Source organism: Nannobrachium achirus (assembly GCF_963921795.1).
Source record: "Nannobrachium achirus genome assembly, chromosome: 13".
Taxonomy (NCBI): Eukaryota; Metazoa; Chordata; class Actinopteri; order Myctophiformes; family Myctophidae; genus Nannobrachium; species Nannobrachium achirus.
The window spans coordinates 25,155,274-25,216,221 of record NC_137833.1 but is presented as its reverse complement, the minus strand read 5'-3'; the positions used below and the strand labels follow the sequence as shown (position 1 = coordinate 25,216,221).

Genomic DNA, 60,948 nt, shown 5'->3' with positions numbered 1-60,948 from the left:
CTGTAAAAAATCTTTTCTTATGGGGTCCCTGGCATATCTTTTCAAATGGGGGGTCCGCAGAATAATAAGTGTCAATTTGGGGGTCCTTGACATGAATACGTTTGAGAACCACTGGCCTAGCTTACATTTCTGTCCTACCAGGAAGTTAATTGCATTCACCCAGTGTCCTTGCTAGGCCCGAGATGTCCATTGTTAAAAACAAGAATCAGAGTTGGGAAACATAACTACAAGCTACACACTACTGTATATTGTGGAAATGTCCCTTTAAAAAAGGACATTAATGAAAATGTCCAGCAGACGTGTGTATGATTTCACTGTTTTCGCTCATTTTATTGGAGGCGGAAGGTAAGACACACACCATTTAGTTTTCTCACAGACCTGGCCACCGTTCAGTATCTACAAAGTACTTCCTGTTCTTCTCGAAAGCCAAGAGCTACATCCATTGTACATGGTAGAAACAAGTTATTAAAAAAAAAGAACAAAACAAAAAAAACAAAACAAAAACAAATAAAAATGTACAACATACACTTGATATATATAATATAATTTTTGCTCTTTTTTACAGAGGTAAAAATACTTAGCGTAAAAAAAGAGAGTCTAATTCAATATAGGGAGTCATTTCTTAATTTCAATTTAAATACACGAGGAGAGAAGATAGAGAGAAAGGATCCATTTAGGCACTTGTAAATGGCTCTGACGAGTGGAGAAAACGGACAAGACATACACTGGGCAGGACGGAGATAGAACATAGATTGAAAGCGCTCTCACTCACTCACTCTCTCTCTCACACACACACACACACACACTTCCTAAAACCCTATTGATTGGGGTCCCTCCTAGAAAGGTCCCATTTTCCCATGATGCATCATATCTTCAACACAGAACTGATTGGCTCGGTGTTGGCGATGGCCCATATATTCCATGCCGAGCCATTTCCTTTTGTTTTGAATTTATGCCACCGATACATTACAGTAGAAAATATACAGGGCACACACGCACACACACACACACACACACACGCACACACACACACAGACGCAGAGCAACCTGCAAACTGATACATGGAACAGAACACAATCGGGACAAACAAACCAGAGAGAGGAAAAGGGCATCCTCAAGCACACTAATTTCCACTACAGACAAGTTACATTTCCTTAGAACAAAATTCTGGGTTTTATTTCTTTTAGGGCAGTCTTTCCCCCTGCTTTTCAGGTGGTCTCACGAACAGGAGGAGAATACAAATTCCCTGATTTTTTTTTCTTTCCCCCCAAAATTTGTTTGCCCTCCCGATTCCATCCCAGAACATTTAAACCAACCTTGCAAAAAGAGAAAGCACCTAAGTGGACCTTTGTGTAGTGTTGTGCTTTCAATGTTGAGAAGATGCATTTGGGTAGCTGTGGTGTCCCTCAGAGAGAAGGTGACACAGGACTGTATGGAGGAGCATGAATGGTGCGTATTAAGAACGATTGTATAACGCTATACACTCAGTAGAACCGGCCGAGTTCCTTTTTTTTCATATAAAAATAAGTTTATTTCTTTTTTTTTTTAAACCAAGCTTAATGAATACATGTTGGATTGGGCCGATTCCTTGTATCTGTAACGTGTACCCTCAATTTATGACAGCAAACAGAACTGCAGAGACTGGGGGAAAAAGGTTCTACATTTATCCATTCCTACCGAAGGTACACCGTTTTAAGGCATTGCGGGATCATTTCAGCAGTACGTTTTTGTTTGATTCCCGTCCATGCTCAGCCCTTGCAGGACATAATACACACGACGAGGTCCTACCAGCCAAGGTTTTTGTGAAGGATTGTAAAAAATCAGAGCTTAAAATCGCCAACGGTTCAAGTACAGACTCGAACGTTGAGCGGGCGGTGCTATTGGGGGGGGCATTCGCAAAACTTGTACGGGGTTCCTGACTTACGTTTAGGCACCGTTTGAAATAACAAAACGAGGGGGAGGAGTTGAGGGCGGGGCAATGGGAGGAACGGATGCTTCACTTGGGGTATTGTAGTGTTTTACCCAGAGGCAAGGGTTTTCGTCTGCTGAGCAGTCAATCAATCACTGGCAACGGCTGGTGAGCACCCTTTGGCTGGTGGATGATTCAGTGAAAAAATAAATAGCAACAAAAAACATAGATTATCTTTGGGATATTGAGCGGAATAAGAGGAGTAATACGCTGCCTTCGGTGACATAATCTAGATGGTGTTCTTAATGGTGAAGGGGCCATGTAGGCTCTGTACACTAGCTTCAGCATTAAGCGGTGGCATTTTACGCAGAAGGCCACAATGTGGACATGCACAGACATTATGTAGGAAGGAACACGCGCGCACACGTAAATATACACACGTAGATGCGCGCACACGTGCGCACGTACATACACACACACGGCGGTGTAGTGTCTTGACTCCTCTTCGTGGTGGAGTTGAGCTGAGCCGGCCCTGGTTATTGGAACAGAACATAGAAAATATATATATAACGGCCACACATACACCAAAGGGGAGGGTGGGAGTACAACAGAAATTAAATTCAAGTTCTTCGACGTCGAGTCAGTGTAAAAAGTATAAAGTACCTGCATATGTGATACATTAGTCAGCTATAAAAAACAAAAAACAAAACAAAGGCCCCCTGAAAAAAAGAGACTTCTCTCACTGGGAACAGAGTGAGGAAACAGCCATGTAGAGAGGTGAGAGAACTATCTGCCATAGGGGGGGAGCTTATCTTCTTTTCGGGCTGTTTAACAGAAGAAGAAAAATTTAAAAAAAAAAAGAATTAAAATATGCACCAATGTTTTTTTTTTGGCTTATTTTCATTGTCTGTCTGGAAATCTGCGGAGAAAAAACACATCTCTAAAAACCAAGGGAATAGAGCTAGAGCTCGTCTCTCTCCGGTTGTAGTCCCTTCCCTTTCCTCCTCCGTGCTTGTGTTGGGTTTCTTTTCTTTTTTTTTTACTTTTAAACACATTCTCCACAAGGTCCCCTGCACCCCAGAAGTGTGTCTGTGTGGAGGCAGGCTGAATATCTCAGGTTTCCTCAGCTCACAGCCTTGTGCCGGCCTCCGCAGCAGCCGCACGCTAGCCCGGCCCGGTGGCACGTGTGGAGCGGAGGGTACAGACAGAGGCAGGGCGCTACCACGGACAACCCCAGCAGAGCCAGCCAGCGCGTGCCCAGCCGCCCCCCACCAGTCCCCTCGCCACCTCCATCGCAAGAGCAGGGGTCCGAGTAGTCCCCCTCAGGGTCGGACATGCAGTGGTACAGCATGGTGTCCGCCAGCCACATGCAGCTGACCCGTCGGACGCACGCCCTCACAGGGTCCGGGGCGTCCTGACACTGGCCTCGCCGGTTGTCGGCCAGGTAGAAGGCCTCGCCGCAGTGTTCGCACTGGGCACGCTCCGTGCCCTCCAGCCGCGCCTTCCGGCCCTTGCCCCCGTTGCCAGAGGAGGGAGAGGAGCCTGGGAGGAAGGGGCGCGGCTGGGTGAAGACCGCCTCAGAGGAGGAAGAGGTGAAGCCGCCGTGGCGGTACGAGCCGCCGTGGCCCTTATTGGCCAAGGGTCCCAGGGCGGGGTCGGAGCCGGAGGGTGACAGGGAGACGGGCGCCAGAGGGTAGGTGTAGTCGTGCTTCTGGGCCTCCGTCTTGGCGAAGTGGACGTAGGACTCATAGGAGTCGTCAGCATGGATGAACTTGTCGCGTACGGTGGCATGTCGGTAGTCCTCGTAGCCTGTGAGCCACGAGCGCTCCGACTGCCGGCCCATGCGGCGCTCGGGGCCGCGCTCCCAGCTCCGCTCACGAGGGTTGATGCGAACGATCTCCTCATCCTCTTGGAAAGTGACGTGGCGAGGCAGCCGGGATAGGGACTGCAGGTGAGAAGGAGGAGATCGTTTTTTTAACTCTCAACTATATCACTGCTATTACATCACTGACATTGTTTTGCATTACTCAACCAAACTGCATGCTTCACTTTTGGCTACAGCTAGAGACATCCTCTACGCTATTTTGGCAACTTTGTAAATGTCAGCTGTTGCTAGATGACACTTTGTTTTGTTCTCCAGTATGATGAAAACAACAGAAAAAGAAAATCTATTGCATTACACAATATAAACAAGACAGGGTCTAATAACGGAGTGACTCCCTATGTGCATGTGGCCAGTCTATGATGTCATGGTACTGATGTCATAGATCATGACTGAAGTTTCAGCCTGATCCAAATACATTTGTGAAATGAAAATTGTAAAATGTTAAGTACTTAAAGCTATACTATGTAACTTTTTTGATAAAACAAATCTTAAAATTGTCCTAACTATTAAATCTCTAGTTGCCAGACCCATGAAATGGGTAGGCCTACATAAGCAAATGTCGGTCTGTCTGTCCGGGTTTTCTATATAAAGGGTATATATGATGATGACATGATGATGACATGCCTACAAAAGGCATGATGTCATAAATGATGATGACAGACAGGGGGTCTGGCACAACCAGGTTGACCTGGTCTAGTTTAAGAACACCCACTCTGTTAATTTCAGCCCCAAAAGCCTTTTCTTATTATGTTTTCTACTGAGCCGTGTAGCCTGAGGGGGGTTGCATTTCCCGGCAAAATTACGTCATCTGCATCATTCCGTATACGTGTCTCCCAGATCATACACTACCGGCCAATCACAGCGCGGAGCATACACTGCCGGCCAATCACAGCGCGTCTTGCTGTCTTCTCAGGAAGTAGCTTGCCTCAACATAAAAACAGCATTTACTCTGGTGAAGGAGTCCCGAACGCCTGATCGGAGAGGGATGCGGGACGCCTCTACAGATGCAGTGGGCTCTACGGACGCAGTGGGCTGAAGGCCCGGTGGGCTGAAGGCCCGGTCCGCGGCGAAAAACAGACGGAAAAAGCAGACGCAACGCGGTTTGTTATACCGCTACTGACCACTAGTTGAGCAACTTACACAGTATAGCTTTAAAGAAGATGCACAAGAAATGTGGTCGCATATCGGTCTAGCGGTTTGTGAAATGAGTCCCGTACACCTTCTACACCAGTGATTCTCAAAGTGGATTCCAGCAACTCTGTGGGTTCCTTTAGGGGCTTCTAAATTGACCCATACAAGTCTGTAACTCTGACAGTGTACAAATGGAACCAAATGAACCTGTTGAGATTTTGAGAAACACTGTTCTACAAGTTTCTCTGGTGTGTGATGTACTGTAGGCTGTCCATAATAACGAGTTGTGAAAGTAACACTCTTGTATATTGATATTTGTGTATCATAAGTGTTTTATGCTTTTTTTCCCTTTTTTTTGCTGTAGGTTGTTGTTTTTACCCATGTTCTGTGAAGCACTTTAGCCCCCTTTCCACTAGCCCAACACCACACCACTCCACACCACACCGCCCACTTGTGCCAGGTTTTCCACTACAAGGACCTGGGTAGAGTGGTGTGAAAGTGGTACTAAACGTGGTACTTAAAAGTTTCCAATCTAGAGTAGGTCTGAGCTAGGCCAAACAGGGCCAAACACTTCATAATGACTGATCTGTCACTGACTTTTCATTTAGACCACCTGGATATAGTTGTAATACATGATAATAGATAATATTGTGTTATAACCACAGTTATAATCTATTATAGTGTATTATAATTATCATAGTAATACATTAATAATTTATAGTGTATTATAATCACAGTTATAATCCATTATAGTGTATTATAATTTAGGATAGTTGTAATGCAAATTTATATTGTATTATAATCACAGTTATAAGGGTCAATTTGTTTCTTACCGATAGGGGTACTTTTGTGTAATGGAAAATGTAGATATTTTTATGTGGTGCGGTGCGGTGTGGTGCTAAAGCTGCAGTCAAAAAGGGGCTTTTGTAACCTTGTTTGGGAAAAGTGCTATACAAATAAAATTCATTATCATCATTATCATTATCATAATGACTCATATTTTGCCTCACCTGGTCCAGGAAATAGTGGTCTGATAGGCGGTAGGGGTCGTGGAGGTCATGACAATGTCCCAGCAAACAGTTGTGTCTCTGGGGGAGGGGGGAGGATTCCAGCGGCAGCTGCAGAGAGCTCTCCAGCTTCTGGGAGGAATTGGATGAGCTGTCTGTGGCGTTCTGCAGGGGGAACAAACAAACACAGGAAGACGGGCTGAAAAACGGCCTTCTGATTGGAAAGATACAAAAACAAATAGTTTGTGTCAAGTCATAGCCCACGGTCGAGCGAAAAGGGACTAAAAAACAGGAAGTCTCTGGGGCGGCAGCTCTGATTGGGGAAAAACAGGAAGCGTGAGCTTTGGTTGGCGAGATGTCTTATCCATGGGCTCCTGGCCTCACGCACAGGTCAATAGGACAGTGCTTCTCAAACCTTTTCATGTCAAGGTCCCCCAAATTAACGTGCATTTGGCCGTGGACCCTCATCTGAAAGTATTTTGTGCCAGAGACCGCAATAACAGACTTGTATTAAAATGTAAAAATATGTATATATATATTTTTAAAGGCATCACATCGTGATGAGTTGTGAGCTTGTGGATCGATGTATATATATATATATGTAGGGTTAAAGTGGTTTATCTAATTTTGCTGAGGACGCTGTGAAACCCATGGTAGTCCCTGGACCCCACAATGAGATCCAGTGGATTTGCCTTATACCAAGGGTTAAGTTGTCTCTTGTCTGTTCAACCACAAACCCAATCCCTACAAGTATGGATCCCCGGGGGCCTATACTTGGTCCCCTCCCTTTTTCCCTACACCAGAAAATAGCCAATTTACAAGCCCACAGCAGGTCAAAATGCATTGTGAACTTGTAGACCTGCCATTTTCGGTTCAGAATCCGAGTTTAAAGTGGTTCTTTACAGTTCACTTCCATATAGAGAAAAGTGAAGCAGCTCATTTCCATGATATACTGTACACAGACTAGGTGAATCCAGGTGAAAGCTACCGAAGTTGGGTTCACAGGTGCAGGTGGTATCAATAAGGGTTCATTGATCTCATCTGTGATATCTACTTCAGGGATGAAGGACAGATGCAGACGGAGGGAGAAGATACAAAGATACATTTTCAGCATGGAGACAGACATACGTTTTACAGGAGGGGGTCCTTGGTGCAACTGTAGCGTTTTTTATTTTTTACTCTTGTCAACTGGACTGTTGATCTTAATTTATGCTCTGAAAATAGCAGACCTACAAGCTCACAACGCGTGGCGGCGACCAAGTATGAATCAGGCTTTATTCAACATACTCATGTTCTCCCTGCAATGTTTCACCCACCGTCTTCCTCTGTTTAAGCTATATACCATTCAGCTTCCCTCCCTCTTTCCATCAGCTGCCCCCTTCCCTGCTCCCTCTCTCCACATTCCACCTCTCCTCAGTTTTCCATCGGCTTCTTTCACTTCTTTCGCTCCAGGTCTTCTGTCTCTCTCTCTCTGTGTGTGTGTGTGTGTGTGTGTGTGTGTGTGTGTGTGTGTCCGGCTGAGTGTGTGTGTGTGTGTGTGTGTGTGTGTGTGTGTGTGTCCGGCTGAGTGTATGTGTGTGTGTGCAGACTGTGCACAGTATCCTGTCCCTTTTCCGCTGAGGGCCGTCAGGGCCTGGGTCCAAGGCAAACCTTGGCCAGACACTAAACACATGGGCCGCTGCCGTGTAGCACTTAGACAGACGGATGGACGGACAGACAGAACGATTTTAGACACACGGATATTTCAGACAGGCTTTGGAGGGGAGGGGGCTCGCAGAGTACCAGTTGACAGGCTGGAAGTGACTCTTCCTGTCTTGTCACTCCACACTACCCTTGGAACATGTTTGTGTGGGTTTGTGTGTGTGCAATTGTCGTATATGAGATATGCATAGGGATTATACTGTGCATACAAGTCCCCCTTAAAGGGGAAACTCCACATTTTCCCAACCTTGTCTGCCTTGCCTTTCATGGATAGAAGTAATGATCAACACATAGTGCTAAGGCGCTTGTATCGCAGAGACAGCATAAAAACCACCACAGATAGTCAGCGTAGTAACATAGATTGCCCACTTCAGCCATTCCCCTCTCTGCCACAAGGGGCAATGGGCTTCAGAACTGCTCTAGAACCAAGCCTTTGCAATGAATTCTGGGTATTGTAGGATCAGAAAGCAAAGTGGCATGTTCGGGGGAGAGAATAATTGTGGTTTTCGCAGCCGGTATTGCATATAATTAAAATGTCTTCACATGAATTCATCCACACACCAGACAGACAGGGGGTTGTATTCCTTGTATTCACAGGTCTTCCAGGAATGGCACACATACATTAACACTCATTCATGTGGGAGTTTAGAGAAAGATTCACAAATGTCTGGCCCATGTTATTCAGCTTTTCTTTATTTTACTTTTTTTTCTGCCAGGGAGCCAGGTGGGAAGCACCGACCACACCAATACGGTTCAGTACTGTAGGGTGAGATGTCTAGTATAGTATCCTTAGAACAGGGACGCCAGCACTCACTTTAGAAAGAATTCTTCTTGTTTATTCAAATGTTTTCCCCCCAGCAGCCGCCAATACGTGTAGACGTTTCGGCCCGACAGGCCTTCCTCAGCGTGTAACCCTCCTACAGTAGATAACTCTCATGATTGTGCTAACCTTCTAGCGACCACACTGTCTTATTGGGGACTCAAAAGAAACAATAACGAAAGTGTGTGTGTGTGTGTGTGTGTGTGTGTGTGTGTGTGTGTGTGTGTGTGTGTGTGTGTGTGTGTGTGTACAAGCATCATATCTTCTCTGTCGGGTCGAAAAACTCATTATGTCCAAAAATCAAACCCATTACTTTTCGGGATTCAAAAATAGCAAAAGTAGCAGATCTACAAGCACAGAGCGCGTCGGTCCGCGCAGCATTTCAAGCTCGTAGATCTGCTACTTTTGATGCTTTCGTGTGACGCTGTAGTACGATCAAGTAGGGTGTTTTTCTTCCCGACAGCAATGATACGAGTACACACACACACACACACACACACACACACACACACACACACACACACACACACACACACACACACACACACACACACACACACACACACACACACACACACACACACACACACACACACACACACACACACACACACACACACACACAAACACACACACACACACACACACACACACACACACACACACACACACACACACACTAGGGCATTCACCAAATATTCAGATATTCGGATATTCGAATATCAAAGTCACTATTCGACGTTGTTCACCGAAGTCGAATATTCGCTTATTTTTATTTCTGTATTGTTTTCTCCTTAAAAAATATATAGTTTATAAAGCTTGGCTAGGTAGGAAGTCATAAGAAAGAGTTGTTAATGCCTTTTTAGGCAGTGACCCCCAAAATAAACATATTTGAACTGGGGTCCCCCACTCTGACAAGCACTTGGAATTGTAGGTATTACATTTAATGTGACTCGGTTCCGCAGATAAACCTTGTGAAAATAGCAGATCTACATGCTCACAACGCCTTGCGTTGATCGGCTATTTTCACAATGTTCGCCTCTTGTACTTAATATTTGACAGTTTGGCCAGTCCTGTCGAATATTCGACTATTCGAATACTTTGAGGTCGAATAATTCGAATACTAAAAATCACTATTCGTGAATGCCCTAACACACACACAGTATAATTTCTCAAATAGGACTTCAACCCAGGTCTGGCATACATACAGCATGTGTGTGTGTGTGTGTGTGTGTGTGTGTGTGTGTGTGTGTGTGTGTGTGTGTGTGTGTGTGTGTGTGTGTGTGTGTGTGTGTGTGTGTGTGTGTGTGTGTCTGTTGAAGCTATCCCCATTATATCCCTGCTCTGTGTCCGGGGCTGTGCTCTGCTCCCCACATGGATACTGCCATGTGGAGAATTTCCACCAGCTTTCTTACAAAGCCCTCAGAGCGGCCATCCAAAAATAACATAACATGCTACCTCCACTCCACGCCCCGCCCCTCTGGGGAGGATGTTACCAGAGAGAGAGAGGGGGGTGGAGTCAGTTTAGGCCAGCCCACTTTTCTTCTCTGGCATCCACCACTGACTGCAGCTAATTCAAAACACAGACGGGACCCCTTTTTGTTTTACTGCAAGCTGCTAAATTCACCAGTGACAGAGAGGAGAGAGAGACAGCCGAGAGGAGGAGGGGGGGGGGGGACAGGGAGAGGACAGAGAAGACGGGAAGTTAGAAAGAGACAGGACATTTAGTGACATTTACATTGTTGGACATCTTCCCTTTATATTGGGTGATAAGCACAACTATAAATACTCATAACTTTACAGACTCCAGTTAATATGTCCCAGTCAATACTTAGAAGTCATCTTTCAGCACCCCCCCCCCCCTTCTCGCTCTCTCATTGAGGGATGGACAGACAAGAGGAATGGCTGGGTTAAGTTTAGTTCTAGCCAACGAGGAATAATTTGGGAACTATGTCCATCCCAGCTCCGCTAACCCCCAGCCCCAGGGGTCGTAAATCTACTGCAGCATTTCCCCTGTCCACAATGACCCCCCCCCCCACCCCCCCTCATTCACATACACACCGCCGCCGCCACTGCTAACTTTAGGAAAGGTCACCAACATATACAGAGATGGCAGTGGGGGTTGGGGTGCTACAATGCCCCCCCCCCCCCCCGTCCATCCACCCCCACTCCCTTGGACGCTGGTGGTATCCACAGTCCAAAACACTTAACTACTAAATATTCCAGCACACTGACTGCACCCATAGCTTTGGGAAACAATTTACATAGCTGTAGATGAGTTGTTGGTCACAGAGAAGTATGCAAAAGTGTTGTATCACTTTTGTCAACCATGTGAAAAAATGTTGGAACACTTTAGTCCTAAATCATCTTGTCATCTGGTCTTGCACTAAATGAAACAGATCCATTATCGAATTGTGCAGACACAGACAGAGCTGCTCTTAACCACTTAAGCCTTATATACTTCCTTTGTACGTCAAATAGCGAAAATAGCCAATCTACGAGCCCACAGTGCATCATGAGGCCCTTGAGACCTTGTAGATTAGCTATTTTAAGTATTTTTGGAAAAGGGAAAAGAAAAAGAATAGAACCCACAATGTATTCATGTATTTCATTCGTTTTTGTAAGCTTAAAGAAATGAAAAAATATATTTAAAAAAATGTGCCCAAAATAGGGACGCCAGGGTTACTGCTCAGCATTTCAACTTCTTGGGCAAAGCTGATGGACAGCATAAAGCCTAGTTTATACCTTGTCGTACAGCAGTGTTGCGGCGTGTTTTTTGTTTGTTTATTCAGCTGAAAAGCGGATGTTTTCGACGAGTGAGGCGGTCATACAACAAAGCATGAATCAAGCTTCAGCCGCCACCACTGCCCTCAGCACCGCTGTATTAATCAAAGAGCAGCTCCCCTTGTCAGGAAACATTCAAATACATTATTGACCCTGTAGCTCACATTGCTTCCTGTTACTGGGAACGCTGCCAGGAACAAAAAAAAAACAACAAGTCATATTACTGAAAACATCGCCCCGTCTAAACTCCTGGAATAAAAGAATGCCATGGTGGGTACTAGGGCATTCACCAATAGTGATTTTTAGTATTCGAATTATTCAACCTCAAAGTATTCGAATAGTCGAATATTCGACAGGAGGACTGGCCAAACTGTCAAATATAAAGTAAGCAAGAGGCGGAAAATAGCCGATCTACATGCTCACAACGCCTCGCAACGCGAGGCGTTGTGAGCATGTAGATCTGCTATTTTCACAATATTTATCTGCGGAACCGAGTCACATTAAATGTAATACCTACAATTCCAAGTGCTTGTCAGGGTGGGGGTCCCCAGTTCAAATATGTTTATTTTGGGGGTCACGGCCTAAAAAGGTTTGAGAACCCCGGGTATAGAGCATTAACAAATTCATCCACCAGGGGCATTGACAACTCATTCTTATGACTTCCTATCTAGCTAAGCTTTATAAACTATATATTTTTTAAAGAGAAAACATTTTAAAAAATTAAATAAGCGAATATTCGACTTCGGTGAACAACGTTGAATAGTGACTCTGATATTCAAATATTTGGTGAATGCCCTAGTGGGTACACAGCAAAATCCTCAATGTTATTTAACTCTGTGTGTGTGTGTGTGTGTGTACAAATATAACCAAATGGACCCGTACCATAAAGGTCCATTTGATAATTGATAATTTGATAACAATTGTGTAGTGCAGCTTTTCACACGACAAACAATCTGAAAAAACCTGTCCCTTTCGAGGAGATTCCCATCACACTTTTATAGTACAGTATGAGCTACATCTACAACTCCAAGTCTCACTCCTTCGCTTGTCCTTGTTGGTGTGTTGCGTGTGTGCGTGTGTGCACGTGCTTCTCCACACTGGAGACTGTAATCTCTGAGCAGCTATTAGCTGGGACCCTCACAGACGGTCTGAGGCAAAAAGATGAGCCACGAGGCACTTCCTCTCGTAAATCAAGCACTGAGCTGGGAAACAGCTGCCAGACCTTAGCTCGGGCTCCCGCTCACTCCACTGGGGGAGATTGGGGAGGAAGGGGGAGGCTGCTGGTCAGGGGTGTCGCACCAAATTCTGGGCCCTGGGTACAAGGATCCACTCACATTTTGTGCTTTAACTATTGAAAAATAGCAGATATAGTAGATCTGCCATTTTAGAAAAATCGTGATTTTTTTTTTTTGAAAACCCTATGTTTCTATGTCAGTGTGTCATGTGAAGGACCCCCAAAATGATATGTATTTGGCAACGGACCCCCATCTCAAAATATTTAGTTCCAGGGACCACCCAGAAGCAAAATTTGAGTTACAAATGTTCGTTTACACATGCACAGTATTCAAAGATTTGCACACATTTTCAAGACTTTTCAAAAATAGCAGATCTACAAATAGCTAAAGTATAAAATAATGAAGGCCCCTAGACCTTGGGCCCTAGTAACTCAGTCCCACTCCCCCCCCCCCCCCCCTTTGTGACGCCCCTGCTGCTGGTGATGGGAGTGGGAGAGAGATAGAGAGAGAAGAGAAGAGAGAGCAATAGTGGAGCAGGGCTAGTTGCTGAGGGAAGGGGGGGTGGGGGGAGGAGTGGGGGTATACAGGAAGTGACCCTGTGACCCTGCCTGCTGCCCCTGGTGTCAGGTTACACAGTGGAGGGGAGGGGGGGGGGCTTGACATCAACTAAAAAGGAGCGAGGCCTTGACGGACTCGCATGAATGTCTACACTCATAGAATGTGCGCACACAAACACGTTACGCAAAGCAAATTATCTGCGCCACGCAGTGGAGCCTCTGTGCTGGACTCAACTTCGAGATGAATGACATGCGTTTTCACCTCAACGCAATGCGTTTTATTTCGTTTTTTTTATGCTTGTGTTTTCATGTAGTCTAGCCATTCTGGTAGCAGTGGGAAGCCATGAGTAAAATAAGGCAGCTTGGGACAGGGTTTTCCCCCCAATCCCAAGCCTCTACCCCTGGGACGCAGGACCTTGAGAAGTTTCCCATGAGGGGAGATGGGAGTTCCGTAGTGGACCAATGAGTTGATATGGCGGTCCAATGGAAGCTCACACACAGTAAAGACCTAAAGTGTGCATTTATTCTTTTTAACTCCAAGGGAACAAAAACAATTGGCCTGGAATGGTCCATTTGCTTATATTTGTACACTCTCTAGTTAAATTAACACCTTTACCGTGCAGGAATCACATTTTAACTCACAAGTGTACAAATATAACCAAATGGACCCATAACTCTTATATTTCTATATACATGCATAGTGCACTGACTGACTGGGCTAGCCTGACACTCAGGGGTGTGGCTAGCGATACAGGGTCTGTAACCAGGCAATGACTGGGCTCCTCTTCATCTAACTATTAATTTACCGAATGTCTGTCTGCCTGCCGTCTGACCATCTGTCTGCAAGCTGACTTCACTGATACTAAACAGTGTCGCCACCATGGTAACAATGCCCAACTGACATCAACAAAGCCCAACTGACATCACTGACTGACATCACTACAGTGCCCAAATTTGGAGATGACATCACAGACTGGCCTGGACATGGAACACCATATATGGGCATAAAAGAGTGCCAGCCAGAAAGACGGATACAACGGGTATTGCACAACTGGACATGGATGGTGACTATTCTGCCCAACGGGCACCGGTCTGGGTTCTCCAACATTACTTCTGAGACTCCCACATTCAATCCCTCATCGCACACCCCCGGGCACAGGACTAGTTTACATAATTGTACGCACGTTCACTCTGAGCACTGTCCAGAATAGCCAGCAGTTCTATACTGGTGCCTGTTTAGCCGGTACGTGTCATTGTAGACATAGCACACTTTGGCATATAGCATACTTTTGCCATTCAAAAATAGCAGATGTACAAGCTTGTAGATCTGCCATTTTCACACCGATATAGAAACATACAATTTTCAGAAAACTGTTTTGATTTCTGTAAGACAATTGTAGAAACAGCCTCATGCAGGTCTTAATGGGTTAACTAGTGCCTGGCTCAGCATTCTTACCGTGAACACATCATCGTCGCCCAGCTCCGCTTCATTGTGGAGTGTTGTGGAGGAAGTTGTTGAACCTACGGCGAGAAGAGTTTAACATGAACATACAGTGCAAAGTGATGCTTTGTTTAACCTCTTAAACCCTACACTTGGTTGACCAGAGTCCCTCAGGGCTCTAGTCTATACCTTAAAGTGATAGTTCACCTATTTTTGACATGAAGCTGTGTGAAATACTTGCCATTAAAATAGTGGTTACAAATGTATTAATCCATTACCAGAGTCCCGTGGTCAGAGTTCTGGTCAGTTTTAGATGAATATAAAGTAGTTCCGGTGATTTGGCAGGGGCTCATGGCCCAATCATTAAAAATAGATGAATCCACAAAACTAGCGTCATTTGTATTGTTGACCTATTTCTACCAAATAGACCAACTTTCGTTCAACTTTGACCCCTCTGTCACATGGTACAATTTTTTGTGTCCAGTATCACTACGCCGCTGCAACGTATTTCCCCAAAACAAGGTGCTTTGTAGTCAGCTGATCAGAACGAAACCTCGCTCTATATGGTAGAAATAGGCCAACAATACAAATGACGCTAGTTTTCTGGATTAATCTATTTTCAATGATTGGGCCACGCCAAATGGCCCCCACCCCATTGGAACTACTTAATATTCATCTAAAACTGACCAGAACTCTGACCACGGGTCTCTGGTAATCAATTAATACATTTTTAACCACTGTTTTAATGGCAAGTATTTCACACAGCTTTATGTCAAAAATAGGTGAACTATCACTCTAAGTGACTTTTCCATTTTCAATCTGCATTAATTTCTCTGCTGACAATAGCTGATCGCAAGCGAGCCGTGTTGTGAGCTTGTAGATCTGCCATTTTCACCTTAGGTTTTCCCAGAGATTACAGATACTGGTGTTTAAGTGGTTAAGCTAACCTTTTTGCTCGTGTACACATAGTATAATCCTCAGTGTATTGACACTACTAAATGGATTCTAATAATTCCAAAGACGTTTTAAAGTATTCCAGGAAACACTACTTATTCTGGGATGATGTGTTATCTGTAATTTATTCAAAAAAAAAAGAAGGAAAAAAAAAGAAAAGAAAAGAAAAAAAGACACCAATTTCGACCAATCAGGAGAGAGAACTCAGGCAGGATATCGGATAAACAAGTGAAATTGAAAGGAAAAATAGATTAAAGTGGATTGCTCCTTTTAAAAATCTTTTTTTTTCAAAGTCCACATATCTACATTAACGTGCAGATCAGTGGTTCCCAAACCTTTTAGCTCAAGACCTGAAGAGAAATTAGACATTTGCCCAGGACCCAAACTAGTGAAAATAGCAGATCTACAAGCTCACAGCGCAACGCTTTGTGAGCTTGTAGAGCACCTATTTGCACAATTTCTTAATTATTAATATTATTTATTCATTTCTTTTGGGGAGGGAGGGGAAAATCTTTTGCAATACCTGGGATTTTTACTCTAGTCGTCACCCATAAAAATTGGTCCGTGACCCACAAATGGGTCCTGACCCACTGTTTGGGAACCAGTGGTGTTCAGATAACTGTAAGCCAGGGGTCTTCAACAGGGGGTCCGGGACCCCTAGGGGGTCCTCAGAGTTACTACAGGGGGTCCTCCAAATCTTTGAGTGATAGAAACTTGTTTCTTCTTTTTTATATTAACCACTTGAACCCTAGCGTTCATATTCTGAGAACTTTAGCCAAAAATAGCAGATCTACAAGCTCACAACGCCTCGAGGCGTTGTGAGCTTGTAGATCGGCTATTTTCGGCAAAGAGGTTTGGGTAGAATGAGCAGACTAAGTACAGAGTGATAGGTCAAGTTTATTAACTCATACAGTGGTTCGGGATAATTTGGGCCGTATTAACGTCCTGAGTGCCTATCCCGAACTAGTTCGGGATATCAATTTTTTTTTTTTTTTTGTAAAAAAAAAAAAAAAAAACATTTTTTGAAGTTACTTTTTTTTTTTAACCCCACTATATTCTGTTTAGACGGCCCGCGAGAGCGTCGCGCCGCCGATATTTACCATCCACTCCAATGCAATCCAGGATCTTTAGAGCTCATTTTCTCTGTTCCAAGCATATCCATGAGGTGTGCAAGGTTTAATCATGGCTAAATCGCCGAAAATAGGTCTTCTAAAATGCTTGGTAGCCAATAGCTAACTTCAAGCTAACTTCATCCTGTTCCTGTAAATGAACAGAGGAAAGTGTTTTGGTGCATCATGGCTGCGCAGGGCTTGTGCATGTAACAGTGTATCTTTATGATGAATTCTTTGGCCACTGGGCGCCCTCTAGTGGTGAAAGCTGGCACTGATAGGGTTAATTATTGACGGTTCAAGTGGTTAAATATCTGAAAACACAAATTGACATGAATCCAAAATACACAGATGATCGTGCAGTCAAACAATGAAACTGTATGGAATCTATGAGAAGGTTGTGGAGGTCCATGCTTCATCTCTCTCTCTCTCAACTAAGGGGTCCTTGGCCTGAAAACGTTGAAGACCCCTGCTGTAAACAAAACAAAAGAAAAAATACCTTCTGCCAGGTCCTCGATGGCTTTCCTCACGCCCCGGTCGAAGGCCCTGGCGTCAGCAGGACTCTGGAAGGACAGGCCACACCTCCTGTCCTCCACCTTCCAGTGGTGAAAGGTGGGCGTGGCCGTGGTGTACACCAGGTCCTTCCTCAGCGGGCACTCCAGGATCACCTGTCAATCACGATACGAACGGGCCAATCAGAGCGCAGACCAAGCAAGCATTGTGCACTGAACCTTCAAGTAAAGCAAACTTTCTCTGTGGGTAAACTGAAATGCTGCTATGACAGGAAATACCTCTGGTGAATTAATAATAAACAATTTGACAGTTGTCAAACAAGCCTAGCCAGTGAACCACGGGTTCACAAGGCAAACTTGGGCGATTCTTGCTAAATGAATGAGGTATAGCCATAGATGTCAGAATGTGAAGAGAGGAAACTGCCTCCTGACCAGTGCCAGACGAAATAGACACCAGTTTTGCACACATATTACTAACAAACAGGTATTGAACATAAATGACTAAATTGGATGAAGTGTGTTCAGAGAAATGCAGAAATTGAAATGTAGTAAAATCCTAGAGTGTACAAACCAAATGGACCGTACATGTCACTGAGGAGTTTACTGTGTAGGTAGGCTCTGGGGAAGGCCCCTTGAAATGAAAAATGTTTGTGTGTGCATGCATCTTTGCTTAAAAAACACATAATGTGTGATTATCAGCAAGTCCCTATGAATAATCATGAATCATTATTTCATTCAATCTGTGTGATTCCATGTTCCTCCAAACACAACTGATTATCATTATAGAGACACTGCAGAGCTGCTGCTACTCTTGTTCCGAATATAATAAAAGCTGGACTTTAATGTGCAATTAATGTACTTCAAATGAATAATAAACAAAGTTTAAAGGGCCAGTTCACCTCTGGGAGAACCAGATCTTATTTTATTATTGTTTGGGACACAATCAACACAATCCTGAGTTATTTTTTGTGTTCAATCTGTGTTTTGAGATATTTTAGTATTTCAGCATGAATGATGATGCATTTTGCATCATATGATGCAGCATGATGACTCATATGATGCAAAATGCATCATCATTCATGCTGAAATACTAAAATATCTCAAAACACAGATTGAACACAAATAATAACTCAGGATTGTGTTGATCTTGTCCCAAACAACAATACAATAAGATATGGTTGTCCCAGAGGTGAACTGGCCCTTTAAGTGTACTATAGAGGGTATCTGCACATTTCTAAAGTGACACTTGAGGACTTTTTAATATCTCCAAAATGACAAATTAAACATTGGCCAAATTGTCAAATATTAGAGTCCGAAATTGTAAAAACAGCCGATGCTCACAGCGCTGCGAGGCGTTGTGAGTATGTAGATCTGCTATTTTCACAATAGAACCAAAATGTAATGCCTCAAGCCGTACAACTCCAAGTGCTTGTCAGGGTGGGAGGACCCCAGTTCAAATATGATTATGAGTGCAACGCATAACAGCAATTATTTACAGTACCTGTTTGTCCCGCAGTCGTTCACCATGGATTAGGAAGTGGCTAGAGTGCGTGCTGGAGCCCGGCACAGGGGCCAGCTCTGGGGGCAGGAGCCGACACACACCCACCCTGCTCAGAGCCCCTCCGTCCTGGGCCAGCCAGCCACCACTAGAGTCGTCCCGCGTCATCACCACCGCTTTCACACGCACGATGTAGCTATCACTGGACAGCGGGAGAGGAAGAGAAGTAGATTGAGATGCAGAGATAGAGAGGGGCAAGGGAAGAGAGGGAGACAGAGAGACAGAGAGACAGAGAGACAGTGACCGTTCATTAAAACGTGCAGTACTATGACGTGGGTGTGAACCCAGGACAAGCGTTGCAATCATTCCGCATTCACAATTAAACTGGTTGACAAAATCAAAAATCACATGGTTAACTGAAACGAAATAATGAAAACTACTGAAATGAAAAGGAAAAACAAGGCTTTGGGAAAGGAAAAACAATAACTGAAACTGTATTGGGTCTAAATCACAAGATCACAATGTGCTACCAAGCGATGCACTGTGAGCTTGTAGATCTGCAATTTGCTCTATTTTTCGGAGCTTTTCAAATAAAAAGGTAAGCATTTACAAAAAATAAATACTACATTAGCCAACCTTTTTAAAGCTACTTAAAACTGAAATTGGAAAGATAAAAACTTCAAAACCATAATAACCAAACAGGTAGAGGCATTTTTTGACTCTGATAGATCATCATTCTGGACAAAACATTTAAGCTACAGTATATGATCATCAAAATCCCAGACAACTGTATATACGGTCTCATATTACAATATAAATTATATCAATCCATTGAAGCACTCTGCTAAAATCATTTAAATGTAGCACAGTAATCTGATGATGAGGGAATAGAAAAATACCAGGTAGTCTGTTCTTTTAATCTCTCAAAACAGTTGAGTATGATATGCAATAATACAGTCTTGTGATCTTCGTAGGGCTTGGTTCGTGACTTATAAGTGTGGGCATGCTCTGCAAACCCAGTCGTTCATAATTCTCAGAAACTGGGATCTACCCGTTTTCTTAAAAAAAAAACAAAAAAAACATTGGGTGTCAGCATGGCAATGCCTCAGCCCCGTTCACCTCCATTGTATTTCACTCGCTGGCAAGTAGACTAAATCACGTCTTTTTCACCCTTTTAGTGCATTCTCCAAGGTAGGCAACACTATTATTTCACGTAATCGGCTCTAGTTAATGTTTAATGTAAGAAATTTGACTTTATTGACTTTTAAATTATTTACTTGATTGACTTTAAAATGTACTTAAATTAACTTGGAGAGGCCCGTGAATGCGTTAAAAGGGGAAAAAGACGTGATTTAGTCTACTTGCCAGCGAGTGAAAATGCCTTGGTTACAATGGAGTTGGATGAGGCTGAAAAGCAGCAGGAAGGAATATCACCAGACACTAGTACGCTAAATAGTGACGTCATGTCCGCTTTCCACGCTTACAATGGGAAGTGTCATAAATCTCTCTATTTATATGACACTGGGCAAGACCTGCCCACGTAAGCTTCTGATTGGCTGCTTGCCACCCCATGTGGTCATGTGATCCAAGACGGCCGCGGTGTGAATATGGTCAATAGTCTGCCTCTCATTATTGTCAAGGAAGAATTTACCATAATGTCGCTGCCTTGCTTTAATCAAGGCAAAAAATGCACCATATGACACACACCATGTTTCACATGTGTGCATTGGACGGTGGGAGGGGGAGCACAGACAACATCACTTTCAGTTCCGGGTTTAGCTTACGACAAACGGTAGCTTTTAATCTATGCATAAGTATTTAAGGACTTTAAACAAGAACATTCACTATCTGCAGCCATGGAGTACTCTGTTGGAACGGAAATAACAACTTTTATCACACTGCTGTTACATCGCAGTGGTTCCTCTGGAGGAGTGGAAAGCCCATAAACATCAACAATGCCTAATCATTATGCTCATTCATTAATCCGCCGTGTCGCCCGCCGACATAGACACACACTATGTGTTTGTGGATCAGCTGTCTTTGGCGATTTGCTGCATTGTTGTAAACACAGGGTCAGACGATAATAGTTAAACATTGGGTCAGACTCGCTCGCTGCCGTTGCACATTATGATTATAAAAATAAATCGCAAAATCCCAGCCTTTGCGACTCGCTAGTCGCTAATTGCATTGTTCCAAATCGTGATTCGGTTTAAAAACTATTAATCGTTCAGCCTTACTATCAACTATGTCTTAGGGTTACCTGAACAATCTCTTAAATAGCATACTGTAAATCTTTAAAGATTAGGATTACAGATGTCAGTTCTGACACCCGATCCAGCATTTTTGGCTGTATTAGAAGCCTTTCTGTCGCTGGTATCGGGAGTCGGGACAACTCTTAAGTATGAAGACGAAAGCTTGCTAATGGGTAGCTGTATTAGTTGGACTGACGCAGTGACAGAATGTTTGAGGGCGTCTAAAGTCATGCCTTTACTGGGGCCAGGCTCTAGGGTGGGAGGTGTTGTACCAGGGCATGTGTTAAATGCATTCACTTACAGTATATGCTTGCACGTGCACACACACAAATACTGAGAATAACCTAGCTCAGGGGTCGCAAACCTTAAATGTCAAGAGACATTTTGGACCCAAAAAATAAATACAAAATCTGTCTGGAGCAGAATACAAATACATGTAAACAAGCATTCATTAAATATGATAACTTCTCATTAGGGATGGGACGATATGAAAATTTCATATCACGATTATTGCGACAAAAGAAATTGCGGTTTATGATATCATGATAATCAAAATCCATTATCCTGGGGTGGAACATTTGCAAAAGAAAATAGTGGATCTACAAGCTCACAACGCGTCGCGTTGCGAGCTTGTAGATCGGCTATCTTTTGGCAAAGGCATTTGATAGAGTGAAAAAAAGTACCTTTTACCAATTATAGTGGTAATTAAGTGGTACCAGATATGCAGCTCGGCAAATAAAAGGTGAATTGTTCCCAGTGCATGACGGAGGACGATATCACGATAAATTAAATCTCCACAATGCGATTATCTTGAGTGTTTTTTATCACGATAAACGATAATATGGCTTATGGTCCCATCCCTACTTCTCACAGCAGATGAAACATATAGGTAATCATCCAGCAGCGTTGGCAGTGAAAGCAAACATCTCTTTGCACGTCTGCACTAACTATTACATTCTTTGTTTTCCTCAGTTATTTATTTTTTTGCATTTGGAATCCATAGTGTAGCATTAAAGGAACCACACACCCGTTGTGTTTACACAAGCCACCTGGGCTGGCACCTCCCCAATAAATGTGTCGCAGCCTCGCAGGCTATGACTAGGGGTGGGCGATATGGTGATAATTATCGTTGAGACGATACAATGACTCCACGATATGCCTTTTCAAAGGTATCGTATATACTGTATATTGTGATACGGAGCCTTGTAAAAAATCCTGTTTAATCGTTAATACAGAGATTCATTGCAGAATTCAATTAAACCTGCATTTTGGTCAAAATCATCATTTCTCAAACTTTAAAATGTCAAGGTCTCCAACTCTCCACTTAACTCTGACAGCGGGTCCATTTGGTTTCATTTGTATACAGTCAGAGTTACATACTTCGCCCACCCCTAAATGTGTCGCAGGCTATGACACAAATTGTATTTATTTATTTATTCTACACAATTTACAATGTTGGAGAATTTAAAAATGGATGTGTCACCATCACTCTTTCTCCGGCCAAAGTCTAAGAATCTAGTACAAGCTCGCTATCTTGATTAGCTAGTATAGTATAAAATAATGCTTTTGAGCTAAAAATCTAAAATGACAGATGCTTTCCCAGCTTTAAATGGGTTAAGTAACATCACACAACAACAGTCAGGGAGTGCGTTACACTGTGTGTAGATAAAGGCTGTGATTCGATCCATTCAAGATCCATTTGACCTTGACCATAAACTAAATTATTTATCAAGTCATGACTCATGATGGCAGACAACAGTTTATGATTTTGTCAATGATGTTGTCGTTGATTTGGTTCCGGCAACAAATATAACCTAGGTTTTTCAGGACTCCATCAACAAAAATACAAAATAGTCAGCCCAGACTGGGTGTGTATAATAACAGGCTAGTAGCTAGTGGACTAGCTAGCTATGCTGGAATGCCTCTTGTACAATCAAATTCATTAACCGGAAATAACTGTTGTATACAAAACCAATGTCGCCTCTATAGTTTAGACTATTTGATTAACATCAAGCCACTTTTTCTTTTTGAACAATACAATAACAAAGTATGACAACAACAGGGCAATTGGATGTCATACAGTCGAATACAAAGCCTTCTCAAGGATGGCAGCCACCACCCTTGGCTGCATCACAATGACACGACAGTGATCTACATGAATGACCTGTGACACAAACAGGATACACCACTGTTTGCATATTCCAGTGATGCCTGGCCTGTGTGGGTGGGTGAAGAGAAAATAAAGAGAGGTAAAAAAGGCAGAGAGAAGAACGAGAGAGGGGAAGAGAGAGCGACAGAGGGAAAGATAACAAGGGAGATGGAGAGAGGCAGCAGGAAAGACGACAACAGCGTGAGAATGATGAAGAGAGTTGGAGTGAATGAAGGCGTTGTTACATAATTAGCTTTAGCTCAGACAGCCTCAGCGATTTGATGTTTCGCTTACACACACACACACACACACACACACACACACACACACACACACACACACACACACACACACACACACACACACACACACACACACACACACACACACACACACACACACACACACACACACACACACACACACACACACACACACACACACACACACACACACACACACACACACACACACACAGGTGGCAAGACTGGTTCACCAGCACCCACCCACACATTCACAAAACTGACTGAATGACATACAGGGTGATAGACAGAACAGTAAAAACAGAGCAGCAAACCCATGTACTAGACTAGAGACTCCATACAGATACATTAATGCACCTTAAATTCAAATTGACTTAAAAAAGGTCCATTAAAAAAGGTCCATCGCATTATTATGTTCATCACATGAGACATTTAAGACATGCACGCACGTACACACTTACAGGTAATGCTTTTTTTAATCCACTAAATCAAATTCGAATTTACATTAAAGTTGTCAAGTATACTTTGACAATGTTAGGTTTGTTGGGAGAGTTTGTCTTGTGTGTTTTCTTTCTGTCAGAAAACTAGAGTGGTTTCTTTCTCATCACTGTTTATTTATCTTATTCTGCAAGCTGTGACAGTCCTTCAATAAAGATTATGTTAAAATAGAATTTACATTCAAGTCCCCAAGTAAACCTGACAGAAGTTAACTGAAGCAGCCTAAAGCACACACAGCACTCAAAGTATATTGAGTCCATAACCTTTAAGTTACATACAATACACTACACAAGTGGCTTGAACATGACAAGGACAGTTATTAGCGCCACACACACACACACACACACACACACACACACACACACACACACACACACACACACACACACACACACACACACACACACACACACACACACACACACACACACACACACACACACACACACACACACACACAGCTCTCCAACAGAAATAAGGTTAGATTCTGAGCTAAATAAGACCATGTGGTTTGAGATACATGATCCCGGCTATCAACTCCCTGAGATGAACTTGTCACATTCTGTGCCGTCTCGTGACCCATGTTTAAAACACTGTCTGTAGACGCAGCCCTGCAATCTGTGGTTGGAACACACAGCCAGCCAGCCACAACCAGCGGCACTGTGTTGGAAAACACAGACAGCCAGCCACAACCAGCAGCACTGTGTTGGACACACAGACAGCCAGCCAGCCAGAACCAGCAGCACTGTGTTGGACACACAGCCAGACAGACAGACAGACAGACAGACAGACAGACAGACAGACAGACAGACAGACAGACAGACAGACAGACAGACAGACACAACCAGCGGCACTGTGTTGGACACACAGACAGACAGACAGACACACAGACAGCCAGCCAGAACCAGCAGCACTGTGTTGGACACAGACAGACAGACAGACAGCCACAACCAGCGGCATTGTGTTGGACATGGAACACACAGCCAGCCAGCAGCACTATGCTGGAACACACACACACACACAGACAGACAGACAGCCAGCCAGCCACAATCAGCAGCTAGGGCACCGTTTCCCAAACAGTGGATCAGGAGTCAGGACCCACGTTTGGGTAACGGACCAAGTTTTATTGGTCACGACTCACGAGTAAATAGTCCCTTCTTTTTGTTTCCTAGGCCTACATAAAAAACTAAAAAAATACTTTTCATCGATTAAAAACAATTCCAACATGTTTCAAAAGTATTTCATTAAAACAAAACAAAGATCTACAAGCAAATCTACAACATAGCTCATAGATCTGCTATTCTCACTAGTTTCGGTCGCAGGCAAACATCTAATTTCTCTTTTGGGTCTTGAGTTATAACGTTTGGGAACCACTGCTCTAGGAAATGAGCAGCCCACATTCAGGTACAAATACACACACACACAAGGTCGAGGAGTGCTGAATGAATAGCTAATTCTGTTCATGTGCACATCTAATTCTGGGAACACATTCATGTACACAAACAGACATACAAGCACTAATTCTGTTTATGCGCACACGCACACACACACACACACACACACACACACACACACACACACACGTAAGAAACACTATAATCATTATTCACCAGTAAGACTCCCTAATGGGGAGATAAGCGACCGTAGGTGGCTTATCTCCACAAATAGGGCAAAAATTTGTTTTTCCAAAATCTTCCTGATCCATGTTGATGACATGAGTGTAGACATGCGGTGTAGTGATATTCGTGATTTTAGGGCAAAAACTGTAGGAGCAGTGTCCAAAAATGTGTTTTAAAAATCGGCCTGAAGGTGGCGCTACAATAGGGCCATGTGAGAAATGAGGGGTGGGGTCTCCGCGTTGCCTTGGCGGACGAATAGGTACCGGCCCCGGCTCTCCCGGACGTTCCTAGCCCGAGTTACGGCATTTTATGTGCGCTGCAGTGGCAGGGGGTCCTCCACTGGGGGCGCCACCACTTTTGCATCCGTTCTGGAGCACCAGGAGTCGGTGGTCCCCGGGAATTCCCCGTGAGCAGCCCCGTTGGGGTGGTCATTTTTGCACATTTGGTCATTTTTTACATCTGGGGGTCCCCCAGGGACCTGGGGGTCCCTGGGGCTCCGGGGGTCCTTGGAGGTTGTAGTTTGGCAGGCAAGGAGTGTGTGTGTAAAATCTGGCATGGATCGGGTCAACGGGTGCGGAGATATAAGCAGGGAAAAAGTGTGACGGACTCACTCACAGACAGCCGGTGGAGGTTTCTACAGTAAGTAGCTCCCTACGGTCGCAATAAGTAGTAACATCTTCAAAAAGCTAGCAGGCCCTATAGCTAGCATCACAAGCAAAGGTATCTGTATCTAGCAAGCAGACCTAACCCAGATGACCTGTCTGTATTATCTATTCTACACAGTAAACTCCCCAGTATTAGTTTATCATTTTTAACTCAAGACTGCGCTACAAATAGCAACCAAATTGACACTTACAGGTTACATTTGCAAACTCCCGAGTTAGAATAGTTTTTTTTACTGTGTAGTGTACATTACAACCTCGCAATGGGTCGGTTATCGGGCTAGGAATCCAGCGCATCATGTGTAACAGATAAAAGGGCCAGTGAGGGCAGCCCAGCCATGTGTGATAAGAGCAGCCTCACTTCCTCTGATAAGGACTGAATAGACCACACCCCAGGCCTGCTTGACAAACTCTGCTCCACACCCCATGCACAGGACATGAATCGCTTTCTGGGAAAGTATACTTAAATGACTTGTTTATCAGGAAGAAATACAAAAGAAATACATGAATGTATGAATAAATGAAGTTGGACAGCTAGAAGAAGTCTTACTCTTGGTGGTGACAAATACTGGCCATTTTAAGAATTGCAGTATGTATACTGTACTGTCAATCATGGTAGCGAGCCTACAAAAGGACTTTACATGCTGTACAGTAAAGTCCTCAACTAATTTAACTCGAGCAGAGGGTGTACACAAAATGTAACCAAATAGGCCGATAGGAGCCCATTTGGTTACACTGTACACTCTCAGAGTTACAAATGGATAAAATGTGTGTGCACAGGGACAGTACAAGACATACTTTAAAGAAATGTCCATATAGTAGCACTCTACAAAGTGCATGCCAGAATTTTCGAGGGGAGAGTGAGATGGAAAGATATACAGACAGAATGTGAGAAGCAGATCATTAGTCAGCGGGGTGAGGGGAATTTATTCAGGACTATTGACACTTGAGGCCCCCCGAGGGAAAGTCTGATCGGCTATCCGTCAATCAGCTGTAGTTATTGGCAACGCTCACATGTCTAGGCTGCACACTGTGTGTCCCACAAAGGTCATAAACTTGCAGAATAGAGCTATAGCTAACATCCCATAGCTAACTGACCAATCGCACTCGGAGTTTGGCTCACCCATCCTCCAACGAGAAACCTACCGTTCAGCTCGCTAACAGCATTTTATATCAAATATTCAGTGCCCCAAGAAGACATAACAGTGTGGCCTCTCTATGCAACTTGATAGTAAATTACTAGGTCAGGTAAGCAGTTTATGAATGAAGCCAAGTGGCAAGACCCTAACTATACTAGGAAAAACTGGATGGCATCGTCCTGGCATTGACAAACTGGTGGTGGACACGTGAGGTGAGGGTCTATGTCTCCTTTGGGCAAATGGGAATAGCAATCTTTATAAATACTTGACCAATAAGTACAAAGCTGCTTCACGAGAACAATGTTAGGGAAACTAAAGAAGACCCTTTCTCACTTGTATGGAGAAATTTGGGAAATCTTCAGCCACAGCTGAACTGGGAATGAACTATGAAGGCTACTTTTCGTTAAAATTGGGGCCAATGGGGCACGGTAGTGCTGTCGCCTCACAGCTAGAATGGGTTCGATTCCTGCCGGGGACACTATGGGCACTGGGAGCGTGTTCTCTCCTCTGTGTCATCAGTGCCCATACCCTAGGTGAGGTTGGCAAAAGGGACTTTCTGTGTGGAGTTTGCATGTTCTCCCTGTGTCTCCTACGGTAAGTACCCTAAAAAAAACATGCAGTAATCCTGGTCTCTATACTGCCTCGCCCTGGCCAGCCGGGGTTGTGGCTGGCTGGCTATTTAGATTTGTTAAAATATGACGGTGCTTTTTTTGTAGCTACATGTAGCTAGTTGGAAGTGTCGCTTTAAATCCCACGATATTCAAGTTTGGCACAGAAGATTTGGAAAACCGGCAAGCAAGCAATACAGCTGAAAACAGAATTTTACAAACATGTCTGGTCAGTCTGGATATTGGACCGCCCATCTTTGAATTAAGGAAACTTTTGTCTATTCTAGCCATGTTGCTGCTACATTACAATCATTTACGTACACTACATTATACCCCTGTATTGCCAGCAATTAGTTACCAGTTACCCATACCCATATATGGACTTTTACATAGGTGATGTCACCTGTGATATCACATGTGATGTCACAGTGATGTGTCAGGGGAACCACAGTGTCAGGCGTGACCTACAGATACGCAGACAAGATGTGCTGGTTTTCATAGTAAACTTGCGACCTATGGTCGCAATTACTCAACTTTCACACTTCCATGAGTTTTCCATGAGTTTTGCATTTCCTGGTTGTGATGTCATATGATGTCATGTAGTGGCATCAGCTGTGATTTGACGAGTCTACTTCTGAGCAGACAAACCCGATTCTAGACATTTTGGCCTTGGCCCACACTAACTGGCATGCTCAAAACACTGAATAACATAGCTGCTAATGAATTCATAATATCAGAAGATAGAAATACAAAAAAGGTGGCCATTGTGCCATTTTTTATGCTTTAACATGTGAAAACGAATTCGATTCAAGCAGATACAGGCTTATTTGAGCACAAACCTAATAGCTTAGTTACTAAAGTGGTCCTGGCTGAGTGGATTGAACATCGTTGGAGAATCAGACTTATGGTGTATGCCAATATAGTAGGTAAATGTGGCCAGTAGCCAAGTATGTCTACTGAAACCTTGAAAAACAAAATACAGAAGCTAGACAACATTCACTTAAAAACTAGTCTAACAGTCAATTATATTTAACAATGAGATTCACAATGTTTACTGCTAGTCCATGTTGAAATATTGTCCAGGTTGCTCCATTCCTTCCTTCCTTCCATCCATTCTGCTGCTGTCTAACAAGGCTAATCATAAGTATTTTTCCATAACCTCCCATCTGGGGACTGGGAGATGTAACTGTATTCCAGGAGGAAGCCAGCTTCCCCAAGGTGACTTTGCGGGGCCCTCCATCGCTGTGGAAATATGACCCGTACTGAAACTAAGCTGATTGGTTATAAACCTCTTATAGGTGATGGAAAAGCTGTCAAAGTCCCGTCTGTAATGCAGCATATCCTCTTAGTCCGACACATTAGACGTATTACATCAAATCTAAGTAATGACTCGTTTTCCAACTGACATGAGGGTTTGGTGTAAAGCAGTTGATCAAGCCACTATTTAAATAGAATGCCAGTAAGATGCCTAAGGGCGAAAGTCGCGCAGGACGGAATTCATTTGCAAGTGTGATTCGAGTTGCGGTTGATTGTTTTTAAGTTGGACAAAATGTGGACAAAATATTTTCCCAAATATGGATATGACTGACATCTGACATCATAGATGTCTTATGTTATAGACCATATGAGAGACTCACACAATGTCCATATATGGGCATTCCAAGCTATGGGCATAATATTGATGACATCAGGGATCTCCATATATGGGCATACAAGGGACAAGGACGGAATGTGATGTCACAATGTGATGTCATAGGTTAGCTATAGACATTGAGGCGTTACCCGGCTGACCAAGATGTAACAGTCAACTTTGCATAGTTAAAATGCGACCTACGGTCGCAATTAATGGTTACTCTCATTATTGGTTGCATATGGCTCTCCAGCTCCATTGCAGAAATATGTTTTGCCTTACGGTTGTTCATGTTCATATACTATATGATATACATATCATATATGTGTATACTAATTTACAGGTATATTCTATGTGCTTTGTTTTCTTGTCTTTTCGTTCCTTTGATGGGTGTTTTATGAAATCCTACCTGCAATAAACATATGGCTTAATCCTTTTGCATCTTTTTTAAGCATGTTTTTGTAAATACACAAGTAGCACTTGTATGTTTTGTGCATATAACCTTGGCCATGATATGACAGAAGTGAAGTTTGAGGAAGTTTGGTAATACCACAAGCCTAACCACCATCACCAATACAACATAACTCACCAAACGCTAACATTTAGGCCATAGATAGTTAGCTATACCCTTCACTCCATCCGTGGCTGCAACTTATATGCTGTAAAAGAGGAAAGTATACACATGACATTTTACGATACTGCATTGATCCCTGTAGTTGTAACTTAGATGGCCATGCACATGATCAACCAAAGAATAGCAACTCTTGGAGCTGTTTCAGTAGGCAGATACAGGTCTTGAATGTGGCTCTTCCAGTTGCAGAGGACTCTTCTCTAGCGGGCTGTAGCTACAGGCTGCCCATGCCACCATATAAGCATACACAAACCTGCCTTCACTGCTTATGGGTCAAAGCATTGCAAATGCTGCACTCATAATTCTTCTCAGCAGCTGTTAACCACTGCTAGGCGAAGGTTACCACGTTAGGATGAATCTGATATCAATAATGTCAGGTAAGCCGCCCGCCAAGTAACACAGTAAAGAAAACAAACTGGCTTAAAATGTTCCTTTGGTGGTCCAGACATTCTGATGATGATACTCACTGTATTCATCTGTGGCCATGCCCAGTTATTCTGTACTTAAAATTGAAGAAACCAAATTATACATTTGAAACATGCCGTTTGGAAGGTCTAGGTCTGACAACAGCTCAATGCGACATGTTGTTAGTTTGAAGATCTTGTTCTTGTCGGGAAGTGACAAAGTCAGATATGGAGTATAAATTAGGCATGACACATGCCGGTTTGTGTTACTTTGTACAACCTCATCCACTACATTCATTCCCCCACAACTAACTTGATCCCACGACACTACATGTGTAACCTTATCTCTTATCCAAACTCTAATTCTAACCACAATCCTAAACTTAAGATGTAAGTCTAAAGTAGAGTAGTAGTCCCTTGGAAAGTGAGGATAATTTGCTTGTTGTCACTTTCCAGGATTTTCCTCATGAGGGCTGAGGAGGACAAGTTGTAGAATGAAAACAAGGGGAACACACACATACCATATCGAAGTGAATGAAAACGCAACAAAGCTATTATAATCTTGGTCATCGAAGTCAGCTGATACGCAGACTAGCGTCGTAGAAAACAGGCCAACAATCCGGCACCATTGTTTGGTCTCCAGATATAGCTGGCCGGACCCAGACCATTATGCAAAAGCTACAGATAGTGTTCAGGCAGTAATGATCTGCTGTGTAAAGACACAGGAAACTCTGTGAGCAAGGATCTGGTGGTGGAGGGACGAGGGAGCTGGGAATGAGAGAAAAATGAGGATAGAGAGAAACAGAGACCGACAGAAATGACATAAGATATCAAAATATAGTGAAAAAGAAGGAGCAAGACCGACACTGTTGGACAGAGAGTTGTGGGTGGGGGTTAAGTGTATTTTTTTTTGCACAGTGTGTTGTCCCAAACAAAAGTGTATCATCTGTGTCTAGTTTGTTGCTGCACACACCATTGCATTAATGTACTATAATGCCAATAACACAAAACGTGTTTCATGGACAACAATTGCAACTGACAACTTTGGGGGGTACACATTGCCATTCCTAAAAGTGCCATTCCTACCCACTGCCATTCCTACTGCCATCCCTAACCACTTTTAGGAATGGAGAACTGACCCCAACTTGGGGTACTTCACTACAACAACATTGACATTAACAGGCCACAACTGATGTTTAAATAGAACCCAAATTGAAATGTCTTGATTGTTTTGATTTGTTTAGCATCTACGGGTCCTTGATCACCTAGTTTGCATCATGGAACACCCTTTCTTACAAGGAACTCAGGCTTTGATGAATCACAACAATCCATAAAATTCATCCAGATCAACTAAATGGGTACTACTACTACCCACAAAACCAATGTTCTCAACTGGCCAGACCAATTTTCAAATCTGAATGCAATTTTATAATGTCGGACCACCTTTTTATACCATATGAAAGCAAGAATCCTTTGGTAGTCATTAATTAGCTGAAGACGATGTTGATACATTTGTTTTTAATTGAACTTATTCAAAACCTCTAGTTTTGAGAAAATATACTACTCGTTTGGAAGTTTTCTCAGAGCATTTGTACGAGAATAAAATTACATGGTTTTCATATTTTGTAGCATATATAGCTCATTACCTATGTTTATTTTATACAGCACCCGTTTGCTTCTTTACCAAGGGTGCCATCAAATCTGGAGGGCACTGTACATTCTGGCTATCAAATCCTGCTCGCCTAGAGGCTCCTGAAAGAACAGAATAGACCTGGCGAGGAAATGAATAACTCCTCGTTGCTGTGTGTGCCAGTTTGAATGCTTTTTTTGTTGAGCATCGGATTATGTTACGTTGCCTCAGTGACCTTAGCTGAATGTCACTGGGTATCTCCTGCCCGATAGAAACGGTGCACATGCTGACCCTGCAGCACCACAGGAGATCAATACATCCCCCCAGCTTGTGGCTTTGGTGTGCGTGTCCCTATAATCACATTTAGCAGTGATGGTAAACTGACACATCGGGCCGACTGCCTGCTCGGCTTCATCGAACAGGTGAGCTATTCACCATATGTACCACTACCAACCTCTACAGTTCCCAAACTTTTTAGCTTGAGACCCAAAACTAGTGAAAACAGCAGATCTACAAGCTCAGAACATGGCACGCTGCCTGTGAGCTAGTAGATTGGCTATTTTCACTACTTCTAAACATTTGTTTTTTAATTAATGGAATTTCATAGTATTTTTTCACGTATTCATTAATGAAATGACTTAGAAAAATCTTATGTGAAAAGTGAAAATCTTAGCTTTTTGGGGGATTTTTTTCCCCTTTTTTTATGTTTTGAAATAATACTTAAAAACAAAATGTAGGACACCAAAAATGAAGGGACCCATAAAAATGTGTCCCGACCCAGTGTTTGAGGACCAGTGCTATAGGCCTACCTGACACAATCAGATTCAGATTTCCAAACACATTTATAGCACAAATTCAAGAGCCCTGTACAGAAAGGGTCTCTAGATCCATTACGGCTAGTAGTAATAGCTGATGCGCGCTCATTGACACTTTCCTTCCGGTAACGAGCCAATATGTGCCCTCGTGTCAAGGTAGCGCTAGTCCGGCGGGCATGAATGGGACGAGCTGAAGGTTACAGCTTTTATGAATGAGCACAGCAGCGTCACGCGACCGCAGCGCAAACATCCCCTCCCCTCCCCGTGGCCTTCGCCCTTCCGCTCCACGGCAGGCTGGGAATGGATCCTGCAAGGCAGGCATACTTCAACCCTACCCGTATCCAATGGTGGTGGTGGTGGTTGGAAAAAGTACTCACATGTTTTACCCAAGTAAAAGTATCAATACGGCAATGTAGAAATGCTGTACGGAATTCAAAATGTACTTGAGTAAAAGTATGAAAGCATACCAAAAGTAGAAGTACAAAATGTTTGTAAATAGCGGATCTACAAGCTCACCAGCGCGTCGTTGTAGATCGGCTATTTTCAAACAGCCACGGTATAACATAGGGCTAAAGTGGTTTGTGTATGTTTCATAATATTATACTTTATACCTGCAAAGTAAACTAGAAACTAAAGTATTCAAACAAATATACTGGAGTAAAAAAGTAGCCTACAATATTTGGATCCGAGATGCAGTGGAGTAGAAGTAATAGTATTGGAAATACTCAAGTAAAGTACAAATAGGCTACCTCAAAATTGTACTTAATTACATTACTTTAAGTAAATGTACTTCGTTACTTTCCACCGCTGCGTATTTAGCTCTGAGACTGTACGGAATGTAAGCGAGCGTCAAGCCAAGCGGGGGTTCATTTGGTTTACATCTGTGTACCCTATCAGAGGAGCTACAAATCGGTTTACACGGGCCATGTTTACTAATAGAACAACGTTTTGAACAAGCGGTTACTCATTCTAGTCCAGTCTCTCACTGACTCCACAGCATTTAAATGCATCACGACGCTATTATAACACAGTATGGTCCCGATGTTTCTACACAAATGAACACAGCGCTAAAAGTAGACACGACACACGCTTCTCACGGTTGTTAATCCAAAGGGGGGAGAGGTTGTTTTAATTTCGTTATTTACTGTTGCATGCCGAGTCGTCGTTTACAATGTGTAGGCCTATATATGTTTATATATTATTATTTTTTATGAATGGAGCGCGGTAGAGGTTATGCAAATGAGAGCGATTCAGAAAGAGAATGGCGGATGGTTGGAGGGGAGGGGAGGGGAGGGGAGGGGGGGTGCATATCGGATCTCTCATATCCTGTGAGACTTCCCCTTCGGTTTGATGGAAGCAAACATACAGATGGTGGCCTAATAATAAAGCGAACATGGTCCGCGTGAACGCAGTTTATTTCTTTATTTTTAATAGAAGAAAATGAGGGGGAGGGGGGATGTAATTACCGCCGTTGTAACAAGTTAACAAACCCCCAAAACAAAAATCTATAAGTTTGAAACTTATTGGGAGCAGTTGTTTAATTAACAAGGCCTCTGGTCGTCTGGTTCTCCTCGCTTCAAATCCCTTTCAGAAAAATGTTTCCGATCCACCCACGCTTCAGCCCCCCCTTCCCCCCACCTCCTCCTACCCCTCCTCCTCCTCCTCGCTTCTCAAGAATAGTCTCTAGTCTACAACAAGGTGGGGGCCCTGAAACCCCTTCTCTCCACCACACACACACACACACACACACACACACACACACTGTCAATGCATTCATGCTTCTTCGTAGCATCAAAACACCCCCCCCCCCCCCCCCCACATCGAATCCAATCCACCACGAAAACCCATGCATAAGAACAACACGCATTCGATTGCGGTGGTGTCGTGAATATTTTACCCTGCACATTACATTTCCAGCCAAAGTCAAAGACTAATTATCATTCCCAACTTCCAGCAGCAACATAGGTACGAGACGGGGGAATGGGGAGGGGGTTGGGGGGGGGGCATGAAAATAGCAGATCTACAAGCTCACAATGCGTCGCATCGCGACGCGTTGTGAGCTTGTAGATCTGTTATTTTCATCTTGGAAGGGGGGGGGGGGAGTGGGGGAGTCTTTTGGTTTTTTACTTACTCGTTTGGGTGTGTTTCTTCTATCATTTTCTCGTTTCACGTCCTCGAGTAATAATAATATGCCACGGCGGTTGCATACTTTTTGCTCGTCATTGTACGTTTCTCACCGCGGCGGCTCTTCCACACTAGTATGTTTCACATTCCGCCTCATAATAATATCCTCTCTGTGTGTCTTTGTGCGATGAGAGAGAGAGCAGCTCTTTTAGCCTTCGACTGTCTAGCGCTCCTCTCTCTCTGCTCTCTCCCTCTCTCCTTTTTTCTTCCCGAAGAGCAGCCACCAACCAGTTGCTGCTCACGAAGAATAAAACGCTCCCGGTTTGAGTATTTCCATAGCTTTCGAATCAGAAACCGCGATAAACCGGTATAGATAGATATATCCCCTCGTTTTTTTATGTCCCCGGGCGCATGTTTTTCCAGCTCGAGCAGGATTCCGTTGTGCTTTTCTTTAACGCGCGGTGCTGTTACCGAGGGGTGGCCCCGCTGAGCCCCATCTCTCCACTACTCCATGTTGGATGGTTGGAGTCGGAATCCCATGGCCCGGAGGCACGTTGGCTCGCGTTGTGATTGGCCCGGTTGGTTGTCACGGCAACCGTCCCTGAACCCACCGACTATATCGACGGCTTGTTGTCAGCATAGTAAACTGTAAAAGAAGAATATGACGAAAGCGTTATGATAATATTATTACGACACAACATATTAACCATTGCATGTATTTATTATTATACTATGTGTGGTCAAACACCTACACTTTGATTGATTGAATACTTTATCAGAAGTTTGCATAGATAGGCCTACAGGACAGTACAGTACAGATTATAAAAGGTCTTCAAAAATGGATTAAAGACCACCAGAAACAAGCTTGGGGTCCTTTTGTACTCAAGATGTAGTCTGTAAGATGTAGTCTGTAGGTAGCATGCATGATTTTAACTGTCTGAGTTATTGGTCAGCCTAACACTAACGTTACGCCCCAAATTACACTAGTTTTAGTCTAAAGTAACACGCGTCCTTAAATTGTTTTAAAAATAGCCAAAAACGAGTTTGTGAAAACTCGTAGACTGGCTTGAAACCAGTGTAGGGTTGCCTCTCAACCAGCTAAACCAATCAAAGTATGGCCGTTCTGCCTGGCTATGGGATGTAGACTCAACCATGTTGGATTGCATGCAGGCGAGCTGCTCCTCCACGGAGGGGAGGGAGGGAGGGAGGGAGGGGGGGGGGGGGGAGGAGGGGGGTCAGGGCGGAAGCGATGACGTAGGTCTCGTAACACATTTGGTTGAGTGGGCCACAATGGTTACAGACGGTGGTGTAAAGTAACTAGTACATTTACTTAAGTACAATTTTGCGGTATTTTTTACTTTACTTGAGTATTTCCACTACTTTTACTTGTAGCCTACTCCAGGCACTACATCTCGGATCCAAATGTTGTAGCCTACTTTTACTCGATGATCTAAAAAGATCTGCTATTTTCTTTTATAGTTTTTTTTGTTAATACATTTTGAACATGGGACATTCTGCATGAGTAGCCTACTTTTACTTTTGGTAGCCTATAAGTACACTTTGATACCATTACCAATATTTTTCTACTTTTACTCAAGCAGGCCTACATTTTGAATACAGGCTGGACTTCTACAGAGAGTTCTACGTTGCAGTATTGATACGGTACTTGAGTAAAGAATGTGAGTACTTTTTCCACCACTGGTTATTGACGGTCAATGAGAGCTGCCCCGGATTCCACAAGTCAGTCAAAGTCCGGACATGCCTCTTGTGCTGTCAATGTCCCAATTGATTACATCCGTTTTGCTGAATAGAAAACATAGCCAGATCGATACAGTAGGTGTGCTGCGAACTTGAAAAGGAAGCCATTATAATAATCTATATATAGTAGGCCTATATATAGGCCAATAATAGGCTGTGTAATAAATGTTTAATCAGGAAACATGGCCCATAAGTTATTGATCAGCACACCATTTGTCTTTTTCTTTTTTCCCCCTCTTTTTTTAAGCCTGTGACTGTCTGTAACCTGCTGTGCTGAAACTTGTTGGTTGGTGAATCTTAAAAACAGAGTTTAAACTTTAATTCTCCCTCCTGGTTGTGAAATTCCACTGATGAACATACTTTGTCTGAAAACAGTGGCCTAAGCCCCAGTATGGAGAAACAACCTTAGTCATGTTGTATGAGCTTCTTTTGCAAATAAGGCCTATACTTCATATCCATCAGGTAAGAAAAGAATACATAGGCTATCTGGCAGCCTACAATGATTTAATGGCATGAAAACAGAATGTATTTTTATTGAATAGTTAGGCTTCCTTCCTCTTTTTGAAATAGCCTAAGTCTATATCCATTGAGAATGACCATTGCATAACATTATTTTCCTCTCCCCAAAACACAAGACTATAGGTCTACTCTACATAGCATTTTAGAATGACTCCCATAATATAACACGTGTACTTCAGTCTATAGCCCACACAACAAGTCTGAATGAGTGCTGGTTAATCTTGTTAAACTTTTACCATAATCTTGCAGAGAGACTTATCTAACTGTAATGATATCCAACCTCCCCAAGCCTTGTGTGAAATGAGCCTCCTAAGCCTCTTAGCATCTGTTGACTGGCCAGTTTGATGACGTTAGGTTATTATGTAGTTGTGTTTTATTTGAGTAGTGCCAGATTTGTGTTCTTATCCCTCTTATCTCATTGTTGTAAATAATGTAGGGTCTGGGACTGGGTCATGCTCAGTCAGAAAATGACAGGCTGGATACAATGTGGTCTGTGAGCCCCCTCTGCTGGTCAATTTTGGATAATCGACTACTCTTTCTTTCTGATTGAAGAAAAGGTACAGTTTCATGACAGTACAGTTCACTGGCTGAAGCCTTTAAGTGTTTTTTCAGGGCGATTTTAAAGGATGTTTAGCGATTTACACTCCTTTAAGGCCTTCGGTATGGCGTTCCACATTTTGGTGGTGTAGCTTGAGGATGAGTTTGACCTTTTGTTTGAGTTGACTCTGGGAACGTGCATGTGTTGTAATTGTGGACATCCTTAACATTTTTAAAGTATTTTTCTTTCTTTCTTTCTTTCTTTCTTTCTTTCTTTCTTTCTTTCTTTCTTTCTTCTCTGACTTATCCATTGCCCTAATTATTATTTATTATTTGATATTCATTTTATCAGATCCAGAGCCCATTCCTACAAACCCATTGATTGTAACTTCAAACTCCGTTTTAACCATGCATGATAGATTCTAAAAAAAAAATTGGTGACTCATACTGCCCTCCTAATATGTGAGCTGGCAGTGTTTTGTTCGATAACATTTTTCATTTATTTTTAATTTCTTTGGAAAATTTAACAAATGTAATACAATGAAAAATATAAAAAAATAAATGAAAAGTTGTCGAAAAAACACAGCCGAGCGAGCCCACGTATTAGGAGGGCAGTATGAGTCACCAGAAAAATGAATCGATTGATGAATCTATCAAGGTTAAAATGGAGTTTGAAGTTACAATGGGTTTGTATAGAAATGGGCCCTGGATGGTGGTGTATTTCCGATTTTCAGTAGGCCTACTTTTTGCGACCGAAGGTTGCATATACCCTGAAAAACCTCGTCGCTTGTCTGTCTGTACAGGAAGTGATGTCACGTGACATCACTTTTATGCCCATATATGAGTCATTCTGTACCACATCACTGTGACTCACTGTCACTCTGTGCCACATCACTGCTCTGAAGTTTATTGCATGGCAAAGCGAAAGTTGATCACAGTGATGTGGTACAGAATGACTCATATATGGGCATAAAAGGGATGTCACGTGACATTGTACAGAAAATGGAGGCCGAAAATGAGAATGTTAGGGTACCCCCTTATGCCCATATATGGAGATCCACAGGCATCAAACCAAGGCCCTACATTTTATGCCCATATATGGAGATTCCTATATTGTCAATATTAAGGACATTATTAAGGATATTATGTTATCAATATTAAGGACATATATGGGAATGCCCATATTTGGTAATGTCCATATATGGGCATGTTTTGACATAACATAACTATCATGAAGGGGTCTTCATATATGAGTAACTGGTCCCATATACATCACTTACCAGATGGCCAAGAATTGGCGCGACAAGGGCGAGGTCGCATGTCACCCTGAGGTCGCAAGTCACCCTGAGGTGTCTTACTAGTATTTCTACTCCACAACAAAAAGACCAAGTGTAAACAAGCCATTGTACTTTCTTGGGTTTAAATCCTATTAGTAGACATTGTATCTGAACTGTACTGCCCTGTGCTTTTCCTAGTGTGTGTGTGTGTGTGTGTGTGTGTGTGTGTGTGTGTGTGTGTGTGTGTGTGTGTGTGTGTGTGTGTGTGTGTGTGTGTGTGTGTGTGTGTGTGAGACACTCAACAGCGCCACTTGGTCACCCAGGCCCCTACTTATTATAACCCAGGCCTGCCACTGGTCACCCAGTGGTATTGCAGCTCATGCTACAAAGTTACAAACTAGATAGGCCCAATTCCAATGTCCCCCCTGTTGACTCAAGCCCTGTTGACGCACTGACTTACATGACGTAAGCTGGTGAGGGCTTGAGGCAGTAAAATAACTTTTGGGGTACAGCTCCAGATTGAGTGGAACAGCACTTTAGATGAGTGTTTTATTCATGACACTTGTGACTTTACATCACATTTAAAACTCTCTACTGTCCCAGTCATTGCTTTAAAGGCTGTGATTGTTTATTATTATTATATTTACGTTAATCAATTCGTTTTAATTTCTGTCTAGATTAGGGTTTGTAATGTTATTCATTTTAAAATGCATTTCCATATTCTGTATCTACTTTGCACATGTGTTCCCTTATTTTTTAAACTAAACATATCTTCCATTCCGTCTCCTTTTGAACAATGAGAAAGCACAACTGTTTGTTGACTTTCTAACTACGATTCATGATTAAGTTGCATACATCTGGAGGATTCAAGACTACCTGGCTGCAGACACTAGGGTCCTGTTGATGTCCACGGGAGACAGGAACATCAACAAGTGGCAGGAAGTGACCTCACACCTCTTTCTTGCTCTACCCCATGGAGGTTCTGTTTTGGGTTAGGGGGTAGAGTTGGGTTGTCTAAAAGATAAAAGATAACATGTACACATAGCGACAATGCGGCTCAAAGGGACTGTAGTGCCTTGGACTGCAAGGCAGAGACGTCACGTGACCTCCACAAGCGGCATGAAGTCACTTGACACTGTGAGGTCACTTCCTGCCACTTGTTGATGTTCCTGTCTCCCGTGGACATCAACAGGACCCTAGTGTCTGCAGCCAGGTGCTGCTCGGAGGATTCCCCTGGTAACGCTATGAACTGTGGGCAATTCCTTTGCCAAAGGGAAGCCTGCAAATATAAGGAAAGTCAACAAAAAGGGGCGGTCCCGCACCCTCATTGATTACCGATTTCAATCAGTGGTGTCAGTTCAGCAAAAGCTAAGGTATGGCCACATGACATGTTGGCCATACCTTAGCAACAGGCATGATGCATTTATTTTAAGAAGTACATTTTATTTTTTTCCCCTGTAGCCAAGGTATGGCAGCTGCCATACCTTGCCATACCGGCTCTGATTTCAATTGGAGTCAGTGAGTCAGCAAGTTAACAGATTGGAATTGGGCCATAGTAACACACACACACACAGTCACGCAAAGGAGACGGTGTGACCACTGCTCAAACATTTGAGTACTTCTTCCAACACTGATACCACCCCATCCCCCTTACTGCTAAGGTTATTTGTGTGCGGCCTGTACTTAATTATCTTTTTATTTTATTTTACAATCCAGTAAACTGTTGTTATCTTGCGTATGATGTAGGTCTATTGATGTAGTTGCAGAACACACCACACTAACATTTTGATGCTTGTGCCCAGACTGCCCACATGAGTGTGAATGTAAAAGAAACCATCTTCTTCATTCATCTTAAATATTTTAAGCCCTGATTTATTTTATACTTAGTCATTATTTTTGAATAATTGCATAATCAATCAAGTGAGCAGCCAGGGTTTATGTCTAAGTTTCCAAATGGTTAAATAGGTCTCTTCATTGAAATAAATAAATAAAGCAGGGATATAACGTTTTTTCTTTTCTGTTAGGATTTCTCTTTTTGTAATTAAGTGATTTTTGACATGAATGACTTTATGGTTTAGACTGCCACCATGTGGCATAAATGAGCAATGGCATACTCATCTACAAGTTCATGTCTGAAACATAGGTAAGCCTATCTCCTGATTCTGTAGCATGACTCTGCGTGAGGCAGCTTGAAGTACAAGTACACCCCCTAGACATGACGCTAGTATGTCGCTAGTATTACCCCCAATCCAACCTTCAATTCTGAGTGCCAAGCAGGGAAGCACTGGGTCCCATTTTCAGAGTTTTGGTATGACCTGGCTGGGGTTCGAAACCCGACCTCCCAGTCAGGGGTGTCACACCAAATTCTGGGCCCTGGGTTCAAGGATTCACTCACATTTTGTGCTTAAACTATTGAAAAATAGCAGATATACAGTAGGGGGGGGGGGGGGGGGGGGGGGGGGGGAAGTGGGACCTATAGTTACTAGGGCCCAAGTGCCACGCTGCAAGCTTGTAGATCTGCTATTTTTGAACAATCTTGAAAATATTTCCAGTCTTTGAATATTTCAAATCCTTCTAAGGTTTTTTGAAAAACCTATGCTCAAACCTTTTCATGTGAAGGACCCCCAAAATGATACGTATTTGGCTACGGACCCCCATCTCAAAATATTTTGTTCCAGGGACCCCCCAGAAGCAAAGTTTGAGTTACAAATGTTCGCTTAAAATGTACATATATTCAAAGACTTTTCACGACTTTTCAAAATAGCAGACCTACAAGCTCGCAGCGCGGCACTCGGTGCCACCGTGGGCCCTAGTAACTAGGTCCCACTTTCCCCCCCCTTGTGACGCCCCTGCTCCCAGTCTCAGGGCGGACACTCTAACCACAAGCCCACTCACTGAGCATGTCTGCTAGAAGTAATTTGCCTGACATGTAAATCCTATTGAAGAATTATTTTAAAAGAAATATAGATTTTCGCGCGCGCGCACACACACACACACACACACACACACACACACACACACACACACATACACACACACACACACACACACACACACACACACACACACACACACACACACACACACACACACACACACACACACACTACGACCACCTCTATGCAAACACTGATGAATAAAGTAGTTTAAATGGCAACCGTATCTAGTATCTTGAATACAATACAGGGTTCCCACACATCTTTACCAATGAATTTCCAAAACCTTTCCAAAACCTTTCCAGAAAATGTAACCACATTTCCAGGACTATTCAGCCCAATAATGAGTCTGTGCAATGCACAAAGACAGGCAGTGTAACCAATATAAAGTGCATGCCGCGAACAGACCGTGGGGTGCATGCAGATCGTGCATGATGGACACGCATGTGCCCACGTCAAAAGGTAAGAAAATCGTGGCAGGGAACCCTCAAAGTCGATTTATGGTGGCAGTAAATGAGTTAACAAAATCAATAACCAAAACCAATGCTTACGACATTTTTTCCAGGACCTTCCAGGACCCCCTCAATTTCAAAACTTTTCCAGTACTGGAAAGATATTTTTCTAATTTCATAATATTTTGAGGAATTTCATGACCGTGAGAACCCTGTGAATACAGTAGTACCATCGTGAAGAGGACAATTCCTTTCAACTTGTGGGAAAAACACAGCCAGCAGCCAGCCTATGTAAAAGTATGTGATTTAGTATGGGTTTTAAGTCATTTTTCCAGTGACAAGAGAGAAAGATCTTGACACAGAACACATGGCAAGGTGTTACAGTAGTAAGTTGTCCTTGAAGGGTTGTGAGCCGAAACTCACAATTCAGTCATTTTACCAGTTCAAGCATAACACATATCTGCAATTAAAGACCTAGACATGACGGCATATGTATTGACTGTATATACCAATTGTTGACCTTTTTGTCATACACATGATTCTGTATGGTTGAAGCTACCTATACCCCCTAAAGAGTTATCCCCCAACTAATCACAACAGTAAACACACACAGAAGTCTTTAAGGAACTCAATTTGTCTCTAATTCAAACCAGACTGACCCAACTACTCTCTCTCTCTCTCTCTCTCTCTCTCTTTCACACACACACACACACACACACACACACACACACACACACACACACACACCTACAACCCCAGTCATAGCCAGGGACCCCCGCGAGTATCAAAAAACAAAACATTCATCAGCCTCGACTTCCTGACCTCTCCTTTTAACCCGACCCCCCCCAACCAATCAGAATCAAACTCCATAGCGTCTCGCTGTCTGTAACTTTGTACATGTACATGAAAGCCCCCCATTTCTCCCACCAGCCCCCTACCACCAAAGAGCCCTTATAGCCCCCAAGCACACACATATCTGCACCCATACAGCCCAGTCTGAAAAATCAACACAAGTTCCTACACAGCGCCCGCAAGTCTCAGTGTCTGGCAATGCCCTGCTCGCTAATGACCCCTCTACCACTTCTCCCTTCTCTATTCCATCCCCCAATCACAACATTCCACATCCAGGTGATTAATGGGGTCACCCTGGTGTGTGGTATTGGGTCAAAGGTCAACCCGCCACCAGCTCTTGTGGTGGGTACTTGAGGGTAACTGGGAGTCACCAGTTGGCGCAAACTCCTTCGAACAGGGGCCTTCAACAGGGGGTCCGGGACACCTAGGGGGTCCTCAAAATTTATATAAATCTTTCACGCAAAACTTTGTGTGATAGGAACTTTATAATTATTATTTGTATTAATCACTTGAACCCTAGCACCCCTTTTCTGGGGGGACCATTTGCCAATAATAGCTTACAATGCCTCGCAGTGAATTGAGGGTTTACCGTATTTTCCGGACTATAAGGCGCACTTAAAAGCCTTTAATTTTCTCAAAAAACTACAGTGCGCCTTATAGTCCAGTGCGCCTTATATATGGATCATTCATTGACATTGACATTGACATTCCCTTTAGCACAGCTCCATCTGTTGGATGCATAACGCAACGGTAGCGTCTGTCCGGTGCGCCTTATATATGAAAACAGTTCGAAAATAGACCATTCATTGACAGTGCGCCTTATAGTCCGGTGCGCCTTATAGTCCGGAAAATACGGTAAGTGGTTAAATGTCTGAAAATACACATTAACATGAATCCAATGCAACATGAATCCCCTTCTTAGCTTGTCTATGAAGCTAAGAACAAGAAAAACTAGGTGCTCATGAGGTAACAGCAAAGTTAAAAACGTGTGGTGGGTGCTTCTAGGATCAGTGGGATAATGAAGCTATCTATGGAATCTATGAACAAGTAATCTGCAACACAAATGTACACAATATATATATATAGTGGGGGTCGCTGACGCTGCTTCATCTCTCTCTCAGCTAAAGCGTCCTTGGCCTGAAAAATGTTGAAGACCCCTGCCTTAGAAAATGAGGTGGAAACGCTATTCATTCAAGTAATTTGTGTTTATTGTGCTTCGATAACCCAAAGTAAAACAATTAACACTTAAAGGCAGGACTACTAGTGCAGGGAGAAGTCATATTATTGAATGGGATTTTGAGGGACACATAGGCTACAGTACATTCACTCAGCAGACTAAACCAGCCTGCAGACATTTGAATAATTAAATATTTCGTTTTATTCATGGTACTAATTTTCTCTGAAGTATTAAGTGTTGTTGTAGGCCTAGTCTACATATAAAAAAATCCATTAATTAATAAAGTTTTTTGGGTTTATTATAAAATTAATGTAAAATCCGCAATAAAAATCAATTTTATAGTGATATTCAAAATACTGAAAGCTATTCTTTGCATTAGGCTATATGAAAATGATGAGTAATGCATTACAAGCTTGCATTTACATCTTTGTAAGATCTTCTATGGTTTGAAATTGATAGGCATAGAGTAGACCTATTTATGCCATGTCATACCCGTAGAGGTCATAACATCTGTAGGAAAATGGCCAGATTGAAAGTGAAAAGCTACAGGGCCCTTGCCCCCCATTCATTTGTGCAATAATTTACCATTGCCTTGTCACATTGAAACTGGAAGGAAGGGGACATCAACATGTCAGTGTGGTGGACACCAGCAGGACACCCTCCCTGACCTTCCATTCTGCACCAGCAGAGGGAGACAAAGACTATAAGAAACACATGCGTCATCATTGACTAACAGAAAATGAAGAGACTTTACTAATTTGATATGGCTGCGTGCAGAGCGTGGCCTTGTGGTTGAAGGGACGAACCAGAGCAGTTTAATCAGAATCCATTCTACGGCTCTGGGTCTGGGACGAACATCCCGGCCTTCTCATCAATCCCCACAACACAACACCCATGTCATGTGTCTGTTGAAGTGTCAGTCTGTCGAGTGGTGTTGAGTTGAGTGAGATAATTTAATGAATTATGAGCCTACCGGTCGGGTCCCTTTACTTGTTCCCGGTTTATGCTTCAAAGTACAAGGTGTTGTTGCGCGCCGAGAATGGCTCTCAAGGTGGATACACAGATACACACACGTATGACATACGACGGAGCAACATTTGGCATTATCACGCAATTCTCCGGACGAGAGTTTCAGCTACCTAATTGTAAATTTAGTTTTAAAACATCAAGCATAACATAAGGACTATTAAGGAAAGTTGAAGACAAGGTAAGAAATGTTTGTGTTTTTAGCCTAAGTGCTGTGCTCTCGTGTGTGTGTGTGTGTGTGTGTGTGTGTGTGTGCGCGTGCTGTGTAAAGGTTACGCGTTAATGTCGATTAATTGCGACCGTCAGGGAGCAGTTTACTATGAAAACCTCCACCGGCCGTCCGTCCGTCCGTCCGTCCGTCACACGTCACACCTTTGCCCTGCTCATATCTCCGCATCAGTATGACATCACACCACATGTGTACACAAACCTTTGTGTACGTTGCTGTGGCAACAGTCTGTTGTTGCTGGTTTGTTAGTGTACGTTAGCAACCACCTTAGCAACCATGGTTTTACCCTAGCAACCAACTGTTTACCCTAGCAACCAACTGTTTACCATAGCAACCATGTTTTTTTACCCTAGCAACCAACTGTTTACCATAGCAACCAGATACGCAGAGCAGGGATCTCCATATATGGGCATAAACAGGTGACATCACACTGATGTCAGATACTCAGAGCAGGGATTTCTCCATAATATATGGGCATAAAAGGGATTCTGTTAGGGATCTCCATATATGGGCATAAAAGGGATTCTGTTAGGGATCTCCATATATGGGCATACAAGGGATTCTGTTAGGGATCTCCATATATGGGCATAAAAGGGATTCTGTTAGGGATCTCCATATATGGGCATAAAAGGGATTCTGTTAGGGATCTCCATATATGGGCATAAAAGGGATTCTGTTAGGGATCTCCATATATGGGCATAAAAGGGATTCTGTTAGGGATCTCCATATATGGGCATAAAAGGGATTCTGTTAGCTGTTAGTGATCTCCATATATGGGCATAAAAGGGATGCTGTTAGGGATCTCCATATATGGGCATAAAAGGGATTCTGTTAGGGATCTCCATATATGGGCATGAAAGGGATTCTGTTAGGGATCTCCATATATGGGCATAAAAGGGATTGTATCCCAGATGATGCCCTGTTAGGAGATCCACACTAACAGAATCCATATATGGTCCTACCGACAGCTGCTATAAGCCAACCCTGGCGATAAGGTCTGAGTCGAAGAAATGCTTCCTTCCTGGCAAGAATTGCCCCTTTATACTGTAGGGCTCGTTTGTGTATTGTATGACATCACGCCACATCATCGGCTGAGGACTGTGTGATGTCATCATATCTCCATATATGGAGACATAAGTTGCTCATGCCCAAATATGGGCTGGTGAGGTCAGACTTAGTGTGATGCGTAAGTTATCTCCATATATGGAGATTCAACTTCAATGAGTAACCATGGCAAAGGGTCAACTGCCCGTATGTCTTGATAATTGGTAAAACAAATTTTTTGGCCTATTTGTGGAGATAAGCGACCAACGGTCGCTTATCTCCCGATTAGGGAGTCTTACTGGTTGAGTTTAGGATAGAAGGCAGGCCTACTTTGTATCTAGGCCTACCTCAGGGCTCAGGGGGCTCTCCTAGCCAGAGCCTGTGCAAATTGTCTATCCCAAAGCCAAGGGCTAGTCATTCCTGTCAATAACAAAGCCCCAAAAGTCCTACTGAAAACTGAAGGAATATCTTAAACATTCACATTTCATTGTAAATGTACAGTAACAAGAAAGAAAACATCATGATAACTTTAAGTTCACCTATAGTGTTTACTGTTTATCACTTCATCTAGGCTACTGTATATATGACTTAAGAGAGGGGTAACCGGGTATTCAAGAGGGGCATGCAAAAAGCAAGTTCAAAGCAGCATTGGTCGTGCTAAAATACTGTTGAGACGCAGCAGTTGTGCTAATTGCTAAATAATATGGTGTTAGCATTCTGTGTAGATCCTCTTGCAGTTGAAAATAGCTATTGTGGCTTCAAGTCATTGTACCTGCCTGGGGGTCGAGGGTGACGGCTTATTACAAGTCTGTGTCCAGGCCCATTGCCTCATAATTTTCAATGGACCTACTTGATTTGATAATACAAGTTGTGACAATCTTGAACTGTATCGGCCGAGTGAGAGAGTATGTGTGCACAATTGTGCATTATTGATTGATTGATTGATTGATTGAAGAATTTATTAGAAGTTTGCAATAGAAAAAGGTACAGTTTCATGACAGTACAAATCACTGGTATAAGGTCAACTAAAAGGAGATCCCAGAAAGCCGAGGCTTATTTCCACAGGAACCACACTATCTCATATAACATTGACAGACAGACGGTTAGAACATAGTACTTTATCTAGGATAATATCAGTTTCAAAAGCATAACATCAGAGCAGGGGTCTTTATTTTCAGACAAAGGACCCCTTTATAGATGAGAGAAACACAAGGCCGGTACCCCCACTACATATCCATTTAAAAGTGTGTTTAATACCTTCCATTCAACTTGAGAAGATACTTTCAAAACTAGCTCACCATGTTTAGCTGAATGTCTTTATGTCTGTTGACCATTAAAAGGTTTGAGATTAGTTGAAAGTATTCCACAGGATTTCTATGAGTTTCCTCAAAGTGATGCAGCTTTGATGGCTTCATAGATTTCTTTTAGAGCACTATCATCAGTGTCAGGTACATTACATGTTGTTTGTTTGTTTGTTTGTTTAAACATTATCGTTGCCAATTTTATGTTGAATTTATGTTGTGTGTATTTTCAGACATTGCATTCTTTAATTTCATGTCTCCCCCTTTCCGTTCCCTTCATTGGCTTCCAGTTGCTTACCACAGTCAGTACAAAAGCCCATAAACAGTAATACACTCATTAACCAAATCAATGGTTAAAATAAGTCTCAACAATGCAGTTTTATATATACCGGTATATATATATATATATATATATATATATATATATATATATATATATATATATATATATAGTTATTATTATACCTTATTAATCCTGTGGGGGGAAATTCTGATACAGTTTAACCCAGCTGTTGGCTACTCGGATGGTTATGACGGACGGTCAGGAGGGAGCTGTTAAGGGCTTGCTCAGGGACACAGAGGCGTGTAGACCAGGGCTGGGAGGCAAACCGGTGACATGATTAAGAGACGGCCTCTCTACCCATTATGTTATGGCAGACCAAAGAAGCTGTCCCCACTCAAATATGACTCATATGAGTGAATTTAACATTTCCTTTTAACACATATTTATGTAACTATATACAAGTACAATTTAACACAGGCATATTTCTTGTAGTGGAGTTATGGTTAGCTTCCCCACATAATATGGGGGTGGTGTTGACATGCGGCTCAGCAGGCCTATGAGCTGTCTACCTGGCTACATCCCTTCCTTCTTCTAATTATATAATGTGAAAATGTTCTGTGCTCTCAGGTGATCACCTAATTGGTACGTATAAGTAGAATCAGGTGTGCTTGTGTTGGAATTCAACAGAAACAGCCTGAAATGGAATGGCTGCCATGAATACGTACAGTACATGCTGATTTAAGAAAAAACGGTATAGAGCTGTTTATCAAATACAACATTCAGAACGGCCTTAGAATAATTCCTAAAGGCAACCATTCCAGTTTCATACGTTATATTGCTCCTTTAATAACAACCTATAAACTTCAAATAGTCCTTCAATGCTCCCCTCCCTTCACCTCTACCCTCTCCAGTCAGTTTGGTAAAATCCTATTTAGAGAGGGGCTGTCCAGGATTAAAGGGTGTTCCTGTCGCTCTTATCTAGTGCTTGGGCACTTGATCAGAGAGCCATGCCTTAATCCGAACATCGATGCGGCTCCATCAACACGCTCTCCTGGAGCAATGCAGTGACAAAGGGACAGTTTGGAGCGGGGCTTGTTTGCAAGGGCAGACACACACACACACACACACGCACGCACGCATGCGCGCGCGCGCGCGCACACACACACACACACAGGGACGTGCTGGCCATTGGGAAAAGCGGGACAACTCCCGAACGGCCGGTTCATTCCCGGCCTGGACATTAGGGAAAAAAATGTCGGCTTTTGTTCCATTTTGGGGGATGGGCGGCCAACAAAGTAAATCGTCACTGTCCGTCAGAAACCTAGTATCTCCGAGTTTCAAATTTCTTCGCAAAGCAAAGCCCTGCTTCATCATACAAGGCCGTCGCATAAAAGTAGTGAAAACAGCAGATCTACAAGCACACAACGCCTCGCACCGCGAGGCGATTATACTGCCAGAGCAGTATAATCAGAGAGTGGTGTCACCGCGGACACGCAACTCTCCATTCTAGGGCTCTGGGAGCGGCCTTGCGCTGTTCTTCTTCTCGAGTTTGGAAAAAAAGGATCCGTTCCGTTTGTCACATTGTTATGATCGTAAAACTATCTAGTTTTAACGTTCAGAACGTTTTCTTTTTGAACAATAAAAACATTGACAGCCAGGGGGAAAAAAATCCATGAAGGACACGGAATGCAATCGTTCACTCGCCGTTGGAAAATTGACATATATTAGACTATTCTGGATGTGTGGCTAACGGCTAACGCTAACGTTAGCTAGCGCTAGCTGCAGGCTAGCGCTAGCTAGCGCTAGCTGCAGGCTAACGCAGGCATGTTATACACAATTACTCATGGAATAAAACGGCGACCCAACTCGGAATGCAATCGTTCACTCGCCGTTGGAAAATTGACTTAGACTATTCTGGATGTGTGGCTAACGGCTAACGCTAACGTTAGCTAGCGCTAGCTGCAGGCTAACGCTAGCTAGCGCTAGCTGCAGGCTAACGCACGAGTCACGGTGTGTAATAAATTCACTTCAACCTCGTGTTGAGCAGTTAAACCTATTTGCTACGTACGTCTACAAAAACGTTCATATTTCAAAGATAAAGTGCTTACTGAAGTCTCACAGATGTCACAGTATGGTACGCTCAAGCAGAATTACCTGTATCTTTCGTATTGTTTAATAAACAGCATTTTAATCCGATCAGACGTAATTTTCTGTTGTTTTTCAGCCATGCGACCCCATCGGTTGCGAGGTGTACTGCACTTAGATACATTAATACCTTTTTAAGGAAACGACGACCGATCGGATTAAAATGCTCCTCTTTAAATAATACGATCATTACGGGACATTCTGCTGGAGCGTACCCTATGGTGACATCCGTGAGCCTTCACTAAGCAATTTATCTTTGTAATCTGACCGTTTGTGTAGACGTACGTAGCAAATTTGTTAAACTGCTCAACAGCAGATTGTGTTGAATTCACGGTTGGCGCAGCGTAGCGTCTTTACATTTAGCCCAATAATGCTAATCTACAAAGCAATAACTGATTGATTGATTGAAGAATTTATTAGAAGTTTGCAATAGAAAAAAGTACAGTTTCATGACAGTACAAATCACTGGTACAAGGTCAACTAGAGATCCTAGAAAGCCGAGGCTTATTTCCACAGGAACCACACTTTAAGTATCTCATATAACATTGAAAGACAGACGGGAATGGTCGATAGTGTGTGGGGTTGGCTAACTAGCTAGTACATGCTAACAGGGTTTTTTTCTTTCTTTAATTTTCCTATTTCCTTTTCTGACGAAAATACGCAACCCTTTTTTGACTGATATTATATGATCAAACGGCGTATGTAGACATGTCCGTTCCAACGGTTAATACGAACCACTTGTTTACTCAATTGGGTATTTTGTTTACGGCGAATTCTATTGCGCCTGTGGTATGCTAATATGCGCTGTTTCTTTCTCTCCGTACATGACGATTACGTTACGGCGGTTTAGTTAAGTGTTAGAGAGCGATCGAATGCTTTGCACTTTATGATGACATGATTGTAGTCGAGACTTCTTGACATGTTTTCGTTGTTTTTATACAGTACTTCATCTTCTTACGATGTGGCTCTAATATGCTGATAGCCTGAGTTGGTTGTTTGTTTTTGGTCGGTGGCCGCCATTGTGTGCCTCTGACAGGATGGACCAAACTGTGAACTCTGAACTCTGAACCACGCTCGACCTATGCGCTCGACAATTAATGGTTCTACGCTGCCTCTGCCGGCTGGGAGGTGGTATCACTACTATTTTTGTTACTTTTTCTTTTTTGGTTGTAACAGCAGCCTCTCTCGACTGGCAGGCCTTACTTTATTTTACAACTGACTCATGGACATTAGTTTTTTTTTTCTTTTTTTACCTTTTAGATAAATATGTCGCCACATAGCACCTTCCCTCTGGGATTATATAACCTATTATGTTTTTGTTTTGTTTTTTTAAATTTCTGATGTCTGGGGGCTGCCTTTTGGGACCCGGTGGCAGTCCAGTATTGGGGCGTCTGGGTGGGCAGGTTAAACTTCCTGTCCACCACCATGGAGCACTACCTTCATGGTGCATTCGGCTTGGCCGGGCGCTCCAACGAGCACAATTGGCTGTGTTCGTGGGAGGGAAGTCGATTGGGGAGGAGGAACAGATTTTGTCTCTGCATTAACGGTTCCCACAGTGGTCAGGGCGCCTGTTCAGAGAGGGGTGGAACCCGGGGAGGATAGCGTGTACCTCCACATGCGTTACGCCCCCCTGGTGAAGCTCCTTAATGTCAGGTGAAAAGAAGATGGTGGCATGACGGATCGGGTATCGGAGGAGACTCGTTGTTGTCTTTACCCTCCCAATGACTACTGTGGGGATTAGCAGGGATAGGTCTTAACGTAGAGTATGGGGATGGGGGAATTGGCTTGACACTAAATTGGGTATATGGAGGGAAAAAATGTTTTCTTTTATTATCTCTTAAGGGCAGGGTTTCTCTTCCTTACAACTGAATGTGTACGTACCGTGATCGCCTCAGATCTTGTGTTATTTTGTACCAATGATTATTGTGATTGGAATGTGATTTGGGGTGCCATCACTATGTGTGTACCTGCCTCATTGTGACATTGTACCTTAATAATAAAAAAGATTTGAAAAGAAAGACAGACGGATAGAACATAGTACTTTATCTAACTTTAACTAAAGTTTAAAACATACATAAACCACTTTAGCCCTATGTTATACCAAGGCTTTTTGAAAATAGCCGATCTACAAGCTCACAACGCATTGCGGTGCGACGCGTTGTGAGCTTGTAGATCTGCTATTTTCAAACATTTTGTACTTTTACTTTTGGTACTTTAAGTACATTTGGATACCAATACTTTTGTACTTTTACTCAAGTACATTTGTAATTCTGGACTTTTACTTGTAACAGAGTGATTCTACATTGCAGAATTGATACTTTTACTTAATTATAAAAATGTAGGTACTTTTTCCACCACTGTGTAAACGTTTGTGTTCTCATGCCAATAAAGCTTCTTTGAATTGAAGATTGAATTGAAGATTGCTCCCCATGTGGCGGAGTACACAATAATGGTAAATAAAGTAGCTTACTCTAAAATAATCCATCCATCCATCCATCCATCTTCAACCGCTTATCCAGCATCGGGTCACTGGGGTAACAGTTCCAACTGAGATTTCTAGAGTTCCTTAATAATAATAATTAAAATAAACAATACTAATGATTATAATTGCGACCGTCAGGTCGCAGTTACTATGAAAACCTCCACCGCCTGTCTGTCTGTCCGTCAGTCTGTCTGTCACGTCACATCACACTTTTTTGCCCCTATCCATGTGAAATTCTCCACACACAATCCTTGTCTGCCAATCCACAACCTCCACCCTTCCAGGGACCCCCGCAGCTCCAGGGACCCCCGCCAAATTTTTTAAAACACATTTTTGAATACTGCTCCTACAGTTTTTGCCCTAAAATCACACAAATCGCTACACAGTATGTCTACACTTATCTCATCGACATGGATCTGTCCCATATAGCGCCACCATTAGGTCGATTTTTTAACACATTTTTGGACCTAAACTTTTTTTTTTCTAATTTTCTTTTTTTCAAACTTTTTTTTTTTTTCAAAACATTTTTTTTTTCAAACTTTTTTTACACTAACGTCAACACACCAATCCACCGATTTTATATTGACTGTGTGTCAATTCTTGTTTAAATGATAAATACAAAACAAACGGTTTTGGACATACAAGGTTTCCACCCGACAACAACGAAATATAACTCATGTAATTGGCCCACTGGCTTGTCACTTTGTCACAAATCTTTGAGTAGCAGCAGCGCTATAGAGAGAGATCTCTCTCTATAGCGCACAATGAGGGCCTCTCCAACTCTTTTTCCTGGGCTGAATCAGGGGCCCAGCATGTCCCTGCACACACACGCACACATGCACACACACAGAGAGATCAAGATCCCTTTTTAAGGAGCACCGTTCCTGCTGTTGCTCACTTTGATAGTTGATGCCAAACGTCTAATCTCATAAACTTCTTCCTCTCCTCTGATGGTCTCGGATCGGTGCAGATCAGTGTAGGATTGTGTGCGCACGGCGTGTGGGGGTTGGTGTGGGTGGGGATGTTGTTTGGGAAATCTAAGTGGCAGATTAAGCGAGGTTGGTTGATCACCAGCTGTTTTGTTTAGTGTGCGGAGCTGTTTATGTCAGATATGTCAGGAATAATTGTGTGTGTTTGGATCTTCTCGGGTGTGAAACCCGATAGCCTGCTTGCTCGTGACAAAGCTTCCCATCATCGTCCATATCTGCAATCACAACTAATCAATACAGTTGACTCACAGAGAACACACACACACGCACACACACAGGCCTGTCACAATTATTACATTTACATAATCGCCAGTTTGAGATAATCGCAATTATTTTGCATTATTGTTCAAATTTTTTCCATTTGTGTGTATCCACAAGTTTCCAACATCCCATCGTGCATTGCGCAGAAATTGGACGGAGCTTCCGGCGCCGCAGCCGAGTGTGATCTACAAGCTCACAACAGCTGCATCTGCGACGCGACGTGAGCTTGTATGTCTGCTGTTAACCGGAAGTGTGGTGCAGTGTGGTGCAAAACATTCCCGCGGAAAGAGGTGGATAAAACGGGGACTGATCATAAGTCTGACCTCTCAATATTCCGACCGGGTTAACATTGACCAGGTTAGCATTCACCAGCGTCGGCAGGTTGGCATTCACCAGCGTTTGTTAGGTTTAGGTGGTCGGGTCGGAATAATGGGAGGTAGGAACTATGACATGGCACTGTATAAAACAGCAGGATGAAACAAAAATACATTTCATATTTCCATCACTAATTCCACATTGTTGTCCACACCCCTTTGAAACCCCTGTATGGGAATGTTAGCTAGTTGGTTTGGAACAAACAACCCAATAATTGCCGCCGGTTCCGTGAAAGCACCAATGTTCCAAAAATCTTGAACGGAACCAGTTTTAGAAGTACCATAGTACTTTTTGTGGGGCCTCTCTGAGTTAAATGATCACTATTAGGAATTTACAATGTAGCAGTTGGTTGAACTTGACGGTTGATCAGTGTATGTGCCTGTGACAGAGAGAGAGTGTCAGACAGAAGGCGAGGGACGGACACTTTGGTGAAAACGTGAAGTGAAAGAGCCTCTGTTGAGCCTCACGGTCCCTGCTGGTTATTTGACGGGACTGTAAATCATACCCTTGGATGAGTTGTAATTACGAGTGACCGCTCCGTGTTCTCCGCGGGTCAGAGGGGAGGTGAGCCTGGCGCTTTGGTAAACGTAAAAGGGAATAGTGTTGCGCTTAACATCGGATTCTTGAGGAAATTGCCGTTGTGCACGCTGGGGACGGGTGCCTGGAGCCAGGGCCCGGTGATAGAGAGGCAGTCTGGCTCACAGGAGCCATTACTACGCCAAGCTGTGCCTGTTTGTGTGTGTGACATAGTGTGAACTTTGATGTATGTTTTGATAGGGCTTTAAAGGCTTAATGATACTGTGTGAGTGTGTGTGTGTGTTTGTGTGTGTGTAGAGGAGGGGAGGGGAGGGGTTGATGGTGTTTAAGCGTTCGGAAGGTTTAATATTACAAGGAATGCGTGTGTGTGTGTGCAGATGCGTGCGTGTGTGTGTGTGTGTGTGTGTGTGTGCACGTATTCAGTATTGCATCTGTGTATGTGCATATTAGGTATCACCCAATCTACTAATAGTGCCAAGATGGCAGGGTCCAACTATAAATCTAAACAATGATACTATAACAGAGAGCTGGAGTCTCCTGTTCTAACGAGAAACCCTCCAGACTAAACACTGATGACCTCCAAAGTGACCTCTGCGCGCGCGCGCGCACACACACACACACACACACACACACACACACACACACACACACACACACACACACACACACACACACAGACAGTGTGGCAGTTTTATATCAGGCAGGATAACTCCAAATGTTATCTCCATTATCATGAGCTATTACAAACTGCTCCCCGACTCATGGCCACCACAGTCTGGACCAATGAGCATCCACCTAGTGCTTCTCCTTATCGCTGTAGGTGAGAATTTACAGAATGGACCTCCACACTCCATTACTTGTAACTTTGTGCGTAACGTGTACACAGCATGTGCACGTGTGTGAAGTGTTTCATTTCTCTACCGTGGCGGAGGGAAGAAAAAAAATAAAATGGAAACACCTTTGCAATCGTGGAAAAATCCAGGGTTTTTTAATCTTACTCGAGCGACTCGCTTTCACTCCCCATTTTCATTCTCGCCCCTCTTGTCTCACATTTGTGCCACCAAACTGTTGAAATTGGATGTTAAAATACCTATGCTTTAGCAACCTGTCAGCTTAGAGCTGAGGTGTGAAGATGTAATAGAGGCTGGGTCTTTCCATCGTTTCCTCACCACTATGATGATGCCTGCACCGAATTCACACTCGCCTTTTGCAAACCATCTTGTACCAGAGAACAGATGACCGAAACGTAATTTTGCCATGACACTTTGAAATGAAAAATAAAATAGTGATGGTAGTAGAAAAATTAGTTAATGTAGTTTTTTTTCTCCCCAGGGGTGGAAAAGGTACTCACATTTTCTACTTAAAAGTCTCAATACTGCATTGTAGAAGTACTCTCTTACAAGTAGAAGTCCAGAATTCAATTTATTCATTTACTTGAGTAAAAGTACAAAAGTATTGGCATCAAAATTTACTTATAGTATCAAAAGTAAAAGTACAAAATGTTTGAAAATAGCAGATCTACAAGCTCACAACACGTCGCACCTAGGCTATTTTCAAATAAGCCTAGGTATAAATTAGGGCTAAAGTCGCTAATGTATGTTTTATAATAATAAAATGTATATCTAGAAAGTAACTAGTAGCTAATGTTTTCAAATAAATGTATTGGAGTAAAAGTACAATATTTGGATTCCAGATGTTGGGGGGTAGAAGTAAAAGTATTGGAAATTGGAAATACTCAAGTAAAGTACAAATACCTCAAAACTGTAAATAAGTACTTAAGTAAATTTACTTAGTTACTTTACACCACTGTTTCTCCCTTCGTTGCTTTCTCCCTTTTTTTTTACTTTGAACTAAAGCGATCTGTTGCATTGGTTTTCTACTAACCACAGCCTTGTCAGAGAAATGGGATTCAACCACATTACAACGTGACATTAAGGGAGAAAACATTTTCGACAAGCTCACTCTTGCTCTTCTTTTATTTTCCAGAATTTTACAAAGGTCGCAATCATTCAGGAATAATGTTTATTCCTGTCCACCGGGCTTTTATTGACTTGAACTGCATACCATCGAGCATCCGGCTCCAGGTCTCCTCCCAGGTGTGTCTATGGTGCATGTCAGATGTAGAATGCTTCCTTTCCTTCTCTACATTAGCGTGACACAGGGAAGTTGATAAGAAAGCTGCACCAAAAGTCAGTCAACTTTTCAAAGTTCTCATCCACACATCCAAAAGAGGTGCACAGACCAGCACCTAATTAAAGGTGCATGGCCCCATTTTGTTCATCCCCCCCCCCCTTTCAGACAGTGTGAATATACCCTCAGTATGCTACCAGTCTGCCATTGTAATTTGTCAATGCACAGTTTAGGAATTCAAGTTCTTAAAATTCATGCCAGGATTAGGACAATACCTGCACAACACTCTTTGTACTGGAAAGGGCTTTGAATGGCAATGTCCATCAATTCACGCAATCTGTAAAACCACAGTAAAATTGGTGTAAAGATGGACCCAAACCATTCTCACACTATCAGAGTGAACACTGAGGATGTTACTGTACAGTACATGTACTGTAGATAGATACAGATAACGTATAATACAGACAATGTGGACATGGACACACACACACGCACGTTTGCATACATGCACAGCAATGCTGAATACCTATTTCTGTGCGTTCATGTGTGAAGCTGTTCCTCCAGACGCAGCATTCCCTCCTGTTCACGTAGGCCCGTGCTCCTTCTCATAACAAACCTCCAGGCGCTCACTCTCGTCAATTAAGCCTCAACAGCAGTGGTTGTTAGTCCAAATGTCAGCCGGTCGTTAGGATAAGTGAGACCTCACATACATTAAGGGAAGAGTCAGCTGTGATGCTCTGCTGTCTGTGACGGAGGTCTTGCCTCGATCCACACTGTCCCTCATCCCCTAACCCCCCCTACCCCTCCCCCCACTCTGGCCTTCTCTTCTCCAGTGTTAGCCCTGTAGCTCTAACACAGAGAAGGAATGCTTTTCTTTTTATGTTATTCCGTGGGAGAGACAGGGAAAAGCCCCAGCTCAGAATAATTGGTTGCGATTTCATGCGGTGTGACCTAAATTGCACGGTGGTGGCTAATGTTTAAGTACTTCTAGGCCTTTGCACAGTAAACACTTTTACGCAAGCAGAATATTCATGCATACACACATACGTACACATGTAGACTACACACACACATGCACACAGAGACGACACATTTCTCCCCAGGGAACTAGAGGATCAGGAGAAATTGTCAGGGAATTGTTTGACTGGAGCGTTTCATTTATGCTGTCAAAAAAAGGAAAGAAAAAAGAAAAGAAAAAACAATATGTCATGGATGGCATTTAGTTGAGCTGTGCAAAGTGCGAGTGCAAAACTACTGGCTGAAACATAGTCACGTGGCTCAACAATGCTCTAGGTTGCCTTGTTTTCTTTCGTAATCTTTTGCAAAGCATAAAAATCTGTATTTGAGAAAACTGTGATTTTAGTCATACATCATTTTTTTACAGTCGTATTTGTCCAGGAAAGGGTTAATTTTATTTTATTGACTGAGGACCCTTTTTGTTGTTTATTTGTGTGAACTGAAGGGAGACAGTACACACCTAGCTTATCCCAAGGTCGACAGACCGGGCTCGGACGAATTTGTCACATAGTTGTCAGGCTTTTGGGCGGGCTTGGGCTGTACATTTATAGACTACATTCATAATAGCCTTTTATATCACGTGCCTAGGACATAGGGCTGTATTTTGATTGTCTTAAGTACCAGCTCTTATGCCTTAATTTAAAGGCCTGTCCATACTGTCTCCGACCACCGAACTCCGTCAGAGAGTTCTGACTTTCCGACGTGCAGCTTTCCAAACTCTAATTCGGGGTAATGCTTTTCAGAAGATGCTAGTGACGTCATTTTGTAGATGAACCGAACCTTTCCAACGAAGATTTTGGTTGTCGGAGACCACTAACATTTTCATTTTTCCAATTTTTATGTATTTCTTTGGTGTCTCACCAGCAAGTTCTATCCTCACAAAGTCCTATTTCTGACCATTGTGTCTTTCTCAGTTTATGGGCAGATCTATGTAAGTAGGTCTCAGAACGGGCTGTCTGAGAAAGGTCCCGATTGTGACAATCGGGACCTACTGCTGTGCTGAGTGGGGGTTGGGGAGGGGTGGGCAGGCCTGAGAAGGAGGCAGGAGACATTTTTGGGACACAAACAATGCTATATAAATTATTTTTAAATGCATGGTGTAGGACCTTTCAGACAATCAAAATAGAGTCCATGATCCAGGAGTGATTGAAGAGCAGCTGCCGTCAGACGGTAGCCTACCAAGGTTGTGTGTGTGCAGCCAACGAAGCTGAGACAGTGTTGGAGGCTACAGTAAATAAAGTTAACAGCCTTTCGTCAACAGTATTTCATTTTAGGGTTAAGGCCACTTGACCTTTATCACCAGTAAGACTCCCTAATCGGGAGATAAGCGACCGTCAGGTCGCAGCGTGATTTTAGGGCAAAATGTGTAGGAGCAGTGTCCAAAAATGTGGTTGGAAAAAATCGGCCTGATGGTGGCGTTGAGTGTAGACATAGTGTGTACCGATTTGTGTGATTTTAGGGCAAAATCTGTAGGAGCAGTGTCCAAAAATGTGTTTTAAAAAGTCGGCCTGAAGGTGGCGCTATATGGGACAGATCCATGTTGATGACATGAGTGTAGACATACTGTGTACCGATTTGAGTGATTTTAGGGCAAAAATTGTAGGAGCAGTGTCCAAAAATGTGTTTTGCAAGAATCCGCTACATGGTGGCGCTAGAAGAGGGCCATGTGAGAAATGGGGTGGGGTCTCCGCGCCGCCGAGGCGGACGAATAGGTACCGGCCCCGGCTCTCCCGGTCGCTCCTAGCCCGAGTTACGGCATTTTATGTGCGCTGCAGTGGCAGGGGGTCCTCCACTGGGGGCGCCACCACTTTTGCATCCGTTCTGGAGCACCAGGAGTCGGTGGTCCCTGGTAATTCCCCGTGAGCAGCCCCGTTGGGGTGGTCATTTGGTCATTTTTGCACATTTGGTCATTTTTTACATCTGGGGGTCCCCAGGTCCCTGGAGCTCCGGGGGTCCTTGGAGGTTGTAGTTTGGCAGGCAAGGAGTGTGTGTGCAAAATCTGGCATGGATCGGGGCAACGGTTGCGGAGATATGAGCAGGGCAAAAGTGTGACATGTGACGTGTGACAGACAGACTGACTGACGGACGGACGGACTGACTGACGGACGGACTCACAGTTTGTGGAGGTTTTGATAGTAACTGCGACCTCCACCGGCTGTCTGTCCGTCCGTCAGTCTGTCTGTCACGCCACGTCACACTTTTGCCCTACTCATATCTCCGCCATCGTTGCCCCTATCCATGTGAAATTTTCCACACACCCTCCTTGCCTGCCAAACCACAACCTTCAGCGCCCCCAGACCTCCTCGGATCCCCAGGGACCCCCTGCCACCGCCGCTAAATAGTGCAAAAATGACCAAATCGACACCTGCTCACGGGGAATTCCCGGGGACCACCGACTCCTGCTGCTCCAACAGTCCTTCACCTTCATTTGTTTAACTTTGCCCCGCCCCCTCCCCTCATTTGCCAAAACTTTATTTGGCTTTACTCATCAACCGTTTGTCATACAAACTTGTGGGTGGTGTCAATTGACTTGATTAAGAGTCCTTAACCTGGGGCGCCCGCTGGCCTGGTGGTCAAGACGCATACCACATACTAGGCTATGATGCCTGCTGGCGTCTACTGTCCTATCAATAAAGGCATAAAAAGCCCAAAAA

At 43.2% G+C, this 60,948-nt stretch overlaps 1 protein-coding gene across 1 annotated transcript; it reads right to left on the bottom strand.

The window, feature by feature from the left end:
* Positions 1–304: 304 nt before the first annotated feature.
* On the bottom strand, positions 305–35,453 carry spred2b (sprouty related EVH1 domain containing 2b). The gene is made up of 6 exons (XM_080739897.1): positions 34,975–35,453; positions 18,547–18,745; positions 17,033–17,201; positions 14,486–14,550; positions 5,936–6,097; positions 305–3,854 (listed from the first exon to the last, which is right to left on the bottom strand). The coding sequence occupies exons 1-6, from the start codon at positions 34,998–35,000 to the stop codon at positions 3,033–3,035; spliced, it is 1,443 nt and encodes a 480-aa protein (XP_080596023.1). The 5' UTR covers positions 35,001–35,453; the 3' UTR covers positions 305–3,032.
* Between the last annotated feature and the right edge of the window lie 25,495 nt (positions 35,454–60,948).

Coding starts and splice junctions, on each gene's coding strand:
- spred2b (XM_080739897.1), bottom strand. CDS start 35,000: ATGATAGAAGAAACACACCCAAACGA. Junction 14,551..17,032: donor CATCGAGGACCTGGCAGAAG/GTATTTTTTCTT, acceptor TTCTCGCCGTAG/GTTCAACAACTTCCTCCACA. Junction 6,098..14,485: donor GCGACGATGATGTGTTCACG/GTAAGAATGCTG, acceptor TTCCCCCTGCAG/AACGCCACAGACAGCTCATC.